General features: G+C 43.5%; 3 protein-coding genes across 5 annotated transcripts in view; 1 reads left to right on the forward strand and 2 right to left on the reverse strand.

The window, feature by feature from the left end:
- Nucleotides 1-5,329: 5,329 nt before the first annotated feature.
- On the reverse strand, nt 5,330-27,346 carry YIPF1 (Yip1 domain family member 1). 2 transcript variants are annotated; one of them, XM_056532152.1, is made up of 10 exons: nt 27,260-27,346; nt 22,672-22,730; nt 21,677-21,831; nt 19,680-19,760; nt 19,512-19,599; nt 16,502-16,618; nt 14,025-14,191; nt 10,882-11,064; nt 9,308-9,402; nt 5,330-6,597 (listed from the first exon to the last, which is right to left on the reverse strand). In XM_056532152.1, exons 2-9 carry the CDS (start codon nt 22,700-22,702, stop codon nt 9,310-9,312), a joined length of 915 nt encoding a protein of 304 aa, XP_056388127.1. In that variant the 5' UTR covers nt 22,703-22,730; nt 27,260-27,346; the 3' UTR covers nt 5,330-6,597; nt 9,308-9,309. The 2 variants fall into 2 exon arrangements, with proteins under 2 accessions (XP_056388127.1, XP_056388126.1); XM_056532151.1 differs by having other exon boundaries at nt 9,304-9,402.
- A 10,074-nt stretch (nt 27,347-37,420) lies between these two features.
- On the forward strand, nt 37,421-63,382 carry DIO1 (iodothyronine deiodinase 1). The gene is made up of 4 exons (XM_056530083.1): nt 37,421-37,769; nt 52,432-52,575; nt 54,636-54,835; nt 63,025-63,382. Exons 1-4 carry the CDS (start codon nt 37,421-37,423, stop codon nt 63,088-63,090), a joined length of 759 nt encoding a protein of 252 aa, XP_056386058.1. The 3' UTR covers nt 63,091-63,382.
- Nucleotides 63,383-71,047: 7,665 nt separating this feature from the next.
- IFT25 (intraflagellar transport 25) overlaps nt 71,048-72,089 on the reverse strand; it is an 11,586-nt gene continuing 10,544 nt past the window's right edge. The window contains exon 5 of one of the 2 annotated variants that reach the window (XM_056532155.1): nt 71,048-71,306. In XM_056532155.1, the coding sequence (XP_056388130.1) occupies nt 71,208-71,306 (99 nt within the window). In that variant the 3' untranslated portion in view covers nt 71,048-71,207. The remainder of the gene's footprint in view (nt 71,307-72,089) is intronic. The other variant, XM_056532156.1, reaches the window with a different exon arrangement.

A 72,089-nucleotide genomic window follows, 5' to 3' on the forward strand; every position in this document is an offset into this window, starting at 1 on the left:
GATTGAAAATCTATGGATAGACCTTAAAAGAGCAGTGCGTGACAGACAGCCCAGAAATCTCAAAGAACTGGAAGACTTTTGTAAGGAAGAATGGGCAAAGATACCTCAAACAAGAATTGAAAGACTATTGGCTGGCTACAAAAAGCATTTACAAGCTGTAATACTTGCCAAAGGGGGCAGTACAAGATATTAACTCTGCAGGGTGCCCAAACTTTTGCAGACGCCATTTTTTTCATTTTCTGTTATTTTGAAGTGTAAATGATGGAAATAAAATCTAACTTTTGTTGACATATTATAAGAATGTCTAATCTGTAATTTGATGTCTTTTGGAGAATTTTTCATCTTTCCTTGGCTTAATTATGCACATTAATACAAATTTTTACCTGGGGTGCCCAAACTTTTGATCCCCACTGTATATTAAGTCCACAAAACAGAAGGGAATTGCACAAACAGTAACAGAGTGATATGAAAATACAGAATGGAAATTCCCTATGGCTTTCTCGCCACATCCATCAGCAGGAAGAGCTGGCAATGGAATGAGTGTTATTATGGGGAATTCTGCAGTTTTCCAATATTTCAAAGCAAACATCACACACTACAAATGTACATAAGACTAAATCTTACCTGCCAGTCACTGAACTCATGTCATAGAAGACTATATAAAATCTGGTCTGCAGGTTGTGGAGCCCAGGAGCTGAACAATTACACCTGGAGGATTGTGGTAGCGAAACCTCATCCCGGTGGAGCGCATCGCTTACAGCGGCTGTGTAGAGTTACTGTCATTAACTAAGAAGAATCCTCCTGGACACAGCGGACGCTCTGCAGACATCACAATAATTGATGCATGGTTACAGCTTACTCCAGAGACGCATACAGTTACCGGATTCTAGTTTCTTACGTACATTTTCCTGATATACGAACATCGGTGATTAACCCCTTGAGGATGCAGCCCATTTTGGCCTTGAGGACAAATATTTGTGTTTCTGTTTTGTCTTCCTCGGCTTTTAAGAGACATAACTTTTTATTTTTACATCCATCAAGCCATATGAGGGGACAATTTCTAATGACCCTCATAATTTCTAATGACCCTCATAATTGTACTGTAAAATGTATGGCACAACCATAAGAAATCTTATTTGTGGGGGGAGGGATTGAGAAGGAATTTTTTTTTTTTATCCAATTTTTGTGTGTGGCGATACAATTAAAATGATACCTATATTTACATGATTAGTACTGCTTTAAAAAAAAAAAAAAAGTTACAGTTGTGAAGTTAGTTAAAGTAAAATAAGTTTGTTTTTTAACTAAATAAATATGCTTACAATTGCCCTATTCTGATTCCTATAACCTTCTTATTTTTCCATATATGCGGCTGTATATTTTGTGCTGTGATCTGTAGTTTCTATAGGTACTACTTTTGTGTATATCCGACTTTTTGATTACTTTTTATTTCATTTTTTTTGGAATGTGAGGTGAATAAAAATTGTCATTTTTTATATAAATGCCATTCCCCGTATGTATCATTAATATAATGTAATAGTTTGTATATTTTCACATGTGGCGATACCAAATATGTTTATATTTTTTTATTTATTTATTTTTTGTCCTATTGGAAAAGGGGGGGAACGTGATTCAAATTTTTACTGGGAGGGGCTTATTCACATTTTTAAACCTTTTTTTCCCTCTATTTATTTAAAAAAATGTAAGTCCCCATAAGGCATTATTTATAGCAAACTTTTGATTGCTATTACTACTCCATGCTATGCAATAGCAAAGCACTGATCAGTAATATCGACAATCAACTTGTAAAGCCTGCCAGAAGGCAGACCACACAACTGACAGGCACCATTATCACAATGGTATATGGCTGTGTCATTTCAGAGTAATCATAGTGATAACTACCGCCAGAAATGGGCACTGAGGAATCGCAAATATGGGCAACATATTATTTCTCAGGTAGGTGGTTCTGCCCAATAGGTTAATACATTCTTACATATTTCCCCCTCCTGTAGGTAAATGATGACAGATAAGTAGTCAGATAGGTAGGTTGTTATCTTTCTAGGCAGCTTGCCTGGTAGGTAGGAGAGCCAAGTAGGTTAGTAGCTAGGTACCCAGGTAGGTTAGTAGCTAGGTAGCCAGATAGGAAGATTGCTAGCTAGCTAGGTAGGTAGCTAAGTCGGTAGCCAGTTAGCTAGCTAGGTAGGTAGCCCACCTGTGAAGCAATGTAGCCAGTTATTTAGCCCAGTAGGTAGGTAGCCAGGAAGGTTGGCTGGCAGATAGCCAGGTAGGGAGCCAGTTAACTAGGTAGGTAGTCCCCGCACTTTACTCAATAGGTATGTCCCTAGTATATGCCCCCCCCCCATTTGTACCAGGGTGCAGAAAAAAAACAAAAAAACACTTACCTCCTGTCCCACACAACAATCTCCAAAACAGCTGGGTTGCGTCCTTCCTCCTCCACAGTGCAGGCACCGATGAATAATGTAATTACGTCTGCACAGCATGGGGCTGGAGGATCCGACAAGAGGCTGTGGGCAAACCAGCGGTCCGTCTTCGGGCGTTGGATGAAAAAAAAAAAAATTAAAAGAAAAAAAAAAATGTGCAAATTGCCTCCCCCTGCCACCTGGGTCCAATGGACCAGTGGGGCCCATGGTAGGATCGGCCCTGTCCTTTTGACTCACCCTAGACAGATGATGTTGGGGGAAAGAAGGATTAGACATGTTGGATTTCTACTGTCTAACCCTATTGCTCTTGGAGAGATAAGCTTCCACCAGAGATGTCTGGCAGCAGCTTACCCCTACTCATGAGCGGATGAGATGGTTTGTTAGGGCAACAGCTACTGAAAGTGTATATGGCTGCCTTAAAGATAAATCTAAACACATTTTAATGAAATTGTACGCGTCACGTGAAATTAAACAAAGAAGCCCCTTTATTTGGAATAGAACAGTTTTATTATTATATGATTCTTATTAGTTAAACAGACAAGATCCATTAATGTAAATGACAGGGAAGAGAGCAGACAATCTCAGTAGAATTACTTATCTTCTTATGGCAGTGTTTCCCAACCAGGGCGCCTCCAGCTGTTGCAAAACTACAACTCCCAGCATGTCCGGACATGCTGGGAATTGTTGTTTTCCAACAGCTGGAGGCCCCCTGATTGGGAAACACTGCCTTATTGGTTGCTCTACAGTAAGTTGTAGTGGAGTCTCATTTGGCCTTATGTATGAGAAGTAGTGTAGACAGGAACTAGAGATACAGGGGGATATTTATCAAAACCTGTGCAGGGGAACATTGGTGCAGTTGCCCATAGCAACCAATTAGCATTCATTTTTCAAAGGCCTTTAAAAAAAAAAAAAAAAAAAAAAAAAAACATGAATGAAGCAATCTGATTTGTTGCTATGGGCAACTGCACCACTGTTCCCCTTTACAAGTTTCGATAAATCTCGACCCCCCCCCCCCCCCTTCCATAGCCTGAGGTTTCATTTTTTGAAAGTTTGCTTAGAACAGAAACTGAAAGCATGTTGGTTGCTATAGCAACATCTCCTCTTCTAGTCTGCACTACTTTTCATGTATAAGGCCCATACTATGTAGGTATATAGATCCTGGCACAGGTCATTGTATACATCAGTTTAGTGTTAATCGCCCATGCACACTATGAAATACATGCGCCTTTCGAATTGATGGCAATGAAGTTCCGCTCAGTATTTCGTCTAGAATTTGGATTTCTGCAGCAGAATTTAATTCCTTTGAAAACAACAGGAGGCTGCTGCACCAGAATCTCCACCTGGAATTTCTCTGGGCGGGTATTCCGTAGTGTGCATGGGCCCTTAGGGTGCTGATCAGTATCAACCCTCAAAAAAACTTAAAGGGGTTCTCCGGTGCTTAGACATCTTATCCCCTATCCAAAGGAAAGGGGATAAGATGCCTGATCGCGGGAGTCCCGCCGCAGGGGACGCCCGTGGTCTTGCATGTGGCACCCCGTTTATAATCAGTCCCCGAAGCGTGTTCGCTCCGGGTCTGATTACCAGCGACCACAGGGCCGACAGCGTGTGATGTCACGCTCCCCCCCTCAATGCAAGCCTATGGGAGTGTGCGTGATTGCTGCCACGCCCCTTCACATAGGCTTGCATTGAGGGGCGGAGCGTGACGTCACACGGGGGCGGAGGCGTGACGTCACACGCCGTCTGCCATGTGGTCGCCGGTAATCAGACCCACGCTCCGGGGACTGATTACAAACGGGGTGCCGCGTGCAAGATCATGGGCATCCCCAGTGGCGGGACTCCCGCGATCAGGCATCTTATCCCCTATCCTTTGGATAGGGGATAAGATGTCTAAGCACTGGAGTACCCCTTTAACACCAATTCTGGATGCTCCTTATAAATAGCTAAAATCAAGAATAGTAAATTATAATAAATAAAAATAAGTTAAATAGTGCAAATCTCCCTTAAACTGGGTTTTCTCGGGATACACCTTGATGACTATCCTTTGTGTAGGCCATCTATGTTTGATTGGTGGTGGTCCATCCCCAGTACCCCGTACTGGTCAACAGAATATAGATACCTTGAATTTTTTTTTAAATCAACTGGTGCCAGAAAGTTAAACAGATTTGTAAAGGACTTCAATTAAAAAATCTTAATCCTTCCAATACATTTTAGGGGCTATATACTACAGAGGAAATGGTTTTCTTTTTGGATTTATCTGATGTCACGACCACAGTGCTCTCTGCTGACCTCTGCTGTCCATTTTAGGAACTGTCCAGAGCAGCATATGTTTGCTATGGGGATTTTCTCCTGCTCTGGACAGTTCCAAAAATGGACAGCAGAGGTAAGCAGAGAGCACTGTGGTCGTGACTAGAGATGAGCGAACTTACAGTAAATTCGATTCGTCACAAACTTCTCGGCTCGGCAGTTGATGACTTATCCTGCATAAATTAGTTCAACTTTCCAGTGTTCCGGTGGGCTGGAAAAGGTGGATACAGTCCTAGGAGACTCTTTCCTAGGAATGTATCCACCTTTTCCAGCCCACCGGAGCACCTGAAGACTGAACTAATTTGCGCAGGAAAAGTCATCAACTGCCGAGCCGAGAAGTTCGTGACGAATCGAATTTTCTGTAAGTTTTTTATACACTTTATTAGGGAATTCTGAGTTAATAAAGGGGGGGATACTTTGTTCAAGATCCCCATTACTTGGCCAGCATGTGTAGTGTTACAAAGCACATCTCTCTAGAGCAGTGGTCTTCAACCTGCGGACCTCCAGATGTTGCAAAGCTACAACTCCCAGCATGTCCGGACAGCCAAAGGCTGTCCGGACATGCTGGGAGTTGTAGCTTTGCAACATCTGGAGGTCCGCAGGTTGAAGACCACTGCTCTAGAGGACCTGTACTGTATTAAACAGACAACCCATTAAAATCAAGTGAAAGAAACGACCTGTGTGTGGTGTCAAAAAGTTTAATAAAGCATTCTACTAATATAATGCTTTTAGTCCATATGAGCTGAGCTGTCTGGCTTGTAGCGGTGACATCACGTTACACTCTCTGAAGCAGAGCTCCTGTTTCTGCCCCCCTCCTGTCTGCTCAGGGCAAGACCCATGATGTGAAAAGTGGGAGCTCATATTACTGCTCATTAGATTTCAAGGCATTGGAAAGCCTTTTCTTACATAAGAGGACAGTGAGCACGTCCTGATGGAAACTATTTTGACTGATAAAGGCTCCACACATTTAAGTGAATATACATATATTTGAGTCACATACCAAGCTCCAATTTTCTGCTGGTCAATGGGATAACTGGGTGATAGCCTATCTGCGTCATGTATATTTCTGGGAAAACCACTTTAAAACGGTCATTGTCATTTGAACTTTGTATATCGCTATTGCAGCGGGTCTCAAAAGTGAGGCGCAATGCGATGTAAACTTTTTGACAAAAAAGCAACACGTTAAAAGTTGTTACAATAACTCTTTAAAATGAAAATAAATACCTATGATTGCTAATTTATGCAAAAAGATTTATGCATGAAAAAAAGCAAAGAAAAAGAATTTCATTATAAGGGCATGTTCACATGCAGAAAATATGCTGCAGATTTCATGTAAACAGTTTCTCTGCCTAAAATCTGCATGTAACACGTGAATGTTACTCTACATCAGTGTTTCTCAACCAGGGTGTCTCCAGCTGTTGCAAAACTACAGCTCTCATCATTCCCGAACAGCCAAAAGACTGTCTGGGCATGCAGGGAGTTGTACTTTTGCAACAGCTGGAGGCACCCAGGTTGAGAAACACTGCTCTGGAGGCAAGATCCACGGTGAAAAAAATGTTATCTGGACCCAGCCTTAGATTACCCAAAGTGCAATTCAATACAAAAGATAACATTAGATAACAAATAGATAACATTAAGAAAAATTTTCGGTATCCAGTGTCTTCAGCTTTCACTTTACTGTTGCATAATATATCATTAAAACAAAACATAAATAAATTAAAGAATAATATAAAAGGATAAACCGCAAGAAGCCCAGAGCAGCTTGTCATGTGACCCACAAAAGACCCAGCACCCCTCCACCGAATAAAGTTTGGACCCAACTTTTCCACTGTGAGAGAACACATTGAGGAGGCATCTGAAAGCGAAAAGAATAATATTTGTGATATGACAAGTAGCATTTTATTCAATGTATCCTCCTTTACACAGCATCTGTATCTATAAACCATCTCATCTCCATACAACCTTGGATAAATGTCCACAGATCTTTCTTTCCATTTAGTTCAGTGTTTCCCAACCAGGGTGCCTCCAGCTGTTGCAAAACTACAACTCCCAGCATGCCCGGACAGCCAAAGGCTGTCCGGGCATGCTAGGAGTTGTAGTATTGCGACAGCTGGAGGTACCCTGATCGGGAAACACTGGCCTGTGCATATGTAACTGGCAAGAAGAACTGTTGGAGTTATGGATTTATAATTTTGCAACAGCTGGAGGCACCCTGGTTGGGAAACCCTGATCTAGATTGTATGGAGCAGACAGGCTGTCGAGGAAATCAACACATCTGATCCTTTGTTTGCTCAGCAGACAAATGACTCTAGAGGTGTCAGGCAGCAGCTTATCCCTCTTATATAAAATGCATGACTATCTGATCCGAGCATCTGCTGCTTACCACATATATGAATGCACGTCCTGCCATCAGTGTCTCATGTCTAAGGGCTCGTTCACATGGCTGATGTGCTCCACTAAATAAAGCTCCAATGATCAGTCTGTCAGAAGGACGAGAGTTAGGCCCCTTTTCACACTACAGGTATCATCCTGCATTTTTACTGCCGTTATTTTACAATAAGGGATGAAAAAACAAAAATGGATGCAATAACTGGTAATAACGGATGATAACTGATGACCATCATGCGTTATTTTTAATGTTTTATTTCTTAAAAAACCTGATGTTGTTCATCCGTTATCCGTTTTTAACCCTTTTTTTTTGTAAAACTGTACTGAGCATGCTCAGTACAAAAAACAGATGTTAAAAAACCTGACAATAACGGATGTTTTTATTTTTTATTTATTTTTTTAAACATCTGGTTCCCTTCATTGTTAAATTTTAACGTCCAGTTTTTCACAATTTTTTTGCCGGACCAAAAATTTGCGCATGCACCATCTTTTGTACCGGCAAAAATAACTGACATTAGTAAAAACGGACATGCCTGATGCAAAAAAAGGATGCTCAAAAAAAAAACCATTGACATGGATGTGATTTTTTGACGCCCGTTTTCAGGACTTTTTGGCGGGAGTAAGAACGGAGGTTTTTTACAGGATGATACCTGTAGTGTGAAAGGGGCCTTAAAGGAGAACTCCGGAACATAAAAATTGTCCCCCATACTGCCGGCAGTAAAAAAATAAAGATGTACATACCTTCCTCCGCTCCCCCGGGGCCTCCGGTCTCCGCCGCGATCCACTTCCTGGTTGCCGGTGGTCGGATGAGTCATACTGCGTTCAGCCAATCACCGGCCACAGTGAAGTCAGACTCAGCCGGCGATTCTTCACTACATCGGCACCTGCGGCCGGGGCCGAAAACGTCACACTGCCACTCAGCCTATGGTCGGCCGAGTCGGGACTTCACTGCGGCCGGTGATTGGCAGAGCGCAGTATGACTCATCCAACCACCAGCAACCAGGAAGTGGATCGCGGCAGAGACCGGAGCCGGTTACCGGAGGACCCGGGGGAGCCGAGGAAGGTATGTACATCTTTATTTTTTTACTGCCGGCACTATGGGGGACAATTTTTATGTTCTGGAGTTCTCCTTTAAGCAGAGAAAAAAATACTGCATGTCCGAACGGACCCCGAATGGGTCGGAGCACAACGGCCACGTGAATTTAGTCTAAGCTGTCCACACCAAATAAGACAACAGCCAATCAGCCATCTTTTTCAACTTCCCATTAAAGGGGTACTCCGATGCTCCAGCGTTCTGAACATTTTGTTCAAAACGCTCGGAGCTGGAGGCCGTGATCTTGAAGTCACCGTCACGCCCTCTCATGACATTGCGTCACACCCCCTCCATTCATGTCTATGGGAGGGGGCGTGTCAGCAGACATGAATGGAGGGGGTGTGATGTCATGACGTGGCATGGCTGTGACATCACAATCACTGCCACGGGAGATCGCGAGGGGCCCCAACAGCAGGACACCCGGCATCAGACATCTTATCCCCTATATTTTGGATAGGGGATAGGATGTCTAGCAGGGGAGTACCCCTTTAAACATGGCACACTGGGACGGGCCAAGCCTGCATGCTTCACTAGGAGGAGTGAGATAAGACACTATTACCGGTCATCTTCTTGCCAACATACATCGGGTATGCTAACAAGAAGCGGGGTCAGATGAAATTTAGTGTGGCTGCAGAATCATGGAAAAATTAAAGTTAAACAGATTTGTAAATTACTTCTATAAAAAAATCTTAATCCTTTCAATAATTATCAGCTGTTGAAGTTGAGTTGTTTTCTGTCTGGCAACAGTGCTCTCTGCTGACATCTCTGCTTGTCTCGGGAACCACCCAGAGTAGAAGAGGTTTGCTATGGGGATTTGCTTCTACTCTGGACAGTTCCCAAGACAGGTGTCATCAGAGAGAACTTAGACAGAAAAGAACAACTCAACTTCAGCAGCTCATAAGTACTGAAAGGATTAAACATTTTTAATAGAAGTAATTTACAAATCTGTTTAACTTTCTGGAGCCAGTTGTTATATAAAAAAAAAAAGTTTTTTCCTGGAATACCCCTTGGTATTACCCAATGGTTGCAAAAGCGTTCCCTCTAGAGGTAGTTAAAAAATTAAAGACAGAACATTATTACCTGCTATTAGCGGTTCTGTGGTGTTCTTTTTGTCATGTTAATAATAGACGTCACAGTGTGTTGTGCGTGGTCACTTTCAGGTTGATCAAAGAAATATTGCTTTAAAAAGAATCCAAAAAAATATTGTTAATGGGATACAGTCCACATGAAAAGACAAAAACAAACAAAATTCTTAATAAAGACCAAGTTCTTAATAGACACAAAACGGTTCTTTATGTTTTTCCCCGTATTTTGACTTTTTAATGCTTTCCTCTAACTGTATTAGCCTAAGGCTGGGTTCACATCTGCCCTGGGGCTTCTACTGCAGGTTCTGTAAAAAAAGTTAAGACAAAATAGAGCAATGCCATACCAGAAACCCGATGGACCCCTTTAACCCCATCAAGACCCTTAAATTTAGAATTTTGCTTACATTTTCTTCCTCTTTACCTTGTAAAGGATCAGAAAATGTAAATTTTTCGTCATAAGAGGGCTTATTTTTTTTGCAGGACATTTTACTGCTACCCTACATTTTACCCTACAGTGTCATGTGAAGCCAGAAAAAATACATTTGTAGAGCAAAATTGAAAAAGAAGAAAAGAAATGCAATTGTGCTACACAGTGAGGCAATCATTTTCTCTCAGTTTCCCATACGGTAAAACTGTATTGCTGAATTTATGTTTCCAACCAAACCTGTATAATATTTCTTTTGCTTGACTATATATATATATATATATATATATATATATATAAAAAAAATCTGAGTATCACCACGTTCTCAAAAAAAAATAAAAAAAAAATGCAATTTTGGAATTATGATTTTTTACATTTACGCCGTTGACTGTGCGGGATAAGGAATGTGATAAATTAATATTTATGAAAATTTTGCATGTGGCAGTAGCAAACATTTTTCCATTTGGAAAATGAAAAAAGGAGTTATTAAAGTGTTTATTATTGAAGGGGATTTTTTTTGCATATGCATTGATCTATGCGATAGGTGATAGGCTATAAGAAGGCTGCATTAACAGAGCTGTCATGGCAGGCACCGGGGCACAGCAGAGGCCATGAGTTGCCAATTGGTACACTGAACCACCAATGGCACACATCCAGACTGTTTATATGCCCTGATCGCTATGGATTGTGGCATCTAACCAGTTAAATGACTGGCATCGAAGTGATCTCCGATGTTGGTCATAGTAGCCGGCACCCAACGGGTATGGCGCAGGCTCAGCTCCCTAGCCCACACCCTACCCTTTCACCAGACCCATGCCGATTCGGAAAAGGGTTAAACTGAATGTGGTCTGTTGGGGACCATTCCTGCCCGGGGCGTAAGGGATCTGCCAGCACAATGTTTTTTTTGTTCTGCTCCAATGACAAAGCAGAACAGAAAAGTTAAGCCCATGTGTGAACTCAGCCTACATCATGGGGAAACACCCAACATTGATCCTCCAAATGCTGATCTGGGTCTTTTATAACCGAGCAGTATTAATTCATACAGCATTGATGCCCAATTGGTGGCACAATGGTGAGACTGCGCTACTGTGCAGAAATCAGCTTGGACCACTGTATTACACCAATCCCGAATATTCAGAGTTTTCTTACCCCACAACCAACCGCTAGCAATACATGAAGGACCATGATGGCCACAAGTGTGGAGATGGCGATTTTTCGGTTATCCTCGCGTACAGCCGGCCAGAACGTCAGCATCAAAACAGCACCAGACAGACACATGGCTAAAGACATGAGGACCCAGCGTAGAATCTCAGAATGGACAATCCACAATATCTATACAAAAGAAGGGCAATGGATGAATTGGAGTAGACTTAAAGGGGTACTCCACTGGAAACATTTTTTTTTTAAACCAACTGGTGCCAGAAAGTTAAACAGATTTGTAAATTACTTCTATTTAAAAATCTTTATCATTCCAGTACTTATCATCTGCTGTATAATACAGAGAAAGTGCTTTCATTTTTTTTATTTCTTTTCTTTCTGATCACAGTGCTCTCTGCTGACACATTTGTTCATGTCAGGAACTGTCCGGAGCAGGATATGTTTGTTATGGCGATTTGCTCCTACTCTGTCAGCAGAGCGCATTGTGGTCAGACAAAAAGGAAATTCAAAAAGAAAAAAGGACTTCCTCTGGAGCATACAGCAGCTGATAAGTACTGGAAGGATAAAGATTTTTAAATAGAAGTAATTTACAAATCTGTTTAACTTTCTGACACCAGTTGATTTAGAAAAAAATGTTTTCCAGTGGCGTACCCCTTTAACCCCTTAAGGACTCAGCCCATTTTGGCCTTAAGGACTCAGACAATTTAATTTTTACGTTTTCATTTTTTCCTCCTCGCCTTCTAAAAATCATAACTCTTTTATATTTTCATCCACAGACTAGTATGAGGGCTTGTTTTTTGCGCGACCAGTTGTCCTTTGTAATGACATCACTCATTATATCATAAAATGTATGGCGCAACCAAAAAACACTATTTTTGTGGGGAAATTAAAACGAAAAACGCAATTTTGCTAATTTTGGAAGGTTTTGTTTTCACGCCGTACAATTTCTGGTAAAAATGACGTGTGTTCTTTATTCTGAGGGTCAATACGATTAAAATGATACCCATTATTATATACTTTTATATTATTGTTGCGCTTAAAAAAAATCACAAACTTTTTAACCAAATTAGTACGTTTATAATCCCTTTATTTTGATGACCTATAACTTTTTTATTTTTCCGTATAAGCGGCGGTATGGGGGCTCATTTTTTGCGCCATGATCTGTACTTTTTTTTGATACCACATTTGTATATAAAAAACTTTTAATACATTTTTTATAATTTTTTTTTTAATAAAATGTATTAAAAAAGTAGGAATTTTGGACTTTTTAAATTTTTTTTCGTTCACGCCGTTCACCGTACGGGATCATTAACATTTTATTTTAATAGTTCGGACATTTACGCACGCGGCGATACCAAATATGTCTATAAAAAATGTTTTTTACGCTTTTTGGGGGTAAAATAGGAAAAAACGGACGTTTTACTTTTTTATTGGGGGAGGGGATTTTTCACTTTTTTTTTACTTTTACTTTTACATTTTTTTACATTTTTTTTTACACTTGAATAGTCCCCATAGGGGACTATTCATAGCAATACCATGATTGCTAATACTGATCTGTTCTATGTATAGGACATAGAACAGATCAGTGTTATCGGTCATCTCCTGCTCTGGTCTGCTCGATCACAGACCAGAGCAGGAGACGCCGGGAGCCGCACGGAGGAAGGTGAGGGGACCTCCGTGCGGCGTTATGAATGATCGGATACCCGCAGCAGCGCTGCGGGCGATCCGATCGTTCATTTTAATCGCGAACTCCCGCAGATGCCGGGATCTGTATTGATCCCGGCACCTGAGGGGTTAATGGCGGACGCCCGCGAGATCGCGGGCGTCGGCCATTGCCGGCGGGTCCCTGGCTGCGATCAGCAGCCGGGATCAGCCGCGCATGACACGGGCATCGCTCCGATGCCCGCGGTTATGCATAGGACGTAAATGTACGTCCTGGTGCGTTAAGTACCACCTCACCAGGACGTACATTTACGTCCTGCGTCCTTAAGGGGTTAAAGAGGTACTCCAGTGGGAAAAAATGTTTTAATGAACTGGTGCCAAAAAGTTTAATGAACTGGTGCCAGATTTGTAAATTACTTCTATTAAAAAAAAAAGAGAATCTTCATTCTTCCAGTACTTATTAGCAGCTGTATACTACAGAGAAAATGATTTTCTTTTTGGATTGTTGTGCTCTTTTCTGACACCTCTGTCCGTGTCAGGAACTGTCCAGAGCAGGAGAGGTTTTCTATGGGGATTTTCTCCTGCTCTTGACAGTTCCTGACATGGACAGAGGTGTCAGCAGAGAGCACTGTGGACAGAGAGAAAAGAAATCAAAAACAAAAAAAAAAAGAATTTCCTCTGTAATATACAGCAGCTGATAAGTACTTGAAGGATTAAGATTTTTTAATAGAAGTCATTCAAAAATCTGTTTAAACTTTCTGGCACCAGTTGATTTAAAAAAAATAAATAAATAATTTTTTTTTATAATAATAATAATAATAATAATGTTATTTGCCGGAGTACCCCTTTAAAGAGGTCTTCCGGCATCATACTGGAGCAGTGGGGGATTTACAGGGCAGTAATGATTATTTTTCAGTTTTATTAACAAATTTTTTAACATTTCCAGGCAGTTTTCCTAAAATCTTAGTTTGATCACTAAAAGCAGTGTTTCCCAACAAGTGTGTCTCCAGCTGTTGCAAAACCACAACTCCCAGCATGCCCGGACAGCCGAAGGCTGTCCGGGCATGCTGGGAGTTGTAGTTTTGCAACAGCTGGAGGCATCCTGGTTGGAAAACATCGTCTTAAACAAATGTATAGAGCCCATTGAAAAGTTAGTAAAAAACAAAACTGCGCTAAGAATTTAGATGAAGTCATAAAACATATCTTGTTTTTAAGTTATATAATTTTTTTTATTTCTTTTTACACATATATATATTGGTTTATTCCTATTTATACTGTTTGACTTAACACATGTAGATTGTTGCTTTGGCTGCACTTAGCCCTGTAATACTTGTAAGGAGACGATCGCTGCATTTTTTAGATCCTCATCTTTTACCTGGAGCTCTTTTCTTGTATAATTAAATAGTACACGGTTACCAAAGACTTGGTTAACCCGTTCAGGTACAGCGTGCTCAACCCTAAGGTCCACTCACAGAAGTTGGGATGTAGATGAAAAGGGAGTAGCCGTAGACACACACAATCTCCAGGAAGGAATAGGACACCATGCTCATTACTTTACTGTGTCGCCATGAAAGGAAACCCCAGAGAGCCAGCGGCACTAACCAGGCATAGGCATAGATGGCTGTGGCAGCAATGGATACTGCAAGAAAAAAAAAAGAAAGATTTGGTTAGTAATATCCACACTGAAAATTTGGTAAAAATTTCTCACTGCGGATTTAAAGGGGTATTCCAGGCAAAAACTTTTTATTTATATATATATATATATATATATATATATATATATATATATATATATACATATATATATATATATACATATATATATATATCTCTCTCAACTGGCTCCGGAAAGTTAAACAGATTTGTAAATGACTTCTATTAAAAAATCTTAATCCTTCCAATAGTTATTAGCTTCTGAAGTGGAGTTGCTGTTTTCTGTCTAACTGCTTTCTGATGACTCACGTCCCGGGAGCTGTCCAGCTCCTATGGAGATATTCTCCCATCATGCAAGGGATATTCTCCCATCATGCACAGCTCCCAGGACGTGACATCATCATTGAGCAGTTAGACAGAAAACTTCAGAAGCTAATAACTATTGGAAGGATTAAGATTTTTTAATAGAAGTAATTTACAAATCTGTTTAACTTTCCGGAGCCAGTTGATATATAAAAAAAATATACCCCTTTAATTGTTTAGCTGCAGGTTTGCATTAAAGGGGTACTCCGCTGCTCAGCGTTTCGAACAAACTATTCCTAACACTGGAGTTGGCAGCTCGTGATGTCATAGCCCCGCCCCCTCATGATGTCAGGCCCAACCCCCTCAATGCGAGTAGACGCCACGCCCCCTCCCATAGACTTGCATTGAGGGGGCAGGACGTAATGTCATGAGGGGGTGGGGCTATGACGTCACGAGCTCCCGTCACCGGCTCCAGTGTTCGGAACAGCTGAGCAGTGGAGTACCCCTTTAATCTGAACAAAAGTGATAAAAACAAATGAACTACGGTATATAAAAGATCTTCATCCATTACAGATCTTGTCATACTTTAGGACAGTGTTCCCCTGCCATTGTGTCTACAGCTGTTGCAAAACTACAACTCTCAGAATGCCCTTTGGCTTAGTAATAGGGGTATTCCAGGATTTTTTTTTTATTTGACTATGCTACAGGGGCTGTAACGTTAGTGTAGTTCATAATATAGTGTCTGTACCTGTGTGTGACGGTTTTCTCACAATTCTTCTGTGATTATCACCCCAATATTTATTTTTAAAGGGGTTCTCCACCATAAGGTGATTTTAGTACGTACCTGGCAGACAGTAATGGACATGCTTAGGAAGGATCTGTGCTTGTCTTGGGGATAAATGGCTATGTTGTGAGATTACCATAACACTGTGGCGAGTTTTATGAGAACTGGAATTTCCTGTTTAAGTTTTTCTGTTTTGACTACAAATCCCATAATTCCATTTTGCTCCCTCCCACACATTAGCCACCACACCCATTGATACATAAATGAGGTGCATCCAGTTAAAAGACCTGTGGTTTTCAATCAGGGTGCCTACAGCTGTTGCATTAGTTGCAGATTGATCCCTTCACCCATTGAAGCAGACAGGCTCCCTGTCATCACCTGAATAGTAAGTCAGGTCTCAGCCGCATTGCAACCTGGGAAAAATCTGAGACAACAGTCATTTTGTATGCTGTTAAAAATAAATAATGAGGTGAAAATCACAGAAGAATTGTGAGAAAACCGTCACACACAGGTACAGACACTATATTATGAACTACACTAACTTTACAGGCCCTGTAGCCTAGTCAAAATAAAAATAATTCCTGGAATACCCCTTTAACAGTATACAAAATTACTCATGTCTCGGGATTGGCCAGGTTTCAATGGGTTGAGACCTGACATCACTAGTCAGGTGATCAGAGGGAGTCTGTCCTGCTTCAATGGGTGGAGTGACCGCTGGGTGGGAGAGAGTTCATTTTGCAACAGCTGTAGGCGCCCTGATTAGAAAACACTTGTGTATTGCATTGAAGGGATTACAGGTGTGTTTCAATGGGTGGGGTGGCTGATGTGTGGGAGGGAGAAAAGTGACCTCATACTTACAAACTATGGAACTATGGGATGTGTAGTTTAGAGAATGAAATTCAACAGGAAATACCCAGTTCTGGCAGGTACGTACTACTATAATCACCATATGGTGGATAACCCCTTTAATGACAACCTTCTTTACTCATTTCCCTTGCATACATATTCTATTGTACCATTCTTTCTTTTCACTATAACACAATCCTTGACTGTGTGACCTTGTTGACCTTCTTTAGGTCCTACTATGTTGTCTTATTATTGTTGTTGTGGTCTTCGCATCCTGTTTTTGTATATATTTCTTTGAAAACTTAAGAAAAAGATATTTAAGGGAAAAGAAGTCAATTAAGCTCTCAACAATGTGCCACTCACCTTTTCTAAACTCTGGCACATAGCGGTATTGAGATTGTCCCCGATGCAGCAAGAAATTGGATAGATTCCCACTGATTGTGATGGTGAATATCAGCGTGGCACAAATCCAGATAGGCCCTTGTGTAAGAAAAAAAAAACAGACGACGTATGGTAAGTCACTGGAACGCATCATAAATAGTATAGAGACATTCATAGAGAGATTAAAACGCATAATGCATAATGCTGTTAGTAAGTGGCCTGTATGTGTGGTTACCCAAGGTAAGACTTCATTTGGGAAGCCATTTCTAGTCATCCATATTTTCAGCAGCAGTCACTGTAGGGGAAACATACTATGACAGCCATTCATATGAATGCCCAACCACGAACAAAGAGAGACTTAAAAGGGGTACTCCGCTACTACGAATGCTGGAGCCAGGAGCTTGTGATGTTATAGCCCCGCCCCCTCATGACATCACGCCTCGCCCCCACAATGCAAGTCTTGCAATAGACTTGCATTGAGGGGGGGGGGGGGGGAGGGGGGTGACGCCATGAGGGGGCAGGGCTATGACGTCACAAGCTCCTGGCATCGGCTCCAGCGTTTAGAACAGTTTGTTCCAAACGCTGAGCAGCAGAGTACTTTAAAAAGCTGTTCTGTGTATTAACTTAAAAATAGGGACAAGGAAACCCAAAGTTTAAACTCTTAAGGACACAGCACATTTTCATTTTTGTGTTTTCGTTTTCTCCTCATTGCCTACTAAAATCCATAACTTTTTTATTTTTCCACCTATAGACCCATGTGAGGGCTTGTTTTTTGCGTGACCAATTGTACTTTGTAATGAATGTTGTAGCCAAGTTGAAAAGAAAACCGTAGTTCAAGACGATTAAAATGATACCCAAGTTTAAATGCTTTGCTATTATTGAACTACTTAAAAAAAAAAAAAAATGATGTTTTAAATTGCTTTATTTTTCCGTATACAGGGCTGTACGAGGGCAAATTTTTTGCACCCTGATATGTAGTTTTTATCGTGATTTTTTTATGACTTTTTATTTCATTTTTCTGATGCAGCCAATAAGCAGGAATTTCCGACTTTTTTTTTTACGTTTATGCCGTTCGCTGTACAGGATTATTAACATTATATTATGATAATTCCAACATTTATGCATGCACAGATGCCAAATATGTTTATTAAAAAAATTTCCGCTTTTTTTGAGTAAAATGGGGAAAAGAGGCGATTTACATTTTTATTGGGGAGGGGCTTTTTAAAATTTTTATTTTATTTTTTTACATTTATTTTATACTTTTTATGTCCCTATAGGGGACTATCTATAGCAGTGGTTCTTAACCTGGGTTCGGTCAAACCCAGGGGTTTGGTGAGTCAGTCCCGGGGGTTCGGCGGGGAAGGGCGTAACAGGACAGGCAAACCAAGCAATTGCTTGGGGCCCCGAGCACAGCCGGTGTTTGCCCGTCCTGTAGCGACAGGGCAATTCCCCCCATCATTATGAACTCCCTGCGGCCCCGCGTTAAGTTTAAAAACTGACGTCGCCCATGGAAAAGAAGGCGCCGAGGACCGGAGGATAGAGAAGGAGGAAGATGCGCGCTGGCCAGCTTGATAAGTGGCCAGCGGCACGTCATCTTCGGTGTTCCGACCACCGGTCCCGAGACCTACTGCTATAGCCGGAGTGGTGGTTGGAGCACTGAAGTGGGCAGTACACAGACATACAGCCTCCAGCCATACACTGTATATGGCTGGAGGCTGTATGTCTGTGGGGGAACACTGCCTACATCAGTGGTCTTCAACCCGTGGACCTTCAGATGTTGCAAAACTACAACTCCCAGCATGCCCGGACACAGCCTGCGCCTAATGTGTTGGGGAACACTGCCTGCGCCTAATGTGTTGGGGAACACTGCCTGCGCCTAATGTGTTGGGGAACACTGCCTGCGCCTAATGTGTTGGGGAACACTGCCTGCACCTAATGTGTTGGGGAACACTGCCTGCGCCTAATGTGTGGGGGAACACTGCCTGCACCTAATGTGTCTTAATGGTTTTGTTCTTTAATGGTTTTGTTCATTTTGTGCACCTATGTATAAATATATACTTAAATAAATACCTCCTATGTTTTGAATTTGAAAAAAATCATATTTTATTTTTCCAATTAAGAGGGGTTCGGTGAATGCGCATATAAAACTGGTGGGGTTCAGTACCTCCAACAAGGTTAAGATTCACTGATCTATAGTAATCTTTAGACTGCTAATACTGTTCGGTGCTATGCATAGGCATAGCACTGATCAGTATTATCAGCAATCTACTACTCTGGTCTGCTAGAAGGCAGATAGAGAAAAAGACACCGGGAGAGCGGCTGCGGCGTGGCTAATCTGAATCCCACGGCCGTGATGCAGGTGATTTATTCAGCTATTAGAAGCACTGCACTTCCGAAGAGGCCGTGATCTGTCTTGATCCTGGCATCCAAGGGGTAAATGGTGGACATCAGCGTAATCGCTGATCTCTGCCACTACCGGCGTGTCCCTGGCTGCTGAAAGCAACCTGGACCTGCCGTGCATGGAGCGTGCTCGCTTCATATACTGGACGTAAATGTACATCCCAGCGCATTAGGACACATATTTACGTCAATTGCTGTTACGGGGTTAATGTTCATTTGCCCAAATACCATATGGACAAGCATTATAGGACATATGGACAGGAGTCATCCAATCCTTTAACCCCTTAAGGATGCAGGGTGTACAGTTACTCCATGCACCCCCAGCGATTAGAGTATGGTAGGTACTTACACAGGTGAAACACAAATGGCTATGGTACCCCCCCTCAAAATAATAAGTTAGTGAGAACACACTATACCAGTGGTCTTCAACCTGCGGACCTCCAGATGTTGCAAAACTACAACTCCCAGCATGCCCGGACAGCCAACGGCTGTCCGGGCATGATGAGTTGTAGTTTTGCAACATCTGGAGTTCCGCAGGTTGAAGACCACTGCACTATATACTATATACACTTACACTTAACTACACACTTACCATAAAGATCTGGATTACTTCTTACATACAACCTAACAAAGTTTCTTCCTGGTATTGGTAAAACAGAACCTTTTATCCTGTCCAGAACCTAAAATGACATGCACATTGTGTTATTAAAGACACGTATGTAATAAAAATATACTGACAACCATTAAACTGTGCGCTCACCTGATACGTGTCAACATCGAAAAATGTCTGGTAATACTCGAATGTCCAGAAAGGAGCAATCTTCTTCTGTCCTGCAAGCAGCTATACAACAAAGACAACCATGTAGGAACTATAAGAAGTGCGAGTCAAACAGTTTTGGTGTATTTTTGCACCTTTTACAATCCCCTTAGTGTTTCCCAATCAGCAAGCCTCCAAAGGCTGTCCAGGCATGCTGGGAGTAGTAGTTTTGCAACAGCTGGAGGCACACTGGTTGGGAAACACTGCCTTACACTATTATTTTGTGATACTGGGAAACCCTGCTCTTAGCGGATGGATTTCCCGCTGGGCATCTGCTACGAGCAGGGGGTAAATCCACTGCTACGAGCAGACACACAGAGCTACCAGGCCGCAGCAGGGTCGCAGCTACCACATCCGCAGGGTGAAATACGTTGCAGATGGGCTCCGTGTGACTGTACCTTAAAGAGTAGTCCAACCATATGCATTTAAAGGTTACCCGTGGGGGCCACCTGGCATGAAATACGCACAGATTCAATGTCAAAGAAGTGACAAGCCTTTTTTTTCCAATATGAATACATGTGGACTATTGTGTGGATTCCCACTGAAACATTAGGAAGCAGTGTAGAATCTGCTTTCTAATGTTTTTTCAAACAGATTCCAGTGAAAAATCTGCAACAGAATACACAGTGACCCCCCGACCTACGATGGCCCCGACATACGATAATTTCAACATGTGATGGTCTCTCAGAGGTCATCGCATGTTGAAGGCAGCATCAACATACGATGCTTTTGTATGTCGGGGCCATCGCATAAACAGCTATCTGGCAGCGCAGACTGCTTCAGCGGCCGCCGGATAGCCGTTTAAAGTGCCCCATGTGGTCCGGTGACGATCACTTACCTGTCCCCGGTGCTCCGGACCATCCTCTTTGGGATCCCCTGCATCGCCGGCGCTCTCCATCATCGTCATCACGTCGCCGCGCACGCCGTCCCGTCATCCAATAGGAGCGGCGTGCGTAGCGACGTGATGACGGCAATAAGGAACGACGATCCCGGGCAGCGGAAACGGTCTGGAGCGGCGGGGACACCAAAGGGGACGCGGCGACAGCGATGGAGGGCGACATCCATGGCAGCGGTGACGGTCCGGAGCGGCAGGGACAGGTAAGTATGCCTTCCTATATTTAACATTGCACCGATCCCTCAACAAACTATGGTTCATTTGGAAGGAATTACCATCGTATGTTGAGGGACCACTGTATGTGAAAAAAAAAGAAAAAACTCTGCATGATCAAGGCATTAGAATGGCGCTGGTCAACTAAATTTTGCTTTTAAAGGACATCTATAGTTCAATATAACTTTTCCTCTATCCGAAGGATAGGGGATAAGTTATAGATCGCAGGGCGTCCGAGCGCTGTGGCTCCCCGCGATCTCCTGGACGGGGCCACAGCAGTCTGCAGGAAGTGCAGTGTCCACGCCAGCAGAAAGCCGCGGCAGACACGCCCCCTGCATGTATCTTTATGGTGTACATGGAGGGGGCGTGTCGGCCTCCGCATCATGCAGGGACGGAACGCCCCCTTTGCAGCATACTGCCTTGGCCCCGTGCAGAAGATCACGAGGGGCCCCAGAGCTCGGACCCCCGCGGTCTATAACTCATCCCCTATACTTTGGATAGGGGATAAGTTATATTGCACTACAGATGTCCTTTAAGGGCCCATGCACGCTACAGTATTTCTCCTCGGAAATAAGATTCTGGAGCAGAAGCCTTCAAATGTTTTCAATGAGACTGTGCTGCACTGTGCACACTGCGACATTCCTAATTCCGGACCAAGCTGATATAATGAACTGCATTGCCGTCAATGGAGACGGCACATGTCCACACAGTTATAGTGCCGATTTATTGTGACTGCGCCTACTGCACATGGAATCTATGCCCGGAATTTCTTGAGGCGGATATTTTGTAGTGTGCACAGGCCCTCAGGATTCAGGCACCTTTCTGTCTTTACCTCTGTTTTATCAGAATCTTCATTCCCTAACAGGTCGTCTTCTTCTTCTTTAGGCCTGTGCCCTTGCTGGGGGCCCGCCGGCTCATCTGGGTCACCAATACTCACAGTAGTGGCATCCGGGTTTGCAGCAAGCAGATTAGTTGCATCATCAAATTCTTAAAATAAACAGCAGACACACATGTGAAAGCCTACATATAGATATGGTTAATACAGTAATATGTAAGAATGTAAAGCCTGTTCTGACAAGCATTCACATACTTATGTTCTCCAATCAGAGCCAATAGAATGCTCCCCATACCATCCAGAACATAATCCTGTCAGGCTGCAGCATTATCTTTTTCCCAGCTGCAGCACAGGCAGGCACAAAGTGCAGGAAGTGAGGGCGGGACTAGCACTCCTCTGTGCTCACTCCTGTCCTATCAGACTGCAGCATGAAAACAGAGTGGAGGGGGTTACAGAGCAGCGTGCAGTAATTGGATGAAGATAACAAACACAGCAGACTCATGGAGGAAGTGAATGCTTGGTGAGTAAGGGCAGGCTGAGTGCTTGCCTTGGACATGCCCCTTCCTCCCTCCAGTGACATCAGACTGCAGCTCAGATAATCGCTTGTCTGCAGTGGTGTCTCTCCTCGGCGAGCGATTAACTAACCGGCAGTGTGATGTATTGAGCTCCGGCCTTCTGGGACCTACTGTGTCACACTGCTGCTCAGCCTATCACTGGCAGGACACAGCTGGGGCCAGCAATTAGCTGAGCAGCAGTCTGACACGTTGACCCCCGGACCCACGAAGAGAATCATACCGGATCTGTTTTGTTTTTCAGGGTAAAAATAATTTTATGCCCGCAGACTTCTGCCATAATTGGCTCCCAAATTCTGTTTCATTCCCTTCCCTCTGAGCAGGGATTGTTTTGTGACATGCTTAGGTTTAAAATTTGAAAATAAAGAATGAATTAAAAAAAACATACATTTTATGCATTCTTGGGAAATGTACTTTTACCTTGAAATTTAAGGTCATTTCCGGTCTCCATTCATTCACTTGTTACTATCAAGTTGATCCTGCAATAACCAAGAAAAATATATGATAAGCAGTTATCATTTAACCCCTTAAGGACTCAGGGTTTTTCCGTTTTTGCACTTTTGTTTTTTCCTCCTTACCTCCCTTTCAATTTTACACCTAAAAATCAATATGGAGGCTTATTTTTTGCGCCACCAATTCTACTTTGTAATGACATCAATCATTTTACCAAAAAATCCCCGGCGACATGGTATTAAAAATCATTGTGCGACAAAATTGAAAAAAAAAATGCCATTTTGTAACTTTTGGGGGCTTCTGTTTCTACGCAGTGCATTTTTCGGTACCAATTAAACCTTATCTTTATTCTGTAGGTCCATACGATTAAAATGATCCCCTACTTATATAGGTTTGATTTTGTCGCACTTCTGGAAAAAATCATAACTACATGCAGGAAAATGTATACGTTTAAAAATGTCATCTTTTGACCCCTATAATTTTTTTTTTTTCTGCGTACCGGGCGGTATGAGGGCTCATTTTTTGCGCCATCATCTGAAGTTTTTAGTATTGTATTGTATTGATCAAACTTTTTGATCTCTTTTTATTCATTTTTTTCATGATAAAAAAAGTGACGAAAAATACGTTATTTTTGAATTTTTTTGCCCGTGCGCCATTGACCGTGCGGTTTAATTAACAATATCTTTTTATAGTTCGAACGTTTCCACAAGCAGCGAAACCACATGTTTTTTATTTACACAGTTTTTTTTTTATTTATTTATTTTTTTTTATATGGGAAAAGGGGGGTGATTCTTACTTTTATTAGGGAAGGGGTCAAATGATCTTTATTAACTTTTTTTTCACACTTTCTTTTTGCAAATTTATAGCTCCCTCTAGTGGCTATAACACTGTACACACTGATCTTCACAGATCACTGCCATGCATAAACATTGCAATGATCAGTGTTATCGGAGGTCGATTGCTCAAGCCTGGATTTCAGGCTTTGAGCAATCAATCGCCGATCGGAGGCAGGTAATGGACGAGAGTGTATTTTTGTTACTTTAGACGCGGCAATCAACTTTGAATGCCGCGTCTAAAGGGTTAATAGCACACGGCACAACGATCGGTGCCGCACGCTATTCGCCCAGGGTCCCGGCTTTAATTAGCCTCCGGGACTGACCCGCTATGACCGCTAGACCGGGACCGGGCGCAGGGCATACAGGTATGCCCTGCGTCCTTAAGAGGTTAAAGAGTACCTGTCATGATCTTGTTAAATTTTAGAATCCTCCCAGTTCACTGCCCCCATCATGATAAACCACCCCCTGCCTTTATTTTCACTATTTTTTAGTAAAAGTGAACTCAGCCTTACTGCCACATTTCCCAATAGCTTATGGTCAAGGAATCCAACTAAAATTAGGGGATTGTGGAGAACCCCTTCATAAATTTCCAGCAGTGCTTTTATCCTGTATACAGAAACGCTGCCCATCTAAGCAGTCTCTATGAGGAACATTTACCAATCTTTGCTTATGTGTTCCTTTTTTTAGTAATTTTTTCCTTACTTTTTTTTTTGCTTATGTGCGACTTATCTATCAACGGGTTTCAGGCTGTTGATAATTTTCTATCACGTAAGCATTTTTTCCTTTTTTACTTTGGTAGTAGCTTTTTCTGCTCCATGTTTGAGCTGGAGTAAATTTAGTCAATTTTTAACCCTGTTGCGACTTTTTTTTGCGCAGTTGTGACTGTCGCAAATAATTAATACCAGACTACCCGTAGTCCATTTTAAAATTATTACTACGTAGTTAATTTTTGGAAAACTTGCTTTTCTCGCTTTCCAGTCAAAATGTTGCACGAAAAATCGCGTAGTCGAAGGTGCGACAATTATAGTAAAGAAAACCTGACTAAACCCGTTGATAAATGTCCATATATATCTTGCAGTAGTGACCTGTTTACAGGCCAAAAACCAGCATTTCCCAACCAGAGTGCCTCCAGCTGTTGCAAAACTACAAATCCCAGCATGTCCAGGCATGTTTTGCAAATGCTGGGGGCTCCCTGGTTGGGAAACACTGCACTAGAGATTTTATTATAATAACTAAAACACATACATATAAAAAATATCCCATACAATGTCCCAGACAAGGGAGATTCCACTACAGGGGAAAAGAAAGGGCGGCAAGTCTTGCACAACACAGTACAAAGGTGAAAAATAAAAATAATATATATATATATATATATATATATATATATATATATATATATATATAACTCAACGTGTGTGTATGTATATACGTATGTATATATGTATGTATGTGTGTATGTATATGTGTATGTATGTGTGTATGTATGTGTGCATGTGTGTATGTTCCAGCATCACGTCCAAACGGCTAAAGATATTAACATGAAACTTGGCACATATGTTACTTATATGTCAACAACAAACATAGGATAGGTGTGATTTAACCCTTACTCACCCCCATTTGCCAGGGGCGGGGTTTATATTTAAAGTCCCATACAAGTCTATTGGAAATATATGTTACTGCATAACTTCCAAATGGCTGGAGATATTTCGATAATACTTGGTCACATGTTACTTATATGTCCACTTAAAATTTAGGATAGTTAATTTAACCCTTTACTACCCCCATTTGTGAGGGTCAGGGTTTTTGTTTAAAGTCCCATGAAAATCAATGGGAAATGTATGTTCTCACATAACTTCCGTACGGCTGGAGATATTTCAATACCTGGTACACATATTATGGGTCAGGATAGGAGGTCGGGATAGGAGGTCGGGATAGGAGGTCGGGATAGGAGGTCGGGATAGGAGGTCGGGATAGGAGGTCGGGATAGGAGGTCGGGATAGGAGGTCGGGATAGGAGGACGGGATAGGAGGACGGGATAGGAGGACGGGATAGGAGGACGGGATAGGAGGACGGGATAGGAGGACGGAAAAGGAGGTCGGGATATGAAAACAATATTTGAGGACGGGAAATGAAGTCAAAAGTTTCCTTCTTTGTTTATTTTCCTCCACAACAAGGATTAGGAAGGAAAAGCGATAGGAGGAAGGGAAATGAGGATGGGATAGGGGGTCGGGATAGGAGGACGGGAAAGGAGGTCGGGAAAGGAAGACGGGATAGGGAGGTTGAGATTGGAGGTCGGGATATGAGGATGGGATAGGAGGTTGAGATAGGAGGACGAGATAGGAGGTCGGGATAGGAGGACGGGATAGGAGGACGGGATAGGAGGACGGGATAGGAGGACGGGATAGGAGAACAGGATATGAGGATGAGAGATGCGGGCGAGAAATGAGGTCGGGATAGGAGGAGAGAATACGAGGACAAGTACTTCCTCCTATGTTGCTATTCCTCCACCACAAGGTTTAGGCAGGAAAAAACGGGCAACGCAGGGTACTCAGCTAGTGTGTGTATGTGTATATATATATATATATATATATATATATATAAAAATACACACACATTAACATAATACCCGACTTTCTTGCTGTTTCCCCTTGCACTACTTTAGTGGTCACTAAAAAAGTTGTCCTAATAATTAGCTGGGTTTTTATTGCGATTGTTGGCTCTCCAGCTGTAAGGGCTCATTCACACTACGGAATCCATCTGGAGCGGGCGCAGAAAAAACAAGCTGGCGCTAGGACCGCTCGGAAATGTGCAGTCTGCATAGACGGCAATGCGTTTCTGAGCATAATCCGCCGAATTAACAAGTCCATTCTGTCAGAGTTAGGAAATTCTAATGGCGGGGCGTTCTGTGGTGAAAGGCCGCATTCACACTACGGAATTCCCGAGCCAAATTCAGTTTTGAAACTCTGCCCGTAAAAATTCAGACGCAGCAGAGTCCCATTGCTGGCAGTGGGATTCCGCTGCACAGCGCACACTGCGGCGATTGCAAGGCGGAAAATACCCTCGAAAAATTCCATCAGAACATCGAACTCATTCAACGTTCTGGCGGATCTCTGCTCCGCAGACATTGGTGTCTATGGGGACGACAATGTCTGCGCGGTCCTAACACCAACTGATTTAGTCGCCGCTGGTCTGCACTGACCGCACTCGGAAACCGCCGCAGATTCTGTAGTGTGAATTTGGCTTAAATGGTGAAGCAGAATCTCATTGAAAGCAATAGGGGGCTACTGCACTGCATTTTCTGCAGCAGAATTCCACTCAGAAAATACAGAGTGTGAATGGGCCCTAAGGAAACTACAACCCGCAGCAAGCCAACCACAAGCTGCCGGAGCATGCTGGGAGTTGTGGTTCGCCTGCACAGTCTCTACATAACCTGGTTACAGCCCATAGACCAGTGTTTTCCCAACCAGAGTGCCTCCAGCTGTTGCAAAACTACAACTCCCAGCATACCCAGACAGCCGGCATGCTGGGAGTTGTAGTTTTGCATCAGCTGGAGGCACAACTGCCATAGACCCTTGTGATGTGTGTTGAATGACTCGGCATGAAAAGAACGAGGACACGGCCCGCACCCCTTTGGAGCCCGCACAGCAGCACAGGACCGAACCGATCACATGACATGGCTACAAGATACATACATAAAATACATAGGAGAACCTACTCACAGCTTAGAAACACGTGACGGCGCTCTTTATTGCCGGAAGTCAGGGAGCAATTTACCACGTGAGCGCCGCAGGTCCAATCAGATCCCAAGTCAGGGTGACACGCCTATCCCGGAAGTGACAAGCGCCCTGAAGAAGCCGGATCTCAGTCACGTGACTTTAACAATCGACAAACACATCCCCCCACACCCCCTTGTTTTGTTCTTTCTCTACTACAAACTACAGTTCCCATCATTCAATGATGGGAGTTGTAGTTTTGCTAGGGAGGCACAGGTCGGGGAACACTGCATAGAACTACATTCTATAGCAAGCTATGGAGCAAGCTCAGATTGGACTGTGCCCATACAGGAGTGTTAGGGTGTCATCTGTAAAGAACATTACAACGTGAAGATATAACTAAGCTAATTACATTGAGCAGAAAAGTTCAACTGGCTCCAGAAAGTTAAACAGATTTGTAAATTACTTCTATTAAAAAAAATCTTAATCCTTCCAATAATTATCAGCTGCTGAAGTTGAGTTTTTCTTATCTGTCTGGCAACAGTGCTCTCTGCTGACACCTCTGTCTGTCTCAGGAACTGTCCAGAGCAGGAGAGGTTTGCTATGGAGATTTGCTACTACTCTGGACAGTTCCTGAGACAGACAGAGGTGTCAGCAGAGAGCACTGTGGTCAGACAGAAAATAACAACTCAACTTCAGCAGCTGATAATTATTGGAAGGATTAAGATTTTTTTTAATAGAAGTAATTTACAAATCTGTTTAACTTTCTGGAGCCAGTTGATATGAAAAAAAAATGTTTTTCATCAAAATTATCAGCTGCTAAAGTTAAGTTGCTCTTTTCTGTCTGGCAACAGTGCTCTCTGCTGACACCTCTGTCTGTCTCAGGAACTGCACAGAGTAGAAGATGTTTGCTATGGGGATGATTTGCTTCTACTCTGGACAGTTCCCGAGACAGGTGTCATCAGAGAGCACTTAGAAGGAAAAGTACAACTCAACTTCAGCAGCTCATAAGTACTGAAAGGATTACGATTTTTTAATAGAAGTAACTTACAAATCTGCTTAACTTTCTGGAGCCAGGTGATATGTTGATTCCTGGATAACCCCTTTAAATGGTAAGTCTCATGCCTGACAGTACAGAAAAATGTATCCCCTGTCTGAGTGCTGTGGCCCCCCGCAATCGTCTGTACGGAGCCCCGTCTCTCCCACAGAGTGGCGGGTCATGACCCGGGGATACGTTTCTCTGTACTGTCGGGCATGACACTTATCCTTTAAAGGGGTACTCAGGTGGAAAAAAATGTTTTTCATTCAAATCAGCTGGTGCCAGAGAGTTAAACAAATTTGTAAATTACTTCTCTTAAAAAATCTTAATCCTTCTAGTACTTATCAGCTGCTGTATACTACAGAGGGAGTTGTGTAGTTCTTTCTAGTCTGACCACAGTGCTCTCTGCTGACACCTCTGTCCATGTCAGGAACTGTCCAGGGCCGGAGAGGTTTGCTATGGGGATTTGCTCCTAGTCTGTACAGTTCCTGACATGGACAGAGGTGGCAGCAGAGAGCACTGTGGTCAGACAGAAAAAAACAACTCAACTTCCTCTGTAGTATACAGCAGCTGATAAGTATTGGAAGGGTTAAGATTTTTTAATAGAAGTAATTTACAAATTTCCCCAATGAAGGAAGCCGTAAGCTTTTGAATCGCGTTGGACACTTCTAAGGAACCTTAGAATCAAACTGTTACCCTCCAGCGGGAAACGGAGCGGTAGAGACGCCACCGGCCGGGGCAGTCCCCATTCTGTTCCCAAACATACCATCCTCATTCTGTGGTGGACTTATGAAAGAAAAGGACTCTGCTAACCAGTAACGATCCATCAGTGCGATTGATACCGCGAACTACACTCCTTTCCATATAGGAGGATATCACCAATTACCATTATTCAACAAACGACGATCCAGTATCACATCCTGGGGATGTAAGTACCTTTATTTACATACTTACTTTTTTCATTAGCGGCTATACAATCCCTAACACAATTAACTAATTAACAATCATTTATAAGTCCCAGGGAGCGCTAGGTATTCTTTATTATTATAATTTACAAATCTGTTTAACTTTCTGGAACCAGTTGATTTGAAAAAAAAAAGTGCTGAAAAACATTCCCCAATCCAAAGCATAGGGGATACGTTTCAGATCGTTGGGGGTCCGACTGCCTGGCGCCCCAGCTCTCTGCATAAATGCAGTGTGTCAAGCATGGCAGGAAGCTGTGACCGACACTCCCCCTCTATGTATCGCTAAGGTAGAGCTAGAGATACAGCGTTCCAGTATCTCTGGTTCTCCCATAGAGATGCATAGAGGGGGCATGTCGGCCGCCTCTTCGTGTGGGGGGGTCGACACACTCCCTTCCTGGGGACTGCTGTGGTGGTGTGCAGGAGACTGCGGAGGTCTGACCATTAAGACACTTAGCCCATATGCTTTGGATAGGGGATAATTGTTCCTGCAATAGACTACTCCTTTAAAGGGGTACTCCGGCCTTAAGACCCCTGCAATCTTGCATTTGGCACCCACCTGTTTGAGCTGCACGCCACACTGCCAGCTCACAAACTGCCGGGTGCCAACCACAGGGCCGGAGTGTCGTGACGTCACGACTCCGCCCCGTGTGATGTCACGCCCCCTCCAATAGACTTGCATAGCGGGGGTGATGTCACACGGGGGCGGAGTCCTGACATCACGATACTCCGGCCCCGTGGTCGCCACCCGGCTATTTGTGAGCTGGCACCGCGGCTCAAACAGGTGTATGGCGAATACAAGATTGCGGGGGTCCCCAGCGGCGGGACCCCCGCGGTGAGACATCTTATCCCCCATCCTTTGGATAGGGGATAAGATGTCTCAGGACCAGAGTACCCCTTTAACCTAGCCTAACAGAAGCTGGCCATACACATCAGATAAATGTCTGATTCAAAGAGACCATATGACCATCTAATGTGTATAGAGGACGACTACCTCTCACCTGACAACAGGTATTGGGCGAGATCATGGTTTTAGTTTTTGAATTTCAACATGCCCAATCTTTTCGTTTTTTGAAAGATAAATCGCCACCAGACTAGTCTGACAATGACTTATTCTGCCCACGTAGGCAGCATAAAACAGGTGCAGACAGTGCTATTCCAAAACACTATAAATCACCTGGAGACGCTCGGGCGTTACAGAGTAATCATAGTTTAAAAATTCATAATGTGCCAGGATGGCAGTTTAGGCAGCATAAAACTGATGATAGGTTCCCGTTAACCCTATAAGTCTGTTTTCACATCTACATCAGAGGCTCCAGTCATGGGGGTCTCTCGGGATCTGTTGGAGTCCATCATGCAGCAGACCATCCGTCTCAGTTTACTACACATGAATGGAGCTACACGTGCGCCCGCATCCGAGCCTGTGAGCATTCCCTGTGTTGGTGAGGCGAGGAAGATCTGATGTGCCAGGCGGTCTCGTCCTTGTGATTCCAGAGCGTGTGACAGCAGACAAGTAAACTCCAGCACTTGTAAGCATTAGCTGCAATTCTTTTAGGTGGTCTGCAAAGTAGTATATTGTTTTCATTGTAAGTTGTACGCGTTTTGGGGCAAGTGTTGCCCCTTCTTCAGCAGCAGAAGTTTGATAATATCCATAAAGCCATACTTAGGATTCTTTTATGCTAAAACTACATGTACGTAATTGCCAATAAAGATCATAATTGGTTTCTTTTTCTTTACGAGGGATATAATAAAGATTTCAAGCTTTTACCACGATCCATGACCTGACTGGTGCTGTGTTTTCTGGGACTCTTTCTAAATGATCCTGGGCTGGCTGCTCGGGTAACCAATTGCACAGAGGTCAATCCCAGTGCTGTCTTATACTCTCTTGTGTATATGTGGTAGCTTGGGGATGTAGGGTATATGGGGTGTAGCTGTGCGGTACTTGAATGGGGTCTGTTTAACCCTTTCTACTCGTGACGCCAGGGTGTGGGCTCCTCTGCAAAACTTGTCCTACCACCACCCTTCCCAAAAGCGATAGGGAGGTATGAAATAATTGAATGTCCACAACCTGAGAGTTTGCTGAAAACAGTCAGAACTTTTACTGAAGATTTTATGCAAGCTTTATAACTGGAACAGTCTCTGTACAAGCAAAGTCTCTTAGATATCGACAGTGGTTGGGATCTTAAGCGTTTTAGAGTCCGTAGACTGATATGCGCTGTTCCGCTGGATTTAGGGGATTTAGTTGAGGTCCAGCAGTCACGCTAGCTTTAGCAGGGATTCAGTTTAAGACTCACGTTTTGAGCTCATGAAGAGGCCAGCAGGCTTCAGGCCTAGCTTGTCTTTGTAAGTTGCGCAGATCCGTCCTAATAGTCCGGCATCCACGGGAGCAGCAACCCAAGAGAGCGATCATTGGCTACAGCTCCCTTATATGGGCAGGGGCTGGACTTAAGCTCACTGGTCCATACAACTGTCAATCTTCTGTACAAAGAGTTATGGGTAATCATGTGACCCAAGGACCTCCAAAGGTCCTCCAACATACTATAGAGGAATTAACATAGTCACATGACCGAAGGTCCTGCGATGCTAACAAGGTAAGCATACTAATATACATTATATTAAATATATACATTTAAATATTACAAAATTAGAAAAGAAAAAAGGCGACTAGGGGCTGAGGGACCCTTCCTGAACTTAGTAACGGACTTTGGGGACCACCATACAAGGTACGGTATGCAATACGGTACCGGGACACCAGACACATATATATACCGTATTTATCGGCGTATAACACGCACTTTTTAGGCTAAAATTTTTAGCCTAAAGTCTGTGTGCGTGTTATACGCCGATACACCCCCAGGAAAGGCAGGGGGAGAGAGGCTGTCGCTGCCCGCTTCTCTCCCCCTGCCTTTCCTGGGGTCTAGAGCGCTGCTGTCGGCCCTTCTCACCCCCTGGTTATCGGCGCCGCTGCCCGTTCTCTCTCCCTGACTATCTGTGCCGGCGCCGATAGCCAGGGAGAGAGAAGCGGCGCCGACAGCCAGGGGGAGAGAAGGGGCAGCGGCACCCATTGCCGGCATCGCTGCCCCGTTGCCTCCCCCCATCCCCGGTGGCATAATTACCTGAGTCGGGTCCGCGCTGCTCCAGGCCTCCGTCGTGCGTCCCCTGCGTCATTGCTAAGCGCTGAACGGCGCGGCGCATGACGTCAGAGCGCCGCGCCGTGCATAGCAACGGCGCTGATAACCAGGGGGTGAAAAGGGCCGACAGCAGTGCTCTAGACCCCAGGAAAGGCAGGGGGAGAGAAGCGGGCAGCGACGACCTCTCTCCCCCTGCCTTTCCTGGGGGTATATCGGGGTATACACGCTCACACACGCACCCTCATTTTATCATGGATATTTGGGTAAAAAACTTTTTTTACCCAAATATCCTTGGTAAAATGAGGGTGCGTGTTATAGGCCGGTGCGTGGTATACCCCGATAAATACGGTATATTGTACTGATAGGATAAGGAGACATGACAACAGTCGATGCCCATTGTTCATTATACTTGCAATAAAACACATTCAGAAGAAATTGTGAATTACTCTTTATGCATCTATATCAGTGGTGACCTATTAGTTCTTAAAGGGGTATTCCAGGATTTTTTTTTTTTTTTGACTATGCTACCTGTGTGTCACGGTTTTCTCACAATTCTTCTGTGATTTTCACCCCAATATTTATTTTTACCAGCGTACAAAATGACTGCTGTCTCAGATTTTTTCCAGCTTGCAATGCGGCCGAGACCTGACTCACTAGTCAGTGGATGACAGGAGCCTGTCTGCTTCAATGGGTGGAGCGATCGCTTGGTGGGAGAGACATCAATCTGCAACTAATGCAACAGCTGTAGGCACCCTGATTGAAAACCACAGGTTGCTTTGTGGTAGGCCTCTGGGGTAGGGGACGTGTAGTCAGGGTTTTGCTTCAGTATATCAGGGGTTAAGGTTAACCCTATTGTTCGTGACGCCAGGCCTATCGCCGCCCTTCCCAGTAACGATAGGTGCATGCATAAAATGACTGAAGGTCCACAAGGTAGTTGAACTTGAACTTGGATAACTTTACTTAAAGGCTTGCGGTACATCCAATGAACAGTAACAGTCTCATTAATACAGTCTCCATACACTTCAGTGACTGACAGTTGTTGCGGACCTTGGCTTCTGATATAAGTCTTAGAATTTAGGGTAAATTGCAAAGATCTGTCCGGATTTAGGGGTTAGATATGGTCCGGTGATCTTGCAGAGTGCTTAGGGATTGATTACACTCACAGTTTTGTAAAGATCAGCAGTCGCCGCAAGGCTCAGGCCTAACTCACTGATGACAGCAGCGCAGATCCTTCCCTGTCAACAGCCCACGAGGAAAGAGAGTGAGCAATGGCCGCCGCTCCCTTATATGGGCAGGGGCAGGGCCGCCCTGGATTGGTCCAAATCAGCTGTCACTCACCGTCACATAGCCTGATGGGTAAACACCTGACTTCCTCCAAAGGTCCTTGAACTACAAACCATAGAAGTCTTTGGAACGCATCACGTGACCCGCAGGTCCTGTGACGCTAACTAGGTAAGTACACTTACTATATAAAAATATACATTAAATTTAAATAATTTTAATTACAAAAGGGGTGACAAGGGGCTAGATAAGGATGAGGACCCCACCTACACCTAGGGACTCTGACTTTGGGGACCTCACCACAAGGCAGCGGATGCAATCCGGTGCCGGGACACCACATTTTGAATGGATGCAGCTCATTTATATTTCAATGGGTGGGGTGGCTGATGTGTGGGAGGGAGGGAAATGGAATTATGGGATTTGTAGTCCAAAAAAGAAAAATCAAACAGGAAATACCAGTTCACAAAAAGCTAGCCACAGTGTTATGGTAATCTCACAACATAGCCATTTAGCCCCAAGATAAGCGCAGATCCTTCCTAATCATGTCAATTTCTGACAGGTACGTACTAAAATCACCTTATGGTGGATAAGTCCTTGAATACACTGTTCAGTAGCTAAAGATGTTCATCATATTCACAGTACCTGAGGTGTTTAAACAGATTGTGACTTGAAGACAGGTGCAGAGAGTAAAGGGGTTCTATACATTTTTAAATAGTCCTAAATTAACCTCAGACACTTTATTTCATTTAGTTTTAATTTCCTAACCTACTCTGCGAAAATGTAACATGGACTCTCATAGGGGATTGCAGGGAGCAGAGCAGATTAAAGAAGGTGGAAGCCACATTGCAAAACCCCCCTACCCACACACTGAACATCTCTAAAGAGCAGTGTTTTCCAAACAGTGTGCCTCCTGCTGTTGCTAAACTACAATTTCCATCATACTGGGAGTTGTAGTTTTGCAATAGGTGGAGGCAAGCTGTTCAGAGAACACTGCTATAGAGGTGTTCAGTGTGTGTCTTACATAATTGTACAGCAAAAATTAAAGAAGTTCTGTAGTGAAAAATAACTTATCCTCTATAGAAAGGATAGGAGATAAGTTATAGATCACGGGGGGTCCGACCGCTGGGACAATCGCTATCTCCTGAACGGGGCCCCAGCAGGATCTGTACCTATAATAATATCATCATTTCAGTTTTGAGGGTGAAGTGATTTAATTTGAGCAAAAGAAGTGCTGTGGATGAAACATCATCTGAAACTAAGGCAGTATGCAAGACAGAAAAAGGTGCTGTAAGTCCTCATTAAAGGGGTACTCCTTGGAAAACTTTTTTTTTTAATCAACTGGTGCCAGAAAGTTAAACAGATTTGTAAATCACTTCTATTAAAAAAAATCTTAACCCTTCCAGTACTTTTTAGGGGCTGTATGCTAAAGAGAAATCCAAAAAAGAAATGCATTTCCTCTGATGTCCTGACCACAGTGCTCTCTGCTGACCATTTTAGGAACTGCAGCATATGTTTGTTATGGGGATTTTCTCCTGCTCTGGTCAGTTCCTAAAATGGACAGCAGAGGTCAGCAGAGAGCACTGTGGTCAGGACATCAGAGGAAATGTATTTCTTTTTTGGATTTCTCTTTAGTATACAGCCCCTAAAAAGTACTGGATGGATTAAGATTTTTTTATAGAAGTGATTTACAAATCTGTTTAACTTTCTGGCACCAGTTGATAAAAAAAAAAAAGTTTTCCACGGGAGTACCCCTTTAATGAGGACTTACAGCACCAACCGGTCTCCTTTTTCTGTCTTGCATACTGCCCTAGTTTCAGATGTTGTTTCATCCACAGCACTTCTTTTGCTCAAATTATATCACTTCACCCTCAAAACTGAAATGCTGATATTATTATAGGTACAGATCCTTATCTAGAAAGCACAGGCATTAGATAGTGAAGACCTTTGGGTCCTTACATGAGGCCCATCAGTCTGCTCAGTGATACCCTATGATGGAGCCCCCCGCTGAATTATTGACCATTACCCACCACCTCCACAAGTTATGCGTTCCACTCCTGCCCACGCCCGCAACAATGGTGTCCAATTCCGCCAACTCCCGAAAAACATTTTGTCACAGCTTTTAGAGAGTGGCCCCTGTGCCATTTCATTACCCTCCCGTGCCATTTCATCAGCCCCCTGTGGCATTTCAGAGAATTGCAGGAATGTGCAGGATTTTGGTGAACGTTCTGTAACCGCCCGCTCCCACCTGCACCAAACTCATTACCATCCTCATGTTTTTTATTGGATCCCGCGGGATCCCAATCCTGATGCAGGGCACTACCCTATGATGAGTGAATTAAAAGGGGTACTCCCGTGGAAAACTTTTTCTTTTAAATCAACTGGTGCCAGAAAGTTAAACAGATTTGTAAATCACTTCTATTAAAAAATCTTAATCCTTCCAGTACTTTTTAGGGGCTGTATACTAAAGAGAAATCCAAAAAAGAAATGCATTTCCTCTGATATCATGACCACAGTGCTCTCTGCTGACCTCTGCTGTCCATTTTAGGAACTGTCTAGAGCAGGAGAAAATCCCCATAGCAAACATATGCTGCTCTGGACAGTTCCTAAAATGGTCAGCAGAGAGCACTGTGGTTATGACATCAGAGGAAATGCATTTCTTTTTTGGATTTCTCTTTAGTACACAGCCCCTAAAAAGTACTGGAAGGATTAAGATTTTTTTTATACAAGTGATTTACAAATCTGTTTAAAGGGGTACTCCGGTGAAAACCTTTTTTCTTTTAAATCAATTGGTGGCAGAAAGTTAAACATATTTGTAAATGACTTCTATTAAAAAAAATCTTAATCCTTCCAGTACTTATTAGCTGCTGAATGCTACAGAGGAAATTCCTTTCTTTTTGGAACACTGATGACATCACGAGTACAGTGCTCTCTGCTGACATCTCTGTCCATTTTAGCAACCATGCATAGCAGATGTATGCTAAGGGCAGCATGGTGGCTCAGTGGTTAGCAGTGCTGGGGACTTGGGTTCAAATCCCACTAAGGACAACAATAAATAAAGCATTATTATTATTATAATAATAACGTCAGCAGGGGGAACTGTGCTCGTGATGTCATCAGAGAGCGTTCCAAAAAGAAAAGAATTTCCTCTGTAGTATTCAGCAGCTAATAAGTACAGGAAGGATTAAGATTTTTTAATAGAAGTAATTTACAAATCTGTTTAACTTTCTGCCACCAGTTGATTTAAAAGAAAAAAGTTTTTCACCGGAGTACCCCTTTAACTTTCTGGCACCAGTTGATTTAAAAAAAAAATAAAAATAATAATAGTTTTTCCACGGGAGTACCCCTTTAAGCGTCAGACGGCCAGAATGTCGTCTTCTCTTTGGCTATTGGCATCCATCTATCATGTTCCATAATAAACATAATTGCCTCTTACAATGAATTACGTGTGCTCATAATTTATTTAGGGATGCAGTCCATCAGTTCACAAGGAATAAGGAAAGCCAGGAGGCGCTGCTGTGGGGTCTTACTGCTCAGGACAGGTACAGTTTAGCCTAGTAATAGTCCCTACGATAATATATTTTTTTGATTTTATATAAGCATATAGCGTGTTTGTAAGAAGGAAACACCTAGCCTATGCTCGCTGCCAGCAAATAGTTCCCCCAGGGGACAATCTCAATGAAGCAGGTTTAGCCACTAATAAAAAGTCCCTTGTAGGAGTTCTACATTTCACATTTCCTACTTGGGTCTACTCATAATGGAGATGTCTGGCCAGCTGATAAAGCACGCCGTGCGCTGTGTGCAGAAAGCACTGATATTCTGCTCTCTTTTTCTATATGTGGTGGTGGGTAAGACCCTCATGTTCCTCACGCCAAAGACTATGGAAACCCTTCTGAAATCTCGCTTCGAGATGACTGGAGCCCATGTCCCAAAGTTTCAGTATGAAGACTGGGGACCCACTGTCTTCACATTCAAATTCTTGTGGTCAGTTCTGCAGATTATGTGGCTTCGCTTAGAAGATGAAGCCTTTTTGGGGCAAACTGCACCCAATACACCTGTAGTGGACATGAATGGAGAACGACACCATATTTGGGATTATTTCCGAGGTAAGAACGTGATGCAAATACCTTTAAATGAATAGATCGGGAATAAATGGCGTCCTATATTAGTGCATGATGATCCTACTTTATTATACATATTTGCAGAGACTACGTTTACAGTGCTCCCTCAAGTTACAATATTAATCGGGACGACCATTGTATGTTGAATCCATTGTATGTTGAGACCAGAACTCTATGGAAACCTGGTAATTGGTTCTGAAGCCAACAAAATGTCATCCAAAAATGGGAAAAAGTGAGGAATAAACATAAATAAGTAGATAACTAATATAGATAAAGCAAATCCTTACATATAAAAGTAAGAAAGATCTGCTGGGAGCTGTAGTCACTGTCTATTTCAGTGTTTCCCAACCAGGGTGCCTCCAGCTGTTGCAAAACTACAACTCCCAGCATGCCCGGACAGCCAAAGGCTGTCCGGGCATGCTGGGAGTTGTAGTTTTGCAACAGCTGGAGGCAACCATTTTTTGGAAACACTGGTCTATGTAGAGGACAGAAGCTTCTTCAGGGTCCTGTACAGAACACGCAATGTCCTAAAAAAAGGAAAATGGAGCCGCCCTCACCTGGTGTCCAAAGGAGCAGATAACCCTGGCAGAGGTAAAGAGTACAGAACATGTAATACCTCCCTACTGTAGGGGGCGCTACCAGACACCAGTCAGTGCATGCACTTTAGGACTACAGTGAAATATCCATTCTGATTGGTTGGTTCTTCCAACCATTGATACGTTTCGCAGATTCCAAAGCATTGTATGTTGAGTCTGGTTTCAAGTTACAATGGTTCAGAAAAGACCATTGTATGTTGAAACTATTGTATGTTGAGACCATAACTCTATGGAAACCTGGTAATTGGTTCTGAAGCCCCCAAAATGTCATCCAAAAATAGGAAAAAGTGAGGAATAAACAAAAATAAATAGATAACTAATACATATAAAGCAAATCCTTACATATAAAAGAAAGAACGATCTGCTGGAAGCTGTAATCACTGTCTATTTCAGTGTTTCCCAACCAGGGTGCCTCCAGCTGTTGCAAAACTACAACTCCCAGCATGCTCGGAGTTGTAGTTTTGCAACAGCTGGAGGCAACCATTTTTGGGAAACACTGGTCTATGTAGAGGACAGGAGCTTCTTCAGGGTCCTGTACAGAACCCGCAATGTCCTAAAAAAAAGGAAAATGGAGCCGCCCTCACCTGTTGCCCAAAGGAGAAGCTAACCCTGGTACAGGTAAAGAGTACAGAACATGTAATACCTCCCTGTACTGTAGGGGGCGCTACCAGACACCAGTCAGTGCATGCACAGGGGTTTTACCAGTGAAATATCCATTCTGATTGGTTTGTTCTTCCAGCCATTGACACGTTTTGCAGATTCCATAGCATTGTATGTTGAGTCTGGTTTCAAGTTACAATGGTCCAGAAAAGACCATTGTATGTTGAATCTATTGTATGTTGAGGCCATTGTAAGTTGAGGGATCACTGTACTTTTCTCTTTGTCTGTCTTTTGCATTATTCTCTTCATTGGAAGGTGATGCCTCAGTTTTTTTTCTAACACATTTTGACGACTGTATGAAAATACCTAAGAATGAAAAATCTGACACGTGAACATGGGATGCCCTTTAAAGGGGTACTCCACTGCCCCAGTGTTCGGAACATTGTGTTCTGAACGCTATGTGTGGGCTGCGGGGGTCATGACATCATAGCCACGCTTCTCATGACGTCACACCACGCCCCCTCAATGTAAGTCTGTGGGAGGGGGCGTGGCAAATGCCACGCCCCCTCCCATAGACTTACATTGAGGAGCGTGGTGTGACATCACGAGGGGCATGGCCGTGACATTAGGACCCCCTCACCCAGCGTCCGGAACACAATGTTCCGAACGCTGGGGCAGTGGAGTACCCCTTTAATACAGACTATCAGAGATACAAGGTTATTGTGCCTCCTACCAAAAACAGTGTACGGGGTACTCCGGAGGAAAAGAATGTTTTCAGATCATCTGTTGCCAGAAAGATAAACAGATTTCTAAATTACTTCTATTCAAAAATCTTAATCCTTTCAGTACTTATCGGCTGCTGTATGCTCCAGAGGAAATTGTGTAGTTCTTTACAGTCTGACCGCAGTGCTCTCTGCTGCCACCTCTGTCCATGTCAGGAACTGTTCAGACCAGGGGCAAATCCCCATAGCAAACCTCTCCTGCTCTGATCATTTACTGACACAGACAGAGGTGTCAGTAGAGAGCATTGTGGTCAGACTGAAAAGAACTACACAACTTCCTGTGGAGCATACAGCCGCTGAAAAGTATTGGAAGGATTAATATTTTTAAATAGAAGTAATTTACAAATTGGTATAACTTTCTGACACCAGTTGATTTTTATTTTTACCTAATTAGTACCCCTTTAAGACCCTGTTTACTTTAAGACCCTGTTGGCCTACATTTAGGGTATATATCAGGAAAAGATCCTGACATGATTCTCCAATGGTAGCCTTGGACATTTAGATATGTCCCACTAAGTAGGCCAGTGTTTCCCAACCAGCTGTTGCAAGACTTCAACTCCCAGCATGCCCGGACAGCCTTTGGCCTGTGGTCAGAATGAAAAGAACTACACAACTTCCTTTGTAGTATACAGCAGCTGATAAGTACTGGAAGGATTAAGATTTTTAAACAGAAGAAATTTACAAATCGGCATAACTGTTTGGCACCAGCCTTTGGCTGTCCAGGCATGCTAGGAGTTGTAGTTTTGGAACAGCTGGAGCCACCCTGGTTGGGAAACACTGGTGTAGGAGTGGGACATGTCACTCACAGGGTCCCATTGAAAAAAAGCATATACCATGTGATTAGTTTTTTACTGTAAACCATAATATACTGTCCTATACCTTCTCTTCAATTTGTCTTTGTGGAAACCAAAATACAAACAAAAAAGGGGGAAAAATAATGAGGGACCAAAATGCTGGTAAAATTATGATATAAGAAACAAGTGTCTATATATATATATATATATATATATATATATATATATATATATATATATATATACCCTGTCATGCAACCATAATATTGTGGCCTCCATACTAACAGTAGGAAAAACAAAACACAAAAGGGGTTACTTAAAATGTACATATGCTTTTTATGTGTCTAGCTTATGTATTTGGCTTACAAATCCCTCTGATCTGCTGCTCACTCATTCTGACATCCACTGCTCCCTGAGTCTGCTGTGCTGAACTGGGTCTCTTCATCCAATCACTACAGGCTGCTCTGTAACCCCCTCCTCTCTGCTTTTATGCTGCAGTCTGATAAACAGGACAGGAGTGAGCACAGAGGATTGTTAGTCCCGCCCTCACTTATTAGATTTTGTCCCTGCCTGTGCTTCAGTTGGGACAAAAATGATGCTGCAAACGGACAGGATTATATTCTGGATGGTATGGGGAATGCTAGTTTTTTTTTTTAATAAGCCAAGATTTCTATAAAAAGAAGATAAAATATTTTTTTAAAGTATATTAGATATATATTAGTATATTGTGAGAAGGTGAAGGGCATTGTGGTTGATGGTCGGTATGTGTCACCCAGGCTCCTGGCCTTGGTGAAGTAAGAGCTGATAATTGTCCAGTGCCTGTGGGGGCCATTCCCCACAATCCAGGCCGCCTTTTTGTTGGCCTTAAAGGCAACCTGCTTCACTAGCTGAGGGGGGATTTGCATGTTGCAGCTCACACTGGCAGAGAACTCAGTTTTGAGATCTTCCGTGTGGAGTGTGGAAGCTGGTAAGCAGACTGCCTGGAGGCCTGGAAAAGACTTGCTTGATGCCGCATGGCATGGACTCAGGTGTGAACAAATACCTAAGGAATACAGGTGGACTTTTGTTACTTTTTATTTGATCTGCATTAAAGAATGTTTGCTGTTTGCCAAGTGTGAATAAAACACTGAACTTTGATTTGAAAAGTCCTGTTTCCGTGCCTCTATACTGCAACCGCACCTGTCTGCAAGAGCGAGTCCTCACAATATATATATATATATATATATATATATATATATATATATATATGTAGAGCGAGGGAGAACTATGTTCAAAAGCATGACTTTTGTACTTTTATGACTGAATGTAAAGGATAAATTTTGATTTTGTTCCTCAAATAAAGACCAGAGAAGGCCTCTTTTGAACTATACATCTCAGTCACTGTCCCTGACGGCTATTTGCCTGGCTCTAAGGAGCTAATCTCCTACATACTATCAGCGGGATTTGTCAAAACCTGTCCAGAGGAAAAGTTGCTGAGTTGCCCATAGCAACCAATCAGATCGCTTCTTTCATTTTTAAAAAAGGCCTCAGCAAAATGAAAGTGATCTAATTGGTTGCTATGGGCAGTGGCGTTGCGACCCGGGTGCGGGGGGTGCGGCCCGCACCGGGTGACACCAACCTAATGGGGTGACACCAAGACGCTCCGCAGCACCCCCCCCCCAGCTACACCGACACCCCTGTGCGCCCGTCTGACAGCACCCCCCCCCACCGCATTCACCGGCGCTGTGCGCCCGTCAGCAACACACCCCCCCCCCGCCCTTCATCGCCGCTATGCGCCCGTCCGTCAGCTAACAACCGCCCGCCCCCGCCCTTCATCGCCGCTGTGCGCCCGTCCGTCAGCTGCCTCCCCCGGCCTTCATCGCCGCTGTGCGCCCGTCCGTCAGCACCACCGCATGGGACGTCAGTGACGTCACTCGCAGGGCGCCAGGAGAGAAGGAGCGCTGCGCTGGATGGGTGAGTGTGTGTGTCTGTCTGTCGCTATCTCTGTCTGTGTGTGACTGTCTGTGTGTGACTCTGTGTGTGTGTGTGTGTATGTATGTGTCTGTGTGTGACTCTGTGTGTGTGTGTGTGTATGTATGTGACTGTGTGTGACTCTGTGTGTGTGTGTATGTATGTGACTGTGTGTGACTCTGTGTGTGTGTGTGTGTATGTATGTGACTGTGTGTGACTCTGTGTGTGTGTGTATGTGACTCTGTGTGTATGTGACTGCGTGTGTATATGTGACTGTGTGTGTGTGTGTTTTGCAGGGGGACCCAGGAGCTTTAAGCTACACCCCTGCCCACAATCATTTCTTGTATTGGAATTATGTAGGAGGCCTTCTGGTGTGCCAAGTATGCCTTATTTTCTGTGTGTGTGTGTGTGACTCTGTGTGTGTGTGACTGTGTGACTCTGTGTGTGTGTGTGACTCTGTGTGTGTGACTGTGACTCTGTGTGTGTGTGTCTGTCTGTGAGTGTGTGTGTGTGACTCTGTGTGTGTGTGACTGTGACTCTGTGTGTGTGTGTGTGTGTGTGTGTCTGTCTGTGAGTGTGTCTCTCTGACTGTGTGTGTGTTTGTGTGTGTGTCTCTCTGTGTTGTATGTGTTTTTTTTTTGTGTGTGGGGGGGGGGTGAAACAGCGATCTAATGTGGGGAGACTTTGACCCATTGCGGGGAACCTGCAAGGGAACCTGCGGCCTAATGTGGGGTAACTACTACCAAATGTGCGAAGTCTATGCTACCTAATGTGGGGAGTCTATGCTACCTAATTAGGGGAAACTGCTACCTAATGTGGGGAATCTGTGCTACCAAATGTGGGGAGTCTATGCTACCTAATGTGGGGAAACTGCTACCTAATGTGGGGAATCTGTGCTACCTAATGTGGGGAAATTGCTACCTAATGTGGGGGAACACGTACCAAATGTGGGGAATCTATGCTGCCTAATGTGGGGAAAATATGCTACCTAATGTGGGGGAACTGCTGCCTACCTAAAGTGGGGGAACTGCTGCCTACCTAATGCTCCCCCCCTGGCAGTAGCACCCTCATCATCCACCAGCAACACCCCCCCCCCCCCCAGCAGTAGCACCTCCATCAGCAGATCCTGATGGTGGATGATGGCGGTGCTCCTGCCAGGAGGATGATCCTGCGGATGGATGATGGGGGTGATACTGCCAGGGGGATGGCCAGTTGCACCCTCATCATCCTCCAGCAACACCCCCCAGTAGTAGCACCCCCATCATCCATTAGCAACACCACCAAAAAAACCCTCCCGTGGTAATAGCATCAGCTAACGGATGTTGAGGGGTGTTACTGCGGTTGTGGTATTATATTCAGAGGGTGCACTGTATGGTAACGTTAAATTCAGAGGGCGCAGTTTGTGGTAGTATTATATTCAGAGGGTAAAGTGTATGGTAGTATTATATTCAGGGGTACAGTGTGTGGCGGTATTATATTCAGGGGTACAGTATGTGGTAGATTTATATTCAGAGGGTACAGTATGTGATGGTATTATATTCAGAATGTACAGTGTGTGGTAGTATTATAGTCAGAGGGGTACAGTGTGTGGCGGTATTATATTCAGGGGTACAGTATGTGGTAGATTTATATTCAGAGGGTACAGTATGTGATGGTATTATATTCATAATGTACAGTGTGTGGTAGTATTATATTCAGAGGGTACAGTGTGTGGCGGTATTATATTCAGGGGTACAGTATGTGGCAGATTTATATTCAGAGTGTACAGTATGTGTTGGTATAATATTCAGAATGTACAGTGTGTGGTAGCATTATATTCAGTGTGTATGGTGTATGGAAGGTTTATAATCAAAGAGTGTAGTGTATAGTAGTATTATATTTAGAGGATACAGTGTCTGGCAGGTTTATAATAATACTTGTTTTCATATAGAGGATGAGAATGCGCTGACATAGTGAGGAGACGTCTGGGCGTCACATTCTACAGACAGAAGTTTTAGCTGGACCAGGCGGTATGTACCATCTGAGTTAGATAAGGGAAGACTATAGAGAAGACGTCACCTGTAGTCACTGATATCATTGTACATTCTCCTCACTATAGAGAAGACATCACCTGTAGTCACTGATATCATTGTACATTCTCCTCTCTGTGTCCTATCAGAGCTGTAGTCACTTGTAAGTTCTACAGTTATGGTGAGTGAAACTACAACTCCCAGAATAACCTCACCACTGCTCAAAGGGGTACTCTACTGGAAAACATTTTTTTTTTTATCAATTGGTGCTACAAAGTTAAACAGATTTGTAAATTACTTCTATTTAAAAATCTTAATCCTTCTAGTACTTATTAGCTGCTGTATAAGTGATTCACAGGAAGTTCTTTTCTTTTTTAATTTATTTTCTGTCTGACCACAGTGCTCTGTGCTGACACCTTTGTCCATGTCAAGAACTGTCCATAGTAGGAGCAAATCTCCATAGCAAACCTATCCTGCTCTGGACAGTTCCTGACATGGACAGAGGAATCAGCAAATAGCACTGTGGTCAGACTGGAAAGAACTACACAACTTCCTGTGGAGCATACAGCAGCTGATAAGTACTGTAAGGATTAAGATTTTAAATTGAAGTAATTTAAAAATCTGTTTAACTTTCTGGCACCAGTTGATATAAAAGTAAATGTTTTCCAGTGGAGTACCCCTTTAAGTAATTCTGGGAGCTGTATATTTAAATGGTGAAAACTTCTTTAACACTTTCCTATTCTGTGGCAACTGGTATATCTGATTATTATACTGGAATTTCTCACAATGCGCGACAACAGTGGTGTCTGTCACAACAGGCTAAAAACTTACTGAGGGGGGGGAGGTATGGGGTGACACCATTTTCTACCGCACCGGGTGACACCAACCCTAGCAACGCCACTGGCTATGGGCAACTCAGCAACTGTTCCTCTGGACTGGTTTTGATAAATCTCTCCTTATTGCATGGTAAGCAATGTTATTAGTTCTCAAGTAGTGAAAGTAGCTAACACCTGCAGCAAAAAAACACAACATATTAAAAATACTATGCAAAGTTGCTCTCCTCCGGAAGTCTCTCTGGAGAAGAGCCAATTTTAATACTTATTTCTGGGAAGCATTGCCTATAAGCTGAATCTCCACAATAAGAACTGACACTTTCCAAAAACTGATGCCAGAAAGTTAAACAGATTTGTAAATTACTTCTATTAAAAAATATTAATCCTTCCAGTACTTATTAGCTGCTGAATACTACAGAGGAAATTATTTCCTTTTTGGAACACAGTGCTCTCTGCTGACATCACAAGCTCAGTGCTCTCTGCTGAAATAATGACCACAGTGCTCTCTGCTGACATCTCTGTCCATTGTAGGAACTGTCCAGAGCAACATGCGTTTGCTATGGGGATTTTCTCCTACTCTGGACAGTTCAAATGGACAGAGATGTCAGCAGAGAGCTCTGTGTTCCAAAAAGAAAATAATTTCCTCTGTAGCATTCAGCAGCTAATAAGTGCTGGAAGGATTAAGATTGTTTTAATATAAATAATTTACAAATCTGTTTAACTTTCTTGCACAAGTTGATTTAAAAAAAAAAAATTAAATAAAAATAAGTTTTCCACCGGAGTACCTCTTTAATATTCTAGTCCTGAGAAGCCCCATTAAGAGACCAAGAACTTTATTGAGTGTAAGGAATAAGAGATGTGTGTGTGAGTATATATATATATATATATATATATATATATATATATAGTATATGAAATCAGTTTTGCTAAGTGTGTTGACTTTCCTATTGAGCAGTGGTCTTCAACCTGTGGACCTCCAGATGTTGCAAAACTACAACTCCCAGCATGCCTGGACAGCTGGGAGTTGTAGTTTTGCAACATCTGGAGGTCCGCAGGTTTGAGACCACTGCTATAGAGTTTAAAAAACACCATGGTGGAAGCGTAGTGAGAGTCCATCATTCCAAGCTTTATTGAATAGAATTACAGAGATGAGATGAATGGAATCCCTCTCGGCCGGGACAGAAAACGAGTTGATTCGTGTTAATAGAATATTGTAACCATGGGATGATTATTTCAAAAACTTGAGATCCACGTAGTGATGGCGGATTCGGTAGCTAGAATCACACGGGTGATTACCCTCTTTTTTTTTCTTTTTTTTGTTATTTACTCTTTTTTTTCTCTTTTTGTACTTTTAAATACAATTCTCTTCCATTCCCTTTCTACTTGTCCAATGTCATTCTTGTTTCTGAGGCGAAGTGATGGACCTAAGGACACTCTTAGACCATATAATAGTTAAAAAAAGTTTAAATAATAACTTAATCCAATAGAACACGATCATGTCACAATGTTACAGGCCTCTATATTATTTTGCCGGATGGAATTGCCACACCACCTTGATGCCACAATCTCCTAAAGCGGACTATTCCTGTCTTGCTTTTGCTGTACATGTGGACTTTTCACGTTTTCCAATTCGGCTCATCTGCATAATGGACTAATCCTGTATAAACCTTAGGGGTATATACACTGCTCCAAAAAATGAAGGGAACACTTAAACAAATAATAAAGGAGTGATTCTGCAGGTGGTGACCACAGACCACTTCTCAGTTCCTATGCTTCCTGGCTGATGTTTTGGTCACTTTTGAATGCTGGCGGTGCTTTCACTCTAGTGGTAGCATGAGACGGAGTCTACAACCCACACAAGTGGCCCAGGTAGTGCAGCTCATCCAGGATGGCACATCAATGCGAGCTGTGGCAAGAAGGTTTGCTGTGTCTGTCAGCGTAGTGTCCAGAGCATGGAGGTGCTACCAGGAGACAGGCCAGTACATCAGGAGATGTGGAGGAGGCCAAAAATCCAGCAGCAGGACCGCTACCTCCGCCTTTGTGCAAGGAGGAGCACTGCCAGAGCCCTGCAAAATGACCTCCAGCAGGCCACAAATGTGCATGTGTCCACTCAAACGGTCAGAAACAGACTCCATGAGGGTGGTATGAGGGCTTGATGTCCACAGGTGGGGGTTGTGCTTACAGCCCAACACCGCGCAGGACGTTTGGCATTTGCCAGAGAACACCAAGATTGGCAAATTCGCCACTGGCGCCCTGTGCTCTTCACAGATGAAAGCAGGTTCACACTGAGCACATGTAACAGAATTGACAGAGTTTGGAGACGCCGTGGAGAATGTTCTGCTACCTGTAACATCCTCCACCATGACCAGTTTGGCGGTGGGTCAGTAATGATGTGGGGTGGCATTTCTTTGGGGAGGGGGGGGGGCCCACACAACCCTCCATGTGCTTGCCAGAGGTAACCTGACTGCCATTAGGTACCGAGATTAGATCCTCAGACCCCTTGTGAGACCATATGCTGGCCCTGGGTTCCTCTTAATGCATGACAATGCTAGACCTCATGTGGCTGGAGTGTATCAGCAGTTCCTGCAAGGGGAAGGCATTGATGCTATGGACTGGCCTGCCTGTTCCTCAGACCTGAATCCGATTGAGCACATCTGGGACATCATGTCTCGATCCATCAACCAATGCCACATTGCACCACAGACTGTCCAGGAGTTGGGGGATGCTTTAGTCCAGGTCTGGGAGGACATCCCTCAGGAGACCATCTGCCACCTCATCAGGAGCATGCCCAGGCATTGTAGGGAGGTCATACGGGCACGTGGAGGCCACACACACTACTGAGCCTCATTTTGACTTGTTTTAAGGACATTACATAAAGTTGGATCAGCCTGTAGTGCGGTTTTCAACTTTGATTTTGAGTGTGACTCCATATCCAGACCTCCATGGGTTGATAAATTTGATCTCCATTGAAAATTTTTGTGTGATTTTTGTCATCACATTCAACTATGTAAAGATGAAAGTATTTCATACGCTTAGTTCATTCCTTCAGATCTAGGATATTTTTCAGCAGTGTATATACACCAGTATACAAAACATTAGAGTAGAGTAGGCTGTATGCAAACATGGCGTCCTCTACTGCTTGGGTTTGAGGAAAGGTCATACAGTTATACTCTTTGAGCAGTGCTTCCCATTGTTTCCATGCCAAACACACCTTACTCTTAGTAACCCTCCCAAGGCTATGATCACACACTGTGCAGCATATATTAAAAGGGAATTAGAACATTAAAGTAATGGGGGGACATGTATCATTATTTGTGTATGGTAGAAGCATTTTACCCCTTTTCCCGAATTCTAAATTATGTGCAGAAGCGCTAAATTTATCAATCAAGTGCAATGAGCTTCATAAATTGCGGGTAAATATAGTGATCTCCTCAATCCACTCTTTGGAAAATAGAATCGATGATTTAGAGCATCTTGCTACGTTAAGTCCAAGATGGCTTATATTTGCGCAAAAAAAACAGCTCTTGCGGCAAAATTTTTGGTGTAAAAAAAAAGTACGCAGTTAATAAATCCATGTGTACTATAGATGTCACTCCAAGGTACCCTGATTCAGCCACATCTGGAGGACATGCTCTACCAAAACGTGCGCAAAAAAATTGCGCAAAAAAAGGGCTTGCGCAAAATTTTGCAAAAAAAAATACACACAAAACAGGGGTAAAATCTTTGATACATGTCCCCCATTGAGTGTACCCCTGAGGTTTAGGTACGACAGGTTGAGTACTTCGGTTTAGAACTTCCAAGCACAATGATAGTATTCGGCACACACCTATTGCTGGACCTGTACCACAACTAGATATATTTCCTAGAATTGTACAAGAAGGATTTTGGACGTGTTCCCATAATATTATTTAACCACATAATATTTTTTTTAATGGAAGAACGTCTCATATAATTCTTCTATCATGCAAACAGGTGAATGACATTTCACAGATTTGATTGGATTAGATCCAAATTTGCCTTTGTTTAGTCCAAAATAAACAAGCGGCAGCCAATTTTTACAGGCATTTTTCGCATATTACACATGAAACCAAACAGAAAATAAATACCTGCCGGTCTAGGCTGTAACAAAACAGAAGATTTTTTCCCCCCTATGCATATAGTTCACTAATACAGCTTCACCTAAGCTTACAAAGAACCTGTCATCTCTTCTCAAAGGGTAGAGCGTCAGGCTCATGCCCCATTGTGGTGACCGTCCCCTTCCAAATCTAGGGGCACTGTTTCAGTTTGTGACTCATTGAGGGGGTGGTCACCAGCTGAGGTGTTTCCCTTTGAGAACTTAGCGGTGGTGACCGCCCAATTGACATTCTAGGCCAGTGCTTCCCAATCAGGGTGTCTCTGGCTGTTGCAAAACTACAAGTCCCAGCATGCTCAGACAGACAAAAGCTGTTATTTTTTTTTATAAAGTGCAGTATAGGCTATTATTGGATAACAATGTAAAGGTTCTTGAGGGAGACTTATCAAAACCTGTCCAGAGTTGCCCATAGCAACCAATCAGATTGCTTCTTTCATTTTGCACAGGCCCTTTAAATAATGAAAGTAGCGATCTGATTGGTTGCTATGGGCAACTCAGCAACTTTTCCTCCGGACAGGTTTTGATAGATCTCCACTTTGTGTATGCCTTGTTGTGCTTACTTGTGTTCGCTGATGTAGCAGGTTTAACAATGGTTCTATATTGGTTTGCTATTTCCCATGAATCCTCTGGCTGACGGTGTAGTGTTTGACCACTATTCCTGGTCATCTAATTAAGACTCACTGATGCCCGCCATTACCTGCGGGTCCCTGTCTGCTGATATGAGCTGGGACCTTCTGTGCACTGATGTGCGTCATGTACAGGACATAAAAGTACATCCTGGTGTGCTAAGTCTCAGCGCATCATGACGTACATTTACGTCCGTTGTCTTTAAGCAGTTAAGGGGTACTCCGCCCCTAGACATCTTATCTCCTATCCAAAGGATAGGGGATAAGATGTCAAATCGCCGCGGTCCCGCTGCTGGGGAGCCCCGGGATCCCCGCTGCGGCACCCCGCTATCATTACAGCACAGAGCGAGTTCGCTCTGTGCGTAATGACGGGCGATACAGGGGACGGAGCAGCGTGATGTCATGGCTCCGCCCCTCGTAACATCACAGCCCGTCCCCTTAATGCAAGTCTATGGCAGGGGGCGTGACAACCGCCACGCCCCCTCCCATAGACTTGTATTGAAAGGGGCGGGCCATGATGTCACGAGGGGCGGAGCTGTGACGTAACTATGCTCCGGCCCCTGTATTGCCCATCATTACGTGCAGAGCGAACTCGCTCTGTGCTGTAATGATAGCGCAGTGCCACAGCGGGGATCCCGGGGCTCCCCAGCAGCGCGACTGTGGCGATCTGACATCTTATCCCCTATCCTTTGGATAGGGGATAAGATGTCTAGGGGCGGAGTACCCCTTTAAGCATATAGGAGGGTATTTATCAAAACTGGTTGTTCTGTGGTTTTTTTTACCCTATTTTTTTTGCGGTGTTTTCGACGGACTTGCGCCAAATTTATCATTTGCCGCAGCTATATCGTAACTTTGGCGTTTATTGGGGTTTACTAGCCAAAACGAATGGTATGGCACTTTTTTATGTCCGTTTAAAAATGACTTTGAATTGCGACAATATTGCGGTATTAGTAACCGTTTTTGCGACGAAGTATAAAGGCGCTAATAGTAAAGAAGCTGTCAAAAGTTGATTTGCAATCAGAACATTAAAACGATGTAATGACAAAGGCGCAATGAAAAGTCGCAAATCGCAATGTCTCAGTGGAAATGCGACAATAGTACGCAATAAAAGACGTGTATATGCAATGATAAATACCCCCCATAGTGTAGAGCAGTAGTCTCCAAGCTGAGGACCTCCAGATGTTGCAAAACTACAACTCCCAGCATGCCCGGACAGCCAAAGGCTGTCCGGGCATGCTGGGAGTTGTAGTTTTGCAACATCTGGAGGTCTGCAGGCTGGAGACCACTGGTGTTGAGCCTTTATTATTTCTTGCGGGGAATGTCCCTATGGTGAAAGAACAGGGTTGGGTAATCAGTCAATGGTATGCTATAGATCCAAGGGTTGATATCCGTAGATCCTTGCCAAATACTGTGCCAAGTATTTTTCTACATATATACATGACTGTATAAACCACATGAATAAGTCATTTATTTGTATTTCTTTGAAAAAAAAGAAAAAATATACAAAAATATAAAGTCAGAAATATAAAAAAAATATGTGGTGTGCCACGGGGGTGCGATGTGAGGTGTATGGGGCAGATGTTGTAGCCCAGGGGCAGATGGTGTTAACCCCTAAATGTTCGTGACGCCAGGGCGTGGTTTTAACCGAGAACCACCCAAACGGTAGCACCGCTAGTCCTAGTTAGGCAGGGCAAATAAGAGTCCAAGGCCAGGTCAGGGTTAACGGTAGCTTTACTGAGGTAGACAGATGGTACAGTCTTTACAGCTAGGCCAGGATCCCAGAGAGGTGACCAGTAACACAGGGGACCTCGCAGCTTGCTGGGACTTGCAGTTACTTTGACAGACTTTAGGACAGCCACGCTGACTAATAGACTAGACTTGACTGAAGACAGTGACAGCAGACAGAGATGACTTGACTTACTGACTTGTGGCTGTAATTTAGGTTGAGGCCTCCAGATGTGCTGGACACTGGATCTGAGACGTCTGGACTGGATTGCAGCTCCTCCCTATCTTATAAAGGGGGGGCTGTACAAGGAGCCCATAGTCTACCTGCGGGTCACCAGGTGCTCTCTGGGTAACAAACATATGACTTAAACATGTGACTAACAATCATGTGACCAACGTCAAAGGTCCTTTACACTTAATATACAACCTGTTCACATTATGGGGGTACACTGCAGGAGAGCCCTCAGGACGTACAGGGACTCAACCTGACAGGACTGTTGGAGCATATCTTGCACTGGGACACCACAAATATATATATGAAAATATAAGTATGTAAAAAAAAATGTTTTTTCTTTTTTTGTGTGATGATTTTCACCTCAGGTCTGCGTCCTTTGGTCCTCACATTTGGGAGCTGCACATGACCCCCGTTTCTCTTCAGGCTTGGCGAGTTCAATAAGCTTGTCCAGGATTTCAGCTCTGTGGCAGATTTTCTGATCATCTACATTGATGAAGCTCATGCAGAAGGTATGGAACTATTGAACTGCATTTCCAGTATGACCACCTGTATGAACATTTGGGCCTGTGGACAATAGGGCAGATTTACTTATAATGTCGAATTCTTAGTGTAAAATCAGATTAGTCAATCCCAAAATGCTCCTGATTTATCACAGTGGTTCAGGCTGTTTGATAAATTTGGCAGCCTTAGGGATGCAGCATTTCCACCTGCAATTCCGCTTACTAAAATGTACTGTATAGTGAATGGGTTTCCGTTCACAAATTAACACTTCGGAATTTGTGAACGGAAAATCCGCTTGAAAATTTCCGCCTGAAGAATGGCGGAAATACTCGCTGGACACATTGCAGTCTATTGGAGATTGCAATCTCCAGTCGGAAATTTTCTGCCCTGAGATTCCGTAGTGTGAACCTAGCCTTAAAGGGGTACTCCCTTGGAAAACTTTTTTTTTTTTTTTAAATCAACTGGTGCCAGAAAGTTAAACAGATTTGTAAATCACTTCTATTAAAAAATCTTAATCCTTCCAGTACTTTTTAGGGGCTGTATACTAAAGAGAAATCCAAAAAAGAAATGCATTTCCTCTGATATCATGACCACAGTGGTCTTTGCCAACCCCTGCTGTCCATTTTAGGAACTGTCCAGAGCAGCATATGTTTTCTATGGGGATTTTCTCCTGTTCTGGACAGTTCCCAAAATGGACAGCAGAGAGCACTGTGGTCATGACATCAGAGGAAATGCATTTCTTTTTTGGATTTCTCTTTAGTATACAGCCCCTAAAAAGTACTGGAAGGATTAAGATTTTTTAATAGAAGTGATTTACAAATCTGTTTAACTTTCTGGCACCAGTTGATTAAAAAAAAAAAAAAAAAAAAAAGTTTTCAACAGGAGTACCCCTTTAAGGTCTATTCACACAGCAGAATTTCCGTTTGAGGAATTCCACCTCAAATTAAAGCCCATAGACTTCTATGGGAATTCCGCACTCCCATTCAGACTTCTGAATTTCCGCTTGCGGAAATTCAGAACTTTGAATGGGAGTGCAGAATCCCATAGAAGTCTATGGGCTTTAATTTGAGGCGGAACTCCGCAAGCAGGAATTCTGCTGTGTGAATAGACCCTCAGAGTGTCTAGTCTAAGTTTACACCTCCTCTTAGTTAGCTTACTTTATGCCACAAATGTGCACCAAGATTTTGGCACATTTTAAAGCACACAAGTTGGATCAAGCGACACCCTCCATTTTGAGATGTCCATAAAATGCAGTGCAAAAGTGTAACCCATTCCCGACCCCCAAATTTAAAGGGTTACTCCTCTACCCAGCATCTGGAACATTGAGTTCCAAGCGCTGGGTGCGGGCTTCCGTGTTCACGCCCGCCCCCTCAATGCAAGTCTATGGGAGGGGGCGTGACGGCCGTCGCGCCCCCTTCCCATAGACTTTCATTGAGGGGACAGGCGGTGATGTCACGAGGGGACGGGCGTGAACACGGAAGCCCGCACACAGCGTTCGGAACTCAATGTTCCAGATGCTGGGGAGCGGAGGAACCCTTTAAAACTTTTTCCTATATTTTTCTCCTTTTCACCTTTTTGAAGACCCAAAACAGCCATATGGGGGCGTATAGAGAACTATATACTTAGATTTAGTGTTATATTACTTTTAGAGATGAGCAAACTTACAGTAAATTCGATTCGTCACGAACTTCTCGGCTCGGCAGTTGATGACTTATCCTGCATAAATTAGTTCAGCTTTCAGGTGCTCCCGTGGGCTGGAAAAGGTGGATACAGTCCTAGGAGACTCTTTCCTAGGAATGTATCCACCTTTTCCAGCCCACCGGAGCACCGGAAAGCTGAACTAATTTATGCAGGATAAGTCATCAACTGCCGAGCCGAGAAGTTCGTGACGAATCGAATTTACTGTAAGTTCGCTCATCTCTAATTACTTTACTAGGTAAAAATGAAAGGTATGTTAACAGTCAGGATTGAATTCTTCTCTGCACAGTGAGGTGGATGTGACCCCTCTTTGTGAGTGGGACTATGGGCACAGTATGTATGAAATGTCTTTATTTTCTTCCATTTGTAGATGGATGGGCTTTAAAAAACAATATATCAATAAAGAAACATCAGAGCATCCAGAACCGGCTTGTTGCAGCTAAACGCCTGATGGAGGAGCAGCCATCTTGTCCTGTGGTATTGGATACTATGCAGAATCTGTGCAGTGCCAAATATGCCGCCCTGCCTGAGAGGCTTTATGTTCTGCAAGAGGGCAAAGTCATTTATAAGGTAAAAGCTGTGGCACTGAGGGGGCAGTCACTCTAGGGTTCTTATCAAACATTTCAGGCAACTGACGGTGAAATCTCATTTATATCAGTGGTAAACCCAGTTGTAAGCAGCACTTGGATGACAGTGACAAAGTGAAGAACCATTCTCTATCATTCAGTCACTAGAGGCCGGGAGAGTCTCTATCTTCTCTCCCAGCCTTTAGTGACTTGAGGAAGAAGCTGAGAGAAGGGGGCAAACTACCTACTGGAGGGTCTTACCTAGATTTACCTTTTTCCTGATGTAGTTGTGATCTGTTTTTATCTGACATTACAATAACTTACCAAAAAGCAAGTTATACCCTTGTGCTGGACATATTCTTACTTGTTACACATGTGCAGCTGCTAACTCCTACAGCAGTCTGTGCACTCACAAGTCATGCATAGGAAAAAATGACAGATGACGGCACTCAACATTCAGAGGTCTTTATTGCGACAGACGGTGGGTACATAGAGAAGAAGCTATGGCAGGGGTTATTAGGACAGACTGTTTCACATGGCACGTGCGCTTCCATTAACCGATACACACTTCATTCATGAGGAAACACGGGGCGCCGGGAAGGAGATCGCAATCCATTACAGATAGGGAATACTTTTTTTTTTTTAACTGGACTATATTTTTAATGCTGGCTAAGATAAAAAGGTGTCAGATCACACAGGGGATCACACCTTTTGTGTGTATGTGGTTGCATAGCCACAATCTAGTCAGAGTGACCAAGCTGACCCCTGTCCACTGTGAACATGAGCATCAGAACTAAACCCTGAAGCAATGGAAGAAGGTAACTTAGTCTGATGAATGATGTTTTATATAATGTAGGTGGTTGGGTGCTTGTGTGTCACTTAAAGGGGTACTCCGCCCCTAGACATCTTATCCCATCCCCTATACAAAGGATAGAGGATAAGATGTCTGATGGGGACCCCTGCGATCTCGGCTGCGGCACCCCAGACATCCGGTGTACGGAGCGAACTTTGCTCCATGCCATATGACTGGCGATGCGGGGCGGAGGCTTGTTACGTCATGGTCACGCCCCACTCGTGATGTCACGGCCATGCCCCCTCAATGCAAGTCTATGGGAGGGGGTGTGGCCGTGACGTCATGAGCGGGACGCGGCCGTGACGTCACGAGCCTCCGTCGCTGCACTTGACGCTCTAAACAAACGCCAGGTGCAGCAGGGAGATCGCGGGGGTCCCCAGGGATCAGACATTCCTATTCCAAAGGATAGTGGATAAGATGTCTAGGGGTGAAGTATCCCTTTAACTATGAAAGAGATTACACCAGGATGCAATATGGGAAAAAGACTAGCCGGTGCATTGCCGTAGAATGAGATTTGCCATAGAATGAGATGGTCCGCCTCCATCACATCCTATTGGCTCACTCTTGTCACGTGACATATTTAAACGTCACGCATCGATGCGCACAGCAGTGTCAGTTTGGCTATCACAGGGAGAGGATCTCCTCTCCCTGTGATAGCTGCACGGAGCTTTCATGGCCTCTGTGGCCCGACAGAAGTTCACACATGTACGCAGCTCATACGGCTGGCTCATATACATTTACTGTTGATCCATAGCGCTATGGGGATCCCGATGCCCGATGGCGCTGTCAGTGTGCGTCCCCGCGAGCGCCCCACGCCCGCAGCTCTACTCCCCATCCACCGCTCCCCGCAGCTCTACTCCCCGTCCCGTTAACGCTCAGGGAGCGGGGAACAGAAAGTAGAGCATCGGGCGCAGGTTAAGTTATTCGCGTAGTGCTGCGCATGCGCAGTACTACTTTACCTGCGCCCGATGCTCTATTTTCTGTTCCCCGCTCCCTGAGCGTTAACGGGACGGGGAGCTGCGGGGAGCGGGGGACGGGGAGTAGAGCTGTGGGGGACGGGGAGTAGAGCTGCGGGCGTGGGGCGCTCGCGGGGACGCACACTGATGACAGCGCCATCGGGCATCGGGATCCCCATAGCGCTGTGGATCGCTCCCTGAGCGTTAACAGGGGACGGGGAGTAGAGCTGCGGAGGACGGGGAGTAGAGCTGCGGGGGACGGGGAGTAGAGCTGCGGAGGACGGGGAGTAGAGCTGCGGGGGACGGGGAGTAGAGCTGCGGGGGACGGGGAGTAGAGCTGCGGGGGACGGGGACGGGGAGTAGAGCTGTGGGGGACGGGGAGTAGAGCTGCGGGGGAAAGGACGGGGAGTAGAGCTGTGGGGGACGGGGAGAAGAGCTGCGGGGGAAAGGACGGGGAGTAGAGCTGTGGGGGACGGGGAGTAGAGCTGTGGGGGACGGGGAGTAGAGCTGCGGGCGCGGGGCGCTCGCGGGGACGCACACTGATGACAGCGCCATCGGGCATCGGGATCCCGATAGCGCTGTGGATCAACGGTAAATGTAATAGGATCAACAGTAAATGTAATAATACAGTAAATGTATATGAGACGTATGAGCTGCGTACATGTGTGAACTTATGTCGGCCCACAGAGCCCATGTGAGCTCCGTACAGCTTCAGCTATCACAGAAGGTGATTGAAAGCAGATCCTCTCCCTGTGATAGCCAAACTGACACTGCTGTGCGCGTCGATGCGTGACGTTTAAATATGTCACGTGACAAGAGAGAGCCAATAGGATGTGATGGAGGCGGACCATCTCATTCTATGGCAAATCTCATTCTACGGCAATGCACCGGCGGAGGCAGTGTGATGGACAATGTCGTGCTGAGAAACCCTTCAGTCTTGGCACCATGTTACTGTGACACCTACCACCTTCCTAAACACTGTATAGACCAAGTCCTCACTTCATGGCAGTGATATACACTAAAGCAGTGGCCTTTTTCAGCAGGATAGTCAGAATTGTGGAGGCCCAACCTCTTAACATACAAGATTTAAAAAGGGAATGCATGGGAATAGTGTAAAAATAAAGAAACCATACTCCCCTACCTGCAGGGGGTGCACCATTGCTTCTGGTCCCCTCTCATCGCCACTACTTGCTGGTTTCTGGTGATGCGTCTTTCCTGCCAGAAGTGCCTGCTTACCCAATCAGTGGCAAAGGCTGGGCACTCCTGCGGCCAGTAATTATCTTAGTGGGAAAGTTCCTGCAGGAATAAATCATCACCAAGAAGTAGCAGTGACCAGTAAGGACCGGGAAGTGTCAGTGTAGTAGCTGCAGAGGCTCGCGGAGGTCTTGTGGGGTCCACGGCTTGATGGCTGTTGTGGCAGCATGTATTAAGCAGGTGGTTTTAAGGTTCATGGCTGATAGTTCATCTCTGAGAACCAAAACAAATGACCATATCGAAAAGAAGGAATCTGTACAAAAGTTTTACTTTAATGCAGTTTTATCCTGTTCGATTTAAATTGTAATTAGAAAAATATGAAAAACGAAACACAAAATTATAGCTGTAAAACCTGTAAGAACTAAAATCCTCTATTAACAAAGTGGTTAAAGGGGTACTCCAGTGGAAAACTTTTTTTTTCTTTAAATCAACTGGTGCCAGAAAGTTAAATAGATTTGTAAATGACTTCTATTAAAAAATCTTAATCCTTCCAGTACTTATTAGCTGCTGAATACTACAGAGGAAATGATTTTCTTTTTGGAACACAGAGCTCTCTGCTGACATCTCTGTCCATTTTAGGAACTGTCCAGAGCAGCATATGTTTGCTATGGGGATTTTCTCCTACTTTGGACAGTTCTTAACCCCTTAACAACTCAGGGAGTAAATGTACATCCTGGTGATGTGGTACTTAATGCACCAGGACATACATTTACGTCCTGAGCATAACCGCGGGCATCGGAGCGATGCCGCCATCATGCACGGCAGGTCCCGGCTGTGGATCGCAACCAGGGACCCGCCGGTGATGGCGGACACCCGCGATCCCGTGGATGTCCGCCATTAACCCCTCAGATGCTGTGATCGATACAGATCACGGCATCTGCAGCATCGCGGTCACTTAACAGGATGATCTGATCGCCCGCAGCGCTGCCGCGGCGATCCGATCATCCTGCACGGCAGACGGAGGTCCACTCGCCTGCCTCCGCTGCCTTCCGGGAGTCTTCTGCTCTGATCTGCCTTCCCGCAGACCAGAGCAGAAGATGACCGATAACCCTGATCAGTGCTGTGTCCTATACATAGCACTAAACAGGATTAGCAATCGAATGGTTGCTATAAATAGTCCCCTATGGGGACTAGAAGAGTGTAAGATTAAAATTAAAAAAATAAAGTGAAAAAAAATTTGAAAAACCCCCTTTCCCCCCAAAAAACGTAAATTGTCCCATTTTCCCTATTTTACCCCCAAAAAGTGTACAAAAATAAATAAATAAAAAATTATTTTATATACATATTTGGTATCGCCGCGTGCGTAAATATCCGAACTTTTAAAATAAAATGTAAATGATCCCGTACGGTGAACGGCGTGAACGTAAAAAAAAAGTCCAAAATAGATGCTTTTTTATAACATTTTATTCCCAAAAATTTTTTATAAAAAATGTAATAAAAGTTTTGTATAAGCAAATATGGTATTAATAAAAAAGTACAGATCACGGCGCAAAAAATGAGCCCTCATATCGCCGCTTATACGGAAAAATGAAAAAGTTATAGGTCTTCAAAATAGGGGGATTTTAAACGTACTAATTTGGTTAAAAAGTTTGCGATTTTTATATTTTTTTTAAGCGCAACAGTAATAGAAAAGTTATAATCATGGGTATCATTTTAATCGTATTGACTCAAAGAATAAAAAACACACGTCATTTTTACTGTAAATTGTACGGCGTGAAAGCGAAACCTTCCAAAATTAGCAAAATGGCGGTTTTCTTATTAATTACCCCACACAAATAGTATTTTTTTGGTTGCGCCATACATTTTATGGCAGAGTGATGGCGCTACAACGGACAACTGGTCGCGCAAAAAACAAGCCCTCATACTAGTCTGTGGACGAAAATATAAGAGTTATGATTTTTTGAAGGGGAGGAGGAAAATACGAAAACTTAAAAATAAAATTGTCTTAGTCCTTAAGGTCCAAATGGGCTGAGTCCTTAAGGGGTTAAAATGGACAGAGATGTCAGCAGAGAGCACTATGGTCATGATGTCAGCAGAGAGTTCTGTGTTCCAAAAGGAAAATAATTTCCTCTGTATTAGGCAGCTAATAAGTACTGGAAGGATTAAGATTTTTTTAATAGATGTAATGTATAAATCAATAGTAGTATATAGAAATAATAACCACACCTCAAGGACACAACCATTAAAAATGGTGCATGATGTTAATAGAATAGACCGTGCTTCAGTTTCATATTATATTTATTAAACCAATATTAAAACTTGAAGACATATATTTTAAACATATGAATATGCACTTGTAATGAAAAATCTACCACTGGGCCCTAGTGGTAGATTATAGATCTACTGCTGCCATCTATTAAAAAAATGTAATTGCTGAATAATATAGCAGATCTGTTAATTCGGCATTTAGTAGTCCGGCACTTCAAATAAGGTGTTTTTTGTTAATGATAGTCTGTCTCTTCCAGTTAGACATTAATGAATGTAAAGTCTCTAGCTGAGGGTGGCTTCACACCACGTTTTTCAAGTACGTTTCCCGTATACATTTTCATTATTGAACACGTATGGAACCGTATTGAAAACCGTATACATAGAGAAATAATTGCAAACCGTATGCACCCAATGCATCCGGTTGCGTACGGTTTGCTTGCAATACGGTTTTCTCCCGTAGATGACCACGGTTTTGTCTTCAGTTTAAAAACCGTACTGCAACCGCATACGTTTTTGTTTTGTTTTTTTAACATGGACGTCAATGGGAAACTCACATGTATACAGTTTTTACTTTGCACATGGGCATTTGCATCCTAAAGTCCCCACCCAAGACCCCTCCCATTAAAAATGGACAAGTTTTTCTAAAACTTATGGTTTTTTTTTAATAAAAACGGACGGAGCTGTACACTTTTAAAAACAGTATACGGTTTACTTTTTCCCATACTGTTCCATCCGTTTTTTTGCCATACGGTTTTCTTTAGAAAAACGGATTGAAAACAGCATGGCAAAAACATGATGTGAACCCAGCCATAGAGATACAGTTCTCACCAATCCTTTAGCCGCTGGTCTTGTGCTGCGATGGACCCGCTTGGTTGTCCTGCGCCTGTTGGTTCAATGTGGGTGCTGTGGTGACTCTCAAGGGCACAGCAGACTGCCGGCTCCAGATAAATACCATGCGTGCTGTGTTTGCATGCACGGTATCTATCTGGAGCCGGCAGTCTGCTGTGCCCTTGAGAGTCACCACAGCACCCGCATTGAACCAACAGGCGCAGGACAACCAAGCGGGTCCATCGCAGCACAAGACCAGCGGCTAAAGGATTGGTGAGAACTGTATCTCTAAGCTAGAGACTTTACATTCATTAATGTCTAACTGGAAGAGACAGACTATCATTAACAAAAAACACCTTATTTGAAGTGCCGGACTACTAAATGCCGAATTAACAGATCTGCTATATTATTCAGCAATCACATTTTTTTAATAGCTGACAGCAGTAGATCTATAATCTACCACTAGGGCCCAGTTTTAGATTTTACATTACAAGTGCATATTCATATGTTTAAAATATATGTCTTCAAGTTTTAATTGAATAGAGAGAGCGCTACTACGGCACTGCAATATACAGATACAGAGCCGGTCTACGGACTAGGATGATGGTGGTGCTCTGGTATTATGAACAGTGCAGCAAACATTCACATGAAGGTAGGAAAATACCGTCTACTCACCATGTTCATCTTCTTGCATAAGGGTACAATGTAGCAATGTAAAGAAACATAGCCAGCACTCACCGCTCAATACGGGTCTAACGGCCTCAGGTACCGGACCTCCTCGGTAGCGTGGGATTCACAGCAGCTGCTGACAGCGCTCAGAAAACAGGCAACTGCCGGCGGTTTCGCGTTACAATCAACACTTCTTCTGGCCTGTATAAGGGTACGTTCACACGAGCGGATTTTTTGGCCGGTTTTCCGCTGTGTATTTGAGAATGGGCGGGCTCTTCTCGGCTGTCCGCAGCAGATTTTCCGCAGTGGAAGTTATGTTGCAGAAAATCCGCCGCAGTCCCTACTGACTTCAATGGGGTTTGCGTAAATTCCATCGCGGAAAATCTGCTGTGGAAAGCCGAGAAGAGCCCGCCCACTTTCAAATACGTAGCGGAAAACCCACAAAAAAATCTGCTCGTCTGAACGTACCCTTATTGCATAATAGAATAGTCACATAGACACATAGGGAGAGGGAAGCAGCGGGGGGTACAAAGGCAACAAGCTCCATTTCGCACTGAACAGAGTGTGAAACGGAGCTTGTTGCCTTTGTACCCCCCACTCCTTCCCTCTCCCTATGTGTCTATGTGAGTAAAACAAGAAGATGAACATGGTGAGTGGCCTTTTTTTTTTTCCCTACCTTCACGTGAATATTCAAGTTTTAATATTGGTTTAATAAATATGATAATATGAAATTGAAGCACGGTCTATTCTATTAAAATTATGCACCATTTTTAATGGTGGTGTCTAGAGATGAGCGAACTTACAGTAAATTCGATTCGTCACGAACTTCTCAGCTCAGCGGTTGCTGACTTTTCCTGCATAAATTAGTTCAGCTTTCCGGTGCTCCGGTGGGCTGGAAAAGGTGGATACAGTCCTAAGAAAGAGTCTCCTAGGACTGTATCCACCTTTTCCAGCCCACGGGAGCACCGGAAAGCTGAACTAATTTATGCAGGAAAAGTCAGCACCCGCCGAGCCGAGGAGTTCGTGACGAATCGAATTTACTGTAAGTTCGCTCATCTCTAGTGGTGTCCTTGAGGTGTGGTTATTATTTCTATATACTATTGTGCTAAATTAACCGTTGGGTATCGGTATATAGCAACATATACCTCGGACATTTTTGTTTGTGAGCTGCACAGGTTTTTTGTCTTTTTAATTTATAAATCTGTTTAACTTTCTGGAACCAGTTGATAAAAAAAAATAATAATAATAAAAAAAATAAAAAGTTTTCCTCCGGAGTACCCCTTTAAACCGTCAAATGATAGATGATAACATGAATAATAGAAATGATATTTATGTAACTAATAACTTATGTTTCCAGAAGTTATGTAACATGATAATAAGATTGTGTAACTGTCTTCATTGAGTAACTTGATGTTTTAATTATAGGGCAATATGGGACCTTGGGGCTACAAACTGGAGGAGGTGCGTTCTGTACTGGAGAAAACAAAATAGTCTGTGTGTCCCATGTAATGTGCTCTCTGCATCACAACAACTATCTAAGACTATAGACCACACATGAACGGTTGTACAGGTACATCGACTTATCTGATGGCGGTGAATTGCAGACGTGTTCTCTGCCCACACGTCTACATTCAGGAACAGGTTCTACCATTTATTTCTTCGTGACGGTTGTGGCCTAAAGCAGTGCTGGCCGCAGTCTGAGTTTGCAAATATCTGGAAATGTGTCTTGTGTTCTGAGTGAAACAATAAAAAATAAAAAAATCGTAAAGAACTGTTTTATTGATGATCGATTTTGAATTGTTTCTTTCTTTTATGGGCCTTTTATTAAAAAATAAAATGAAGAGTTCAGTTTTTGTATTCCATATAATCACAGATTCCCCCAATGATAAAGTCCATATGATAGAGCTAAGACAATCAGATGATCCCCCCCCCCCAGTGGGTTGTCATATGCTAGTAAGGCAGTATTTCCCAACCAGGGTGCCTCCAGCTGTTGCAAAACTACAACTCCCAGCATGCCCGGACAGCCGCTGGGAGTAGTAGTTTTGCAACAGCTGGGGGGCACCCTGGTTGAGAAACACTGTAGTAAGGGCTTGATATGTGCCCCCGAAGCACAGATATGTCTAAATAAGATGTTTATGTTCAGTTCATTTTCAAAATGTATCTAAGGGTGGGTTCTTACTAGGGATCGACCGATTATCGGTATGGCCGATAATCACGATTTTGGGCATTATCGGTATCGGCAATTACCTTGCCGATAAGCCGATAATGCCCCGCGACCGCCCCCCCGACCCGCCGCACCGCGACCGCCCCCCCCCCCCCCGACCCACCGCACAGCGTCTCACTCCCCACCGTAGTGCTGGGCGGTATATCGGTATTAACCGGATACCGTTTTTTTTCTCCCACGGTATGGATTTTTGCCCATATCGCTATACCGGTCGGGCCCCTCCCCCCACCCTCCGAGTCAATAAAAAAAAAATTAAACTTGCCCGTAATGGGGGTGGTCTGGGCCATCCATCCTTCCTTCCTGTAGTGTCCGGCGGCATTCCGGGTGGAGGGTGAACCAGTCCGGGCTGTCCTTCTTCTCCGGGGGTCCTCTTCTCCACTCCGGGCAGGCTCTGGCCTAGTACGCCTCATAGACACCGCTACGCCGTGGCGTCAGGTGCGTCGCTGCGCACGGGTGTCACTGCGCAGCGGCGTCTATGCTGCATTACTAGGCTGGAGCCTGCCCGGAGTGGAGAAGAGGACCCCCGGAGAAGAAGGACAGCCCGGACCGGTTCACTCTTCACCCGAAACGCCCCCTGACACTACAGGAACGATGGATGGCCCGGACCACCCTGACAGGCAGGGGGAGAGAAGCGGGTGGTGGCGGCGGCGGCCTATGGCACCGCAAAAGCCACTGCAGTGCATTGATTTAAAGCGCCCGCTTTAAATCAATGATCTGCAGCTTTGTCGCAGGGGGATAAATAGCCGATAACTTATACCGGAATATCGGTATAAGTTATCGGCTATCGGCCCTAACCTCCACCGATTATTGGTATCGGCCCTAAAAAAACGATATCGGTCGATCCCTAGTTCATACTACGATTTTACTATACGGTTTCATTAAAAAAAAACTTATGCAACCGTACAGAAAACTGTGCCCATAGACTTCCCATTCAAAACCGTATGCACCATAATGTATACGGTTGTCTCAGTTTTTCAAACCATACGGTTTTTAACTTTTTTTTATTTTATTTTTTTCAGACAGAAAACCGCGGCCTACCACAGTTTTTGGTCCAGGTGAAAACCGTATTAAACCATATACATTTTTTTTTTTTTTTTTAACAAGGGAGTCAATGGGAACCGTACAGAACTGTATGTGTGTACGGTTCCATCCGGTTTTTTACTTTGCACAGTTTTTTTCTTGGAATTTCAATAAAAAAAGTGAAACTTTATTCATAATGGAGTGAAAAGTTAAACGTATACATTTTTTTTTTTCTTAAAAAAGGGATGGAACCGGACATCATTTTTCAAACCATATACGGTTTTCAACTGTATACAGATAAAGATTTGTACACACGTTTTGATACAGTTTAGTCAGGTTTTGAGGAATCCGTTTGTTTGTTTTTTTTAAATCAAAAACCTGATATGGGAACTGTATTGCAAAAACGTGGTGTTCCAGCCTAAGTTTTGTCTCGGATTAAAAAGTGCTGCAAGCCACACTTCTCAGTCTGAGCCAAAAATCGTATATACTCGAAAAATGACCTGAACGTAGTCACTAGTTCTTTACTTGTGGCATTGAAATTAATGGGGCCCATGGCTGTCATTTTGACAGTTTCCGGACGTATCTGTGCCTCAGGGACACAAATGATAGTGTAAAAAATGCATTGTGCAACAAAATTGAAGGAAATACACAATTTTGTAACTTTTGGGGGCTTCCGTTCCTACACAGTAATTTTTTCGGTAAAAATGACACCTGATCTATCTTCTGTAGGTCCATACGATTAAAATGATTCCCTACTTATATAGTTTTGATTTTGTCGCACTCCTGGAAAAAATCATAACTACATGCACAAAAATGAACAAGTTTAAAATTGTCATCTTTTGACCCCTATAACTTTTTTATTTTTCTGCGTATGGGCCGGTATGAGGACTCATTTTTTGCGCCGTGATCTGAAGTTTTTAGTGGTACTATTTCTGTATTGATCTGACTTTTTGATTGCTTTTTATTAATTTTTTCATTATAAAAAAGTGACCAGAAATACGCTATTTTGGACTTTGGAATTTTTTTTCGTGTGTACGCCATTGACCGTGCGGTTTAATTAACAATATATTTTTATAGTACGGACATTTCCGCACGCGGCGATACCACTTATGTTTATTTTTATTTACACAGTTTTTTGTTTTTTTTTAAATGGGAAAAGGGGGGTGATTCTTACTTTTATTAGGGAAGGGGTTAAATGACCTTTATTAACTTCTTTTTTGCAGTCTTATAACCCTCTAGTGGCTATGACACTGCACACACTGATCTTCTACACAGATCACTGCCATGCATTAACATGGCAATGATCAGTGTTATCGGCAGTCGATTGCTCAAGCCTAGATTTCAGGCTTGGAGCAATCAATCACCGATCGGACGCGCCGGATGCAGGTAATGGACCCTCCGTTCGCATTCTAGCTGAACGGGGCATCGCGATTTCACCGTGATGGTCCCGATCAACCCAACTAAGCTGCCGGGAGTGTATTTTTGTTACTTTAGATGTGGCAATCAACTTTGAACACTGCATCTAAAGGGTTAATAGCGCGCGGCCCAACGATCGGTCCCGCACGCTATTAGCCCAGGGTCCCGCCGTGACCAGGTGTTATAGACCGGGACCAGGGTGTACAGGTACGCCCTGCTTCCTTAAGAGGTTAAAGTTCCTGTAGATTTTAATGAGAGAATCCATGAGGAAGGGTGCAGAAAAGTGACATTAATTTTTCCCTGCGTCCAAAGATCTATAACACAGTTTTGGAAAACAATGCAGAGATGTTTTAGATTTTTATTTTTTTAGATTTTTTTAAATTTCCCACATGGAATGGTTTTTAATACAAAACCTCACTTATGTGAGTTTGGAAATCCTCGTACAAATCAGTGTGGATTTTAGCTGTGTGAACATGGCTTAGGGCAGTACTTTCCAAACTGGATACATTAGTGTGTTGGCAGCAGTCTCCAAGTGTGTTTCAGGACCTTCCTGTAGCAGCTGCCGCTGGTCCCTATTCTGAGGTGGTCATGGCACGTGCTGCCTGATGAGGAGCAGGAGGATGTCACTTGATTCCATAATAATTAACTATACAAGTTGTGTATCAAGCGTATCCTGTGTGTACTACCCTTAGTCATTTTCTAATCTTAGACAACAATAAATAAAACTATATTCTGTGTTTTTGGTGCCAGGCTAGGACTTTTGTTTAAAGGAAAACTGTCACCAAGTTCACCCACACTAAGCCCAATACACTGGGTTATAATGTGGGGTGAACAGGAGTCCATACATGGGTCGCTTACTTTTTTAGGTTTTCTTGCCGCCGAGTTGTCGTCCGCTAAAGTTCTGTACTTTTGGCCCCCACCGGCAGCCTTGCTTTGGGTCCCAGAGGAAGGGGCCTTAGCCCACCCCCCTTGTTCACATATTCATTTTCCCCCTGAGCACAGCGCTCTGTCTGCAGAGCGCATGCGCTCTATTTTTTATCCAGCTCCCACATCCTGGTGACGTGAGAGCAGTGCGTCCGGAGAGCGCTCTGTGCAGTGTAACTGCGCATGCACCGGTCCTTCGCTACCGCCGACTTATGGTGTATTGGGTTTAGTGTGGGTGAATTTGGTGACAGTTCTCCTTTAACCACACTGACCTTTGCTTGGGGAGAAGACTCTCCCGTGCCAAATATGACTGTTACCATTTCACCTCTTAGAGTACTGTACGTATTTTTTTGAATAAGTTACTCTTCTAGAATGAAAAAATCTTGCTAAAAAGTCCCTGAATGTCATGATCTGCTGTCAGTGCGGCTCGGTAGCACTCAGGTAGAATGTGGGGTGGAATCTAATCAGTAATAAAGTCAGCGGCCTACCACGACTCACCGTACACCATGTCAGCCGCACACCTCTTCTTGCCATCAATAGACCGACTGCTGGACCTTTGCCGACAATCGACCATCTGATGGAGAAGCCGGCATCTGCCAACAATGAAGACTTCAAAAAGACTGTCCACTTCTCTCCTTGAATAATAACCATGGCGAAGGCTTGAATAAGTAAATTGCCAGGGTTGTGCCCTATGTTTCTGGTGAGACCGAGTCCATCCACCTCAGCACTGCTCATCACCAGCATGGCCTGCAGCTATCCGACTGGGTCTCCCTCCAACATAGTGTCCAATAGAACCTGCAGTTCTGGTGCAAGTGAGGCCTATACCCTCCTAAGTCCCACCCTACTGGAGCCATTTCAGTATATTAGAAGGGTAGTCCAGCATAGCCATGTCCTCTGAAGACCATGTGACTTAAGACATCTTGTCTCTGGCCACATGAAAAGCTGGGAAAGGTCAGAGAAAACAGTAAAATTAAAACAAGACTTGCACTACAGCATGTCCAGGTGGGGGCCTATGCATTAAAACAAAATGGCGAACAGGGGTAATAGAAGCGTAGTACATAGCATTATAACTTGGCATCATCTTAGAATATAACCAAAAATAAGGGCATAAATACTACAATATAAATAGGGCAAGGTGTCCCTTAAACTAAATATTAATCCTACATAATGACACCAAAGGGCCACTAGATACAAAAAAATAACAACTTTATTGAATATAACATACAAATAAAATCACTTAAAATAACAGAAAACAGTCAGACTGTACAAAAAGACTTCAGGGACAGTCCCATGATAATGGGTATAAGGCACATAAAGATATATATATATATATATATATATATATATATATATAGCTCATTCACCTGTGAGCAGTGTATTGCACATCCGTATCCATCAAGCCATAACATATGTGAACCAAATCAGTGCAGCCACAGGGACAAATGATGATGAAATACCCTGCCCAAAAACCCTGTCAGGACCAAAAAAGAGGGAAGGAAAAAAGACAAATGGTGCAAGTGACTGAGAAAAATGGAGAGGGGGTGACGGTATTAAGAGGGGGGAAAAAAACAGAGCGTTAGCACTAGGGAGGGGGGAAAAAAGCCGCCCACACTGAGCCCCTCTCAACAAAGCAGTCAAGAAAGTGATACCATCACCAAATCTCCATCAATAGCAGCATGCACCAATAGTCTTACCCTCAGGACCCGGAGTCACCCCAACGCTGTTTCGCTAATCACGCTTTTTGGTCCTGACAGGGTTTTTGGGCAGGGTATTTCATCATCATTTGTCCCTGTGGCTGCACTGATTTGGTTCACATATGTTATGGCTTGATGGATACGGATGTGCAATACACTGCTCACAGGTGAATGAGCTATACAGTGACCCCTCGACCTACGATGGCCCCGACATACGATCATTTCAACATGCGATGGCCTCTCAGAGGCCATCGCATGTTGAAGGCAGCATCAACGTACGATGCTTTTGTATGTCGGCGCCATCACATAAACGGCTATCCGGCAGCGCAGACTGCTTCAGCTGCCACCGGATAGCCGTTTATGGTGCCCCGTGTGGTCCGCTGACGATCACTTACCTGTCCTCGGGGCTCCGTGGCGTCCTCTTCGGGATCCCCTGCATCATCGGCACTCTCCATCATCGTCATCACGTCGCTGCGCACGCCGTCCCGTCATCCAATAGGAGCGGCGTGCGGAGCGACGTGATGGCGGCGACGGAGAGTGCGGTTGCCGGGGAAGCAGAGGTCTTCAGGAGCGTCGGGGACACCCCGGGGACACGGCGACAGCCATGGACGGCGACATCACCGGGCAGCGGTGGCGAGCGGTGATGGTCCGGAGCAGCGGGGACAGGTGAGCACAACTTTCTCTAACAGTGGACTACAATCTGCGGACCTCTAGATGTTGCAAAACTACAACACCCAGCATGCCCGGACAGCCAACGGCTGTCCGGGCATGCTGGGTGTTGTAGTTTTGCAACATCTGGAGGTCCGCAGGTTGTAGACTACTGTCCTATACTTTACATTGCACGGATCCCTCAACATACGATGGTTTCAACAAACGATGGTCCATTTGGAACGGATTACCATCGTATGTTGAGGGACCACTGTATATATCTTTATGTGCCTTATACCCATTATCATAAGACTGTCCCTGGAGTCCTTTTTGTACAGTCTGACTGTTTTCTGTTATTTTAAGTGATTTTTATCTGTATGTAATATTCAATAAAGTTGTTATTTTTTTGTATCTAGTGGCTCTTTGGTGTCATTATGTAGGATTAATCATCTTATAATAATCAAAAACCTGCAATACCTCTTTAAAGGACAGCCTAGTTGTATAGAAGAAATCTAAAAGGTATAAAATATTAAAGGGGTACCCAGTGGATAACATTTTTTTTCATCAACTGGTGTCAGAAAGTTAAACAGATTTGTAAATTACTTCTATTAAAACATCTTTATCGTTCCAGTACTTATTAGCGGCTGTATATTACAGAGAAAGTTCCTATCTTTTTGGATTTCTTTTTTTTTTTTTCTGACCACAGTGCTCTCTACTGACACGTCTGCTATGAAGATTTTCTCCTGCTCTGGACAGTTGCTGATACGGACAGAGGTTTCAGCAGAGAGCACTGTGGACAGAAAAAAATAAAAAAAAGAATTCCAAAAAGAAGGGAACTTTCTCTGTAAAATACAGCCGCTAATAAGTACTGGAAGGATAAAGATTTTTTTAATAGAAGTAATTTACAAATCTGTTTAACTTTCTGGCACCAGTTTATAAAAAAAATAAAATAAAATAAAATGTTTTCCACCGGAGAACTCCTTTAAAACCCTTTTACCCTAACAAACCAAAGTTAGTGACATTAACCCATCAACTTCTGTACACAACGAGGGAAGTTTTGATTCATATACATTATTTGTCTCCTATTTTTCTGTTGTCTAAACCTGGTGCCTCCAGTAGTCAGGGGTAGAGATGAGCGAACTTACAGTAAATTCGATTCGTCACAAACTTCTCGGCTCGGCAGTTGATGACTTTTCCTGCATAAATTAGTTCAGCTTTCAGGTGCTCCGGTGGGCTGGAAAAGGTGGATACAGTCCTAGGAGACTCTTTCCTAGGACTGTATCCACCTTTTCAAGCCCACCGGAGCACCTGAAGGCTGAACTCATTTACGCAGGATAAGTCATCAACTGCCGAGCCGAGAAGTTTGTGACGAATCGAATTTACTGTAAGTTTGCTCATCTCTAGTCAGGGGTTTACTATTGTATGAAATGTATGGTAATTCCCTCTCTTTAATAAGACTGTGGTGGTGCCCACAGCCCTTCTCATATAAAACACAGCATTTTGCCATTTTATTAGTTTAAACAGTAACTACACATAATTTAACAAATTTATTTTCCGTACAAAATAATGAAGTTACATGTCAGTGGTTACAAGAGCTGTTGTAGAAGCTTCCATGGTCAGGTCCTCTGAATCATGTGTTTGGGTAAATCTTTTACACCGATCATCTAATACAATACCACAGTTTATATGACGCTCTCTGCCGATACACTACGCATGGAGACAAAATGATCATATCCGGAGACAATAAGAAAACGCAAGTGAGTCGCCTGAACACCAGGAAGCTGTGGAATTAATTAAGAGTTACAATGTATAGAACATTAACACTATTTACCAATTTCCAGCTTGAGGGTAGAAAAAAAATAAAATAAAATAAATAAATTAATTATATTATATTATATTTATAATATATATATATATATATATATATATATATATATATATATATATATATATATATAGTAGATTTGAGTAGCTGCATTAGTTCAGTAATGCAGATGCAAATCAAAAAATGATTGTATCTTCTAATACCTTTTTTTTTTATTGAATTAACAGAATTTTGTAGAGAAGCTTTCGGGATTCCTCCCTTTATCAAGTCCAAAGCAAATCTAAGCTCCCAAGCAGAAGACACAGGTTACATCTCACAAATATGCAGGGGTTACAGGAGTTATCCCGGAAATATTTTTTTTTGATATATCACCTGGCTCCAGAAATTTAAACAGATTTGTAAATTACATCTCTTACAAAATCTTAATCCTTTCAGTACTTATGTGCTGCTGAAGTTGAGTTGTTCTTTTCTGTCTAAGTGCTCTCTGTTGACACGTGTCTCGGGAACTGTCCAGAGTAGAAGCAAATCCCCATAGCAAACCTCTTCTACTCGGTGCAGTTCCCGAGACAAGCAGAGATGTCAGCAGAGAGCACTGTTTCCAGACAGAAAAGAACAACTCAACTTCAGCAGACGATAATTATTGGAAGGATTAAGATTTTTTAATAGAAGTCATTTACAAATCTGTTTAACTTTCTGGAGCCCGTTGATATACATAAAAATGTTTTTTTTTCCCTAGAAT

This window comes from Hyla sarda, chromosome 7 (assembly GCF_029499605.1).
Source record: "Hyla sarda isolate aHylSar1 chromosome 7, aHylSar1.hap1, whole genome shotgun sequence".
In the NCBI taxonomy this organism is placed as follows: Eukaryota; Metazoa; Chordata; class Amphibia; order Anura; family Hylidae; genus Hyla; species Hyla sarda.

Coding starts and splice junctions, on each gene's coding strand:
- YIPF1 (XM_056532152.1), bottom strand. CDS start 22,702: ATGGAGACCGGAAATGACCTTAAATTTCAAG. Junction 11,065..14,024: donor TCATCTACATCCCAACTTCT/GTGAGTGGACCT, acceptor TCTTTTGTATAG/ATATTGTGGATTGTCCATTC. Junction 9,403..10,881: donor TGCTAGCGGTTGGTTGTGGG/GTAAGAAAACTC, acceptor TTCTTTTTAAAG/CAATATTTCTTTGATCAACC.